This window comes from Nicotiana sylvestris, chromosome 12 (genome assembly GCF_000393655.2).
Source record: "Nicotiana sylvestris chromosome 12, ASM39365v2, whole genome shotgun sequence".
Classification (NCBI taxonomy): Eukaryota; Viridiplantae; Streptophyta; class Magnoliopsida; order Solanales; family Solanaceae; genus Nicotiana; species Nicotiana sylvestris.
The window spans coordinates 50,887,743-50,959,831 of NC_091068.1; the positions used below are offsets into that span (position 1 = coordinate 50,887,743).

Here is a 72,089-nt window from a genome sequence, read left to right on the forward strand (position 1 = left end):
AGACGAGTAGGAGTGGAGGTAAAAAAAAGTCTGAAAAAGAAAAAGAGAGAGAGGGTGCATGTGGTGAAGAGAGGGGAAATGGGAAGGGAGTAGTTCTTGCTATATGTGAGGTTGTACAAGAGAGGTTAGAAGAGAGTGGCATGAAGTCATGGGGAAGTGGGGTCTGGGGAGGCTGCTGAGGGGTTGGTTCATCTGAGCAAAAGGAGAGATGAACCCGTTTCATCTACTGAAGAGACCCTAGCTGATCTACTGAGAAAGTTTGGGACAAGTTATGACCCAAAGAAACGCAAAGCTACCACACCAAAATCCCCAAATGTTCCTAAGCCATCCAAGAAAAGAAAAACTTCATTCCCAAAACCTACTGCCTCTTCAATGCCTAAGGGAAGAGCCACAAGAAGCAGGGTAAAACAAAGTGAAGCTAACTTACAAAAGGCTCTAGAAGAAAGCAAGAAAAAGAAAATGGAGAAGGGAAAGGGAAAGGTTGCAGAATCCTCGAAGGTTGTAGAGGAAGAGGAGATGAAACTGGTCCATCAAGAAAGGGGTACAACAGTGGAGGTTCCTACACCAAAACCTAAAGTCCAAGACTTCTTCCAAGAAGTCTTCTTCTGTACCTGTGTCTGATGAACCCTCACTAGCCAAAAGGACAATATATGCAGTGAAAGCTAAACAAGCAAAAGTTTCAGATGATGAAGAGTGTAGTAGAGAAGAAGAAGAAGAGGAATCTGAGAAGGAACATGACAAGTTTGTCATTTTTGGCAGGAGAAATTTTTTTAAAGGTAGATTGTTGAAGGACCTAGTGGAACCAGGGATGATGAGGTTGGTTAACTCTTTAACTGCTTAAGGTTAGAAGGACATGGTCCTTCAGATGAATGGGAGACTAGCCAAAAATGAACTAATTGAGTTCATGGCTAATACTGATGTTAAGGATGGGGTTGTCAGTAGCTTGGTGAAGGGAGTCCTAGTGCAATTTGATGCTGCGAAACTGGGAGAAATTCTGGATATAACCTCTGAAAGGGTTTGATGACTACACTAGGCAAAGGTGACCATGCCTGGACTCCTTACCTACTGCTCTTGAGATCACCATGAGGTTCTGTGATTCAAAGGATGTGAATGAAGCCAAGGCTATGCAGAAAAGTGAGAAGAGGGCTGAGCACAAGGTTATTTTTGAGTTTGTCAACAAGTGCTTCCTGCCTAGACAAGAGAGACGACATACTGCAAATTACATGGACCTAGTTCTTATGGAGTGCCTTGAGAGAGGAAAGCAGATCAACTGGACTACTCTCATTGTAAAATTGTTAGACAGGGTCATCAATGGATCCAAGGCTCATGCTACTCTATATGGCTCCATACTGACCACTGTTCTGGACAGGCTGAACGTGCCTTTGAGAAAATGGGAAATGGCATCAAACAAGGAACATTTTGGCATTAAGACTCTTCTGGCTTGTGACTATCCAGTCAATGCCATCCTAGTTGAACCTGGTTCATCTCTGAAGACACCCATCAACAACAAGGTTATGACTTTGGTTCAGGAATATGGAACTAAGGATGCTGAAATTGCTAGGCTCAAGGCTCGTGTGGCTGAATTGGAAACTGAGAGGGATAGCTTAGAACTGAGCTAGCAAAAGAAAAGGAGAAGAGTGATGGAATCCTTCAGAATATGCTGAACCTTCTCCAGGCTCAACCCTCTAGTTCCTCCAAGCGTTAGGTCTCCTAGCACTTGTCCTCTAAACCTATCTAGTACCCCCCAGTGAACCCTAGTGATGCGGATTAGGGATTTTTCTGTTTTTGCTCATGTTTTGAAAGTTTTTCTTTCTTTTTGTGGATTGTTAATGGCAACATATCGTGTTCAATGACAACACCTTTTTTTTCTTGTTCTATGATGATTCTGACCTTAATAGTTTAAATATGTCTGTTGATTATTGATAATTGCACCATGTTTTCACTTGCAGTTGCCCCAGTGGCCATGAGTACTTATTAAAATATGGAATTCACACTGTGTATACAACTTTTCGATGATGCCAAAAGGGGGAAGAGATATTGTGCTTTATACATTATTCTGAATAAATGATATTTATAACCTAATTAACCTGGTCCTTAATGAAAAGTAAATTTTCTAAGTCTAGTGTTGATGGTTAAGCTGAGTTCTTATAGGTCTTTTAATCAGTAAAAAGCACAAAGTTTGTCATCATCACAAAGGGGGAATTTGTTTGCCCAAGAACAGGTAAAGTTTTGAAGAATGACATATGAACTCAGTCATGGACCAAGTCCATTAAGTGAAGCACAGTCATGATCAACCTATACATGTGAGATGCACGTGAAGAAGATAAGTCCCGCTGATCAAGCAGCAATATCTCCTGATCTGATCGAAAAGGTTACATATTGGATAAGGGGAGAAAGTCTCCTTATGTGAAGAGAACACAATCCGGATAAAAGATAGTGTTGGAGTTTATGTTGTTCAAGGACTCAACTTCGATGGAAGATCAGCAATTGAGTCTCAATCAAACTCTAATTACTAACTCATTAAATAACAGTGATTGTTCTCTAATACAGGTATCGCACAAACGCAGAAGTTAAACTAAATTGAAAGCAAAAGAGCGAGGCGATTTTGCAAGCAATTTATGTGAGATTTGAGTGTGCACTCGTGAAGCTACTTGAACGAGATAGAAGAACCAGTTCCGTTATGTTTTTTTCTTATTCTAGTTCAATTGTAGTAGGTGGTTCAAAGTTGTACCTTTCTAGCTTTCATAAAAGCAATTGTATTAGGTACTTTGAGAGTTCAAGTTATAGGCTAACTTGAAGTTGTTGCAACAGTTAGAGGCTGGTTGCTACAACAGGATTAGAGGTAATCCTTAGGTTTACAAAGAGTTTTGTAAATGCTGTTTTGGCTCAGTGATTTACTGAAGTGTTGGGGAAAATCCTACTGAGTCGTAGGTCGTGGTTTTTTCACCTTTTGAGCCGGTGTTTTCCACGTAAAAATCTCTATGTTCTTTATTTTATGTACTTTTAATTCCGCAAATAGTAGTAGTTAGAACACCTAGAAGAACCTGGTTCTTCTAGATTGAAAATTGGGTACCACACAAATCACCCCCCTCTTGTGTGGTATTGACGCTTAAAACATCAAGAATTGAGTCAGGAGAGAAGAAAATCGAAGTTAATGATAAAAAAGTAAAAACATACAACTCCCGAGTAGATCAAATACCGGGGGCACCACCAACCTTGAAAGGGATGGATTCGAAAAAATTTATACAAAAGTCGTTCCCTTCGAGTGTGGCTCCGAAACCCATTCTAAAGAAGTTTCATATACTGGACATACCTAAATACAATGGGACCATCGATCCCAATGAGTATGTCACCTTTTACACAAGTGCCATCAAGGGTAACGATTTGGAAGATGATGAGATCGAATTTGTTTTATTGAAGAAGTTCGGGGAAACCCTATCAAATGGAGCAATGATTTGGTACCACAATCTACCACCTAATTCCATCGACTCATTTGCCATGTTAGTAGAATCTTTCATAAAGGCATATGCCGGAGCCATAAAGGTTGAGACAAGAAAATCGAACCTTTTCAAAGTAAGACGAGGGATAATGAAATATTGAGGGAGTTTGTATCCCGATTTCAAATGGAACGCATGGAGTTGCCACCGGTCACAGATGATTGGGCCGTTCAAGCTTTCACTCAGGGATTGAATGAATGAGGTTCGATAGCATCACATCAGCTAAAGCAAAATCAGATCGAATATCCGGCTGTAACTTGGGAAGATTTACACAATCGGTACCAATCGAAGATCAGGGTCGAGGATGACCAATTAGGAGCTCCTTCCATTTCAGTGCACCCGAACAGGTCAGCCGCCAAAAATCAAAGGGACATCGATAGAGATCCAAGATCGAATAAAGATCGATATTAACCGTACACCTCAGATCGCAGGCACAGTGGTCCAGGATACAATCAGGCCTGGAACGAACGGAGAAGCGATCGAGGACAGAATTCTCGGGGACTCATGAACAAAAATAGTTTTGACAAGTACACCATCCCTACAGAGGCACCTGACTATAGGAGTATAATTTTAGTGTCAATGTGTCAGGTATTGTATCAGCAATTGGAAGAATCAAAGACACCAGATGACCTAGGCCCATACAGACCGATCCTTCCCAAAAGAACCCCAATCTGATGTGTAAATATCATGGCACACATGGTCACAAGACCGAGGATTGTAGGCAATTGAGAGAGGAGGTAGCCCGTTTATTCAATGAGGGCCACCTTCGAGAATTGCTAAGTGATCGAGCCAAGAATCATTTCAAGGAAAGGGGTGCTAACAAGAAAATTTGAACAGGAAGAGCCACAACATGTAATTCATATGATTGTCAGAAGGGTCGATATTCCACAAGGGCCCGTGTTCAAATGCACTAAGGTATCAACTACTAGGGAGAAACGGACCCGAGACTATGTGCTAGAAGGCACCGTATCATTCAACGACGATAAGGCAGAAGGGATTTCTTAGCCTCACAACGACGCTCTAGTAATCTCTATCTTATTAAATAAAGTTCAAGTTAAGCGTGTTTTAGTGGATTCAGGTAGCTCAACAAATATCATCTGATCGAGGGTCGTGGAGCAACTCGGCCTACAAGATCAGATCGTGCCCGTAGCTCGGGTCTTGAACGGTTTTAATATGGCCAGTGAAACAACTAAATGAGAGATTATCCTACTGGTGAACATGGCTGGAACTATCCAAGATACCAAGTTTCACGTGATCGATGGCGACATGAGGTATAACGCCCTACTCGGGAGGCCTTGGATCCACAACATGAGGGTAGTCCCGTTGACTCTCCACCAAATGATGAAATTCCCGACCTCGGACGGGGTAAAAATAGTGCACAGGAAACAACATGCTACAAAAGAAATGTTCGCGGTCGATGAGGTAATATCGATTTCGGCGCTATCAACATCGGAAGGATCAGACATCAAGGGTAAACAAGAAGCCAAATAGCAATCACCGCCACCAGCCTTGACCGAAATGGAGAAGCAGGAAATGGAAGAGGAAGATGAAGATTTTTTGACCCCTCAAACGTTTGTTGTTCACGAAGATTCTGACACCACCAAATCAACTGTCACAGGGTTGGAATAGGTTATATTGATCGAGCACCTGCCTGAGCGAAAGGTATACCTGGGAATGGGGTTAACCCCCGAACTCAAGAAAAAGCTTATTCATTTTCTTATTGATAACATAGATTGTTTTGCCTGGTCCCACTTAGACATGACAGATCCCGTCGGAAATAACAACGCATCGACTGAGCTTGGGCCCAAAGTTCAGATCGGTGAAACAAAAGAGAAGGTCCCAGCCCGAGGTAAAGCACACATTCATAAAGGACGAGGTAACTAAACTTCTCAAAATAGGGTCCAGTCGGGAAATAAAGTACCCCGAATTATTAGCTAATGTAGTCGTAGTTCCTAAAAAAAGGAACAAACTTAGGATGTGTATAGATTATAAGGATTTAAACAAGGCATGTCCCAAAGATTCTTTTCCACTGTATAACATCGATCGTGTGATCGATGCCACAGCCGGCCACGAGATCCTTAGTTTTCTTGATGCTTATTCCGGGTACAATCAAATTCAAATGAAGCCGGAAGACTAAGAAAAGACTTCATTCATCACCAAGTATGGAACATATTGTTATAATGTAATGCCTTTCGGGCTAAAAATGCAGGAGCTACCTACCAACACCTAGTAAATAAAATGTTTGAAGAACTGATAGGTAAATCAATGAAAGTATATATTGATGACATGCTAGTTAAGTCCCTGCGCGCAGAGGACCATTTGACATATTTACAGGAAATATTGAAGATACTGAGAAAATATAACATGAAGCTTAACCCCGAGAAATGCATTTTCGGGTTCGGTTCGGGCAAGTTCCTTGGCTTCATGGTGTCAAAGCGGGGAATCAAGATCAACCCCGATAATATCAAGGCTATCGAAGGCATCACCGTCATAGACAGCTTTAAAATCATACAAAGGCTGACATGGCGAATAACTCCCTTAGGCCGATTTATATCGAGATCGTCGGATTGGAGTCATAGATTCTTTTCTCTACTAAAAAAGAAGAACAATTTCACCTGGACCCCGGAATGCCAACAAACGTTAGAAGAATTGAAGTAATACCTCCCGAGCCCACCATTACTTCATACTCCAAAGGTAGATGAAAAACTCTACTTATACTTGGTAGTCTCAGAGATCGCGGTAAATGGTGTCCTGGTTTGAGAAGAGCAAGGTATGCAATTTCCTGTTTATTATGTAAGTCAAACTCTAGGAGAAGCAGAAACTAGATATCCACACTTAGAATAATTGGCACTTGCATTGATAAACGCCTTTAGGAAGCTAAAATCGTATTTTCAATCTCACCCCATATGTATACTAACCACTTACCCACTTCATAATATTTTGCATAAGCTCGAGCTATCGGGCCGATTGGCCAAATGGGCCGTCAAACTCAGTGGGTACGGTATCAAATATCAACCTCGAATGACCATCAAGTCTCAAATTTTAGCAGGCTTCGTGGCCGATTTCACGCTAACCCTCGTACCCGAAGTCGAGAAGGAACTCTTGTTAATATCATGTACATCATCAGAAGTGTGGACCCTTTTCATAGATGGCGCCTCGAATGTAAAGGGGTCCGGGCTAGACATCATTTTGAAGCCGCCCACGGGAAATACTATTAGACAATATATAAAAACTTCTAAGCTAACTAAAAATGAGATCGAGTACGAGGCCATGATTGCAGGTCTCGAACTAGCTAAAATCTTGGGGGCGAAAGTCATTGAAGCCAAGTGCGACTCTATGCTGATAGTAAACCAAGTAAACAAAACCTTCAAGGTTCGAGAGGATAGAATGCAAAGGTGTTTGGACAAGCTACAGGTGACTTTGCACCGTTTTAAAGAATGGACCTTGAAGCACGTACCTCGCGAGCAGAACAGTGAAGTCGATGGTCTTGCAAATTTGGGGTCATCAGTCGAGGAGGACGAAATTAGCTTGGGGACTGTCGTTCAACTCTCGAGATCAGTGATCGAAGAAGGTCACGTTGAGATAAAATCCACAAGATTAAATTGGGATTGTAGGAATAAATATATCGAGTACTTGAAAAACGGAAAGCTCCCATCAGACCCTAAAGAATCGAGGGCCCTATGAACAAAAGTTGCTCGATTCACATTGGATGAAGATGGAACATTGTACAGGTGGACGTTCGACAGACCATTAGCAGTATGTTTGGGACCATGGGACACCGATTATGTTCTATGAGAAGTCCATGAAGGTAATTGAGGGAACCACTCCGGTGCCAAATCACTAGTTTAAAAGGTCATCAGAGCAGAATACTATTGGGATAGTATGGGAAAAGATGGTAAGGAGTTTGTTCAAAAATGTGATAAATGCCAAAGGTATGCACCAATAATCCACCATCCCGGAGAACAACTTCATTCAGTTCTATCCCCATGGCCATTAATGAAATGGGGGATGGATATCATCGGCCCTCTGCCATCGGATCCAGGTAAAGCTAAATTCATTTTGTTTATGACTGACTACTTCTCTAAATGGGTGGAAGCACAGGCCTTCGAGAAAGTCAGAGCAAAAGAAGTTATATACTTCATCTAGGATCACATCATATGCCAATTTGGGATACCTGCCGAAATAGTATGCGACAACAGAAAGTAGTTCATCGGCAGCAAGGTAACAAAGTTTCTCGAAGAACATAAAATAAAAAGGATCTTATCGACACCATATCATCAAAGTGGAAACAGACAAACAGAGTCAACGAACAAAACTATCATTCAGAATCTAAATAAAAGATTGAACGATGCTAAGGGAAAATGGAGAGAAATTCTACTCGAGGTCCTTTGGGCATATCAAACAACATCGAAGTCCAGTATGGGGGCAACCCCGTTCTCCTTAGTATATGGCTCCGAAGCCTTGATTTCGGTCGAAGTCGGAGAACCTAGCGCCAGATTTCTACCTACAACGGAAGAATCAAATCACGAAACTATGAATACTAACCTCGAACTATTGGATGAGAAACGAGAAGCCGCACTCGTTTGGATGGCTACCAAAAACAACGAATCGAGAGATATTATAATCGAAGGGCCAATCTTCGGCACCTCAAAATAGGGGACTTAGTCCTGAGGAAAGTCACCCTTAATACTCGAGACCCGAACGAAGGGAAGCTTGGCCTAAATTGGGAAGGACCATACTAGGTCCTCGGTGTCATCGTAAAGGGATCTTACAAATTTGGCACAATGGAGGGTGAACAATTGCCAAACAATTGGAACATATCACTCCTCAAACGATATTATTGATAAGGTATGACTTTCTCCCTTTTTCATTTGTATATGGGGATAAATTATTGCAGGTGTTAGATCGAAGACGTCGAGAAACTCTTCAACACGAGGACCTTAGGTTTTAAAGCACGCGCTGCACTCTCTTTCCCTTAGATCGGTTTTAACTCAAATGGGTTTTTCCGATGAGGTTTTTAATGAGGCAACAATTATATGTGCTACATGGGGACAATTCAATAGTATCCGAGGCTTCTCTACATTCAACCTCGAATACTGGGGGGCATCACCCTCGGATGATTTATTTTCAAGGGAAAATACTTCATGTCAAAAGGGACTCTATAGGAAAACTTTGTAATGGGCAAAACGGTCGAACGAACCATGTCCATGTAGATTAATCGAGACCCAATGGCAAAACATGTACGCATATATAAATTATCTAAAGAAGCATTTTTCCTTATTAAATATCTTGTGCCTCAAAGAAAATGTTCTACTATACAAGCTCCGTACTTATGATTTTTGTGAAAAATGGCTCAAGGTCCAAGTACAACTATACTTCGAAAGGTAAATAGCTCAAGGGCCAAGTATCAATACATCTCGAATGGTCAACCTCCCTACTCGGGGACTGCCATCGAAAATCAACATGTTCAAATTATCTAAAGACCTCAAAGAGGCACCCTTCGATTTGTAGGCCAAGGCTATTATTCTCAGGGACTAACACTTCGAACAAGTTCGAAGTGTTGATGGGAAATTAAGACCAAGAGTCACATCCAAAGGCTACGGCCAAACTAACGTGACTCAGAGATGTCCGAACCCCACAATAAAAACAGGCCTTCGAATTCTCCAAAAAGCGGTTAAAAAAGGCTACCCTCGGCAAAATAATCAAAGGGCTTCGATAAAATCAGCCCTCGAAAAACCTTAAGAGGTATCAAATTATTCAAATACAAACTTGTGCTAAGGCACAAAAAATAAAGGGTTTTGATCGACTCTAAACCCTCAAAAAATCCAATGGATACAAAAAAAATACATGCTAAGGTATAAGAAAACTTTACTAAGTCTTTGAGCCGAAAGAGGGAAAAAATAGCCATCCTTTGGAGGCCATATCGGCCCAGTTCAAAGAGCCTAAGGGCCAACACACTTTGAGTTTGAGAACATGTTCTCATTCGATTCGAACCTAAGGGTCCCACTATACCGAATTCAAACAAGAACCTACTCGATTAATAGATGGGGGATCATGTGTCGTTCAAAACAAACCTAAGGGTCTTTTCGCTTCGAATTTAGGTTTCGCTCGAATTTGACTATAAAAGTAATATTATTATTGTGGCTTAGATCAAGTCATTTAAAACCAAAACCTCAAACATATTGTTGAAACATAAAGATGTGCTAAAATTGTACAAGGCACGAAACATGTTTGACGACAAAATTTTAAGAGGCATTAAAAAGAGAAATTTCTTTATATATATATGGGCAAAAATATGTACAAGGGACCTACAAGGGTCTTACAAAAGAGAAAAGGCAAAATAAAATCCTAACTACGCCAGGGGCTGATTTCTCCCTCGGGGGGAGCTTTCCCTTCGGGCTCCTTACCATTATCAAATCCATCCTTGCTACTTTAATCATGACAAGCAACCTGACATCGGCTTCAAGCACCTTAGCTTGAGCTATCTCCTTGGAGAGGTCAAAACCTCGAGCATGGATTTCCTCGAGGGTCTCCCTCTGAAATTGGCACTTGGCCAGATCATTACTCCACCGTGCTCGATCGAGGACCTCCCTCAGCTGAGTTTGGGTAGCCTCAGCATCAACCAGGTACACGACTATGGACTTGTCAGCTAAGGCCTTCGCCTTTTCGACCTCCACCTTGGCCTCAGCAAGCTTAGCCTTGAACTCTTCGATCCTTTTTGCGTGGGCTGATCTCTTCTCTTTAGTACTTCGCAGTTGAACTTCGGTTGATGACAGCCGCACCAAGGCAGCCTCTTTCTCCACAGCTAGGTGGTCCATGTTCTCTTTCCACTGATTGCAGTTAGCTTTAACTTGATCGACTTCCCCCGGAGCAGCTCGATCCTTTTAATCTTTTGTTGCAACTAAGACATTGAGGTGTTAGCCTCCACTCTTGGGTCAAGCCTATATTTTCTCAAAAGAAAACTTACCTGCTCGTCCCGCTCGGCCTCTTCCTTACGAGCTTGGGCCAACTCTGCTCGAAGATCCCTGAGCCGTTCATCCTTTTGACCGTAAAAGAGCTTCAAAGCATTCCTCTCCTCCGAGGTCTTTTGGAGCTCAACCTCGCATTGGCTTGGGTTAGCCTGAGACCTGGTAAAAGCCTATATTAGAAAAAATATATAAGTTAGGAGAAAAAGAAAAAGAAAACTACAACAATGGGATTAGCACTTACTCGAGATAAAAGGCATTTGGCCTCTTCAATGAGGGAAGACGTATCATTGAGATCAGCGGCATCATCGACCCGGTAAAACAATCACGAAAGGGATCATGTTCACTAGGGACTCCGCCTATGTTAGGGGTCTGTAGCGCCCGAGCATCCCTTATACCCCCCTTGGAAAAGGCCGGTAGAGAAGGAGAGTGACCTACTATTTCAACCCCAAGCGAATCACTCGGGGTGCTCTGTTCAGCCCTAAGGGTCTCAGAACCACCCCCCTCCGGGATGTTCGTTGATGGGCAAGGGATAACCTCAACCTCAGAAGATTTGGGAGCCTTGCCCGAATCTTTCTTCGAGGCCTCCACATCATGAGGCCAGGCCTCAACAATCGCCTCCGACTTGGAAGGCTTGGCATCCTCGACCGACTTCCTTGCTCGAACCACCAGCACCGAGTCATTGCCTTCATCTTCCTCTTCTTCTTGCCCCATCTGGCGGACCGACTCTATAGTTAGAGGGATGAAATTTCTTCTACGTCTTCGAGCTGGAGCCTTTTTAGGTTGGGGGTCCTCGGACTCCGAGACCCTCTTCCTATTGTTATATCTCCCTGACTTCGGAATCGGAGACTCGACCCTTTTCCCAGGCGGGGTCGGCCACATTTCAGCAACATCCCCGAGGCCTGCATAAAAGGGAGTCAAGTATAAATAAAAAGAGAAATGTTTCAGAAAAAGGCATCAAAAGCGTACAGGATAAGCTTACCATGATTCTTGGCCTCCTATTTGCCCCTTGCCAAGTCACGCTAGTAGCGCTCGACATGGGATGAAGTCGAGGCAAACTTTCGAACCCAGTCTTCAAGGTTGGGGACCGCGTGAGGCATCCAGACAACTGCTACATAACAGATGAAAGCTTTACATAAAGCAAAAACGGAGTACAAAGACTAATGGGTAATACTTTACTTACGATCAGAGTTCCACTTTTCGAGGAATGGTATTTTCTCCTATGGGGTGAGGTCGCAAGTCCTTACCTGCACGAACCGACTCATCCAACCTCGGTCCTTATCCTCATCAACGCTCACGAACAAGGCCTTCGTTTCTCGGCGTTGGAGTTTGATCAACCCTCGAAAAATTCGAGGTCGATATAACCGCATAAGGTGGCTGAGAGTGAACTCCAACCCCTCGTCCTTGCTAGAAAAAAAGCGGAGCATGATCACTATACGCCAGAACAAGGGATGAACCTAGCCGAGGATGACCTGGTACCTCTTGCAAAAATCAATGACAACTGGGTCAAGAGAACCCAATGTGAAGGGGTAAGTATAATGTCACGCCCCGAACCTGGGACTGGACGTAACATGGCACTCGGTGCCTGACTACATCTGACCGAGCGAACCAACTGGCTGGCTGAATCAACATGTGATATCATAATATACTAAATGTAGAAGATAAACTAACACATGCTGATATACTGAAAGTCTGGATGACATAAATCAAAGTGCGGAAATACTAATACAATTCTGAAACATATTTGTAGCCAACATGACTTAACATGCAAAGTCTGAGACTCTATCTAACTGTTACTCTAGTCTATGAAGCCTCTAATGAAGTACTAAAAACACTGACTATTTGAAAATACTGACGGCTGTAAGGTAATGATAATGTCCCGGAAGAACTGGGGATCACCAAGTAGCTGATACGAGAATCCTAGCGCTCTGAATCATTAACCTGTAAATCATATGCTGCATCGTGAGATGCAGGCCCCGGTCGAAAGGGACGTCAGTACATTTGAATTGTACTGGTATGTAAAGCAACTAAAAGAAAGAATTATAAGTGCTGAAACTGAAACTAAGCTGATAACTGAGAATTTATAACTGATAACTGAAATGATAACTATTGAAACTAAAACTGAAATGATAACTGATAACTGATAATTGAACTGATAACTGGTAACTGATATGATAACTGATAACTGAACGGTAACTAATAATTGAACTGAAAGGAAGTAAGGATATGAATACTCTTCTGAATGATGAACAACCTGTTTATCTGAATATTAAACTGCGGCCTCAGGCCCAATATATATATATATATATATATATATATATATATATATATATATATGTGTGTGTGTGTGTGTGTGTGTGTGTGTGTGTGTGTGTGCACAAACTGCGGCCTCGGGCCCAAGTATACGTATACATAACTGCGACCTCGAGTCCAAAATGCATAAAGCATAAATTGCGGCCTCAGGCCCAAAAATGCATAAAGCATAAACTGTGGCCTCAAGCCCAAATACAAGTGTTCAACATTTAGGGAATTAACATCAGGAACTAAGAATCATACTGCAATATATGATAGTGAAATACTAAATCGCACTGAGTTACATGATACTGGAATACTGGATCATACTGAGTTACATAATACTAGAATAATAAATCATACTGAGTTACGAAGCTAGAGAATAGAAGCTCTACAACTATTCAAGGAACTAGGCTTAACTATATTTCTGAGGTAATCGATACGTCGTAAAAGAAACGTAATGTAGGGAGAATCATTAACATTCCCAAACATAGAGAGTTAGCCTCACATACCTTAACTTCTTACTCATGAGCATAATACAACATTTGCCAACCCTTTCAACTTCAATCTATATCAATACAAGTCAAAGGGATTTCATATTAGCAATAATGCTCATGTTTTGGTCACTTAGGCATTTTCTCAAACACTTGGTGGCATAAAGCTTCATAGTCCTTATTAATGGTATTTCTACAGCCAATAACCCATTCTCTTGCTCCTAAATAAATTCTAAAGTCTCAAATGATTATAATCAATATTATTTTTTATCACCAACAACACCCTTAACTAATAATCAACAATCAATAACCCAAACCTATAACCGTTCATGCTTTTCTATCAAACCCACCAACTCATAACTCATGAACTAGAGTCTATAATCATTAATTCAATGATAGAATCAATTAGAGGGTGAAGATATTACCTTTTTGACGTTCAATCTTCTCGAATTCGAGTTCTAGGGTTTCTTCTCTCAACAATGATGTCCCAATCGAATATCTAATGATATGGAGGATTTACCCATGTTAATAAGGTGTTGGGAAATTGAAATAAACTTAGAATCACCATTAAAACTTACCTTGGGTGGTGGAGGGATCCTTATGGAATTAGGTTTTTTAGAGCCTTCCTTTCTAGAGCAAGTTTTTATAATTTGGGGCTGTGGGGGACGAAATAAGGCTAAAAAAATGACTTCCCAAGTCATCCACCGCGTCCCGGTTGGCATGACCGTGGTCCCGACTGCGGTTAATCGCTGGGACACTGCCTCACCACTGCGGTCGCGGTAAAAACGCGGCAGAACCGTGGAGGTTACACACCATTATGTAAAACGGGCATAACGTTTTGCACTTAGCTCCGTTTGGGCGCCACAGTATATCATCGGAAAGCTCTTTCAAAGGCCTACAACTTTCAAGCTTTATGGTTTCCCAAATTCCTTACAAAATTTCACTAAAACCTGATGTAATATGGACCTTCTGCAAACTTAGTCGATTTTATCAAATCTTATGCACCTCACTTTCCATCTTGATTTTGAAACAACTATTTTCATCCATAATCATACCGGTGGGACTTTACATGTCAAAAATATAACCTTACTACTCCTTTTAACTTATTCATACCTAAACCGAATGTACAGGGTGTTACATTATCTCTCCCTTAGGATCATTCGTCCTCGAATGATTGTCCGGACTGTAAATTCTGCTAACTCCGGACCTTAAACGAGTCTGGTGGAAACATGAACTTTCATAAACACTCGCATACTAAACTCAATGAATACATGACTACTAAACTTTTGAGATAGTGAACTGAATGACCACCACATTGACTGAATATTGGTCTGCCATGGATACGTAAATACTGAACTAACATGGATATATGAATATTAAACTGGAACGAATATTTGAGTATTGAACTAACATCAATATCAGAGTACTAAGCTATCATGAATGTCTAAGTATTAGACTAACATGAGTAGCTGGGTATTGAGCTGACATGAGTATCTGAGTACCGAACTGACATGAGTATCTGAGTACTGAACTAACATGAGTGTTTGAGTACTGAACTGACATGAGTATCTGAGTACTGAATTGACGTGAGTATCTGAGTACTGAACTGACATGAGTATTTGAGTACTTAACTGACATGAGTGTCTGAGTACTAAACTGACATAAGTATCTGAGTACTGAACTAACGTGAGTATCTGAGTACTGAACTGACATGAGTATTTGAGTGCTGAACTGACATGAGTATTTGAGGGTTGGAAACTTGAATGTTATTACATGACACGTGAAATACTAGTTGTACCACCGCTAACTCTGATGGTAACTCCAACTCATAAGCTAATTGACTAATCATTCACAAAATTCTATATGACCCAACATAGCAGGGACTATGCTTCCCCTTCTTTTCAAATCTCATAATGCCTTTCACAAGCAAAACTTTCAGAAATAGCCAATCATCAACTTGAAACTCTAGGTCTCTATGCCGCACATTCGAATAGGACTTTTGGCGGCCTGAGCCGTTTTCAAACGCTCTTGAATCAACTTAACTTTCTCTATAGTCTGATAGACCAAATTTGGTCCCATCAACTCCCTTTCACCAACTTTGGACCAACCAATTGGTGATCTACACCTTCGGCCATAAAAATCATGCTTTCAAAATGAGCAAAATAATCCTATTATAAGTCCCATATTTACCATCTCCACTCAAAATATGTGTATTCTGTGATAAAACACTGGGCTTTCTGCTGCTCGACTTTCAATTACTAATAATTCAGATACTTGTCCATAAAGTCTACAATGTTCTTTTCATGTCGTTCCACCAATAAATCTCCTTAAGACCATGATACATATTTGTGGTACCTGAGTAAATCGAATACCTGAAATTCTGGGCTTCTAGCATGATCTACCCTCTTTAAGTCCATCTATGACTAGAACACACAATCTGTCGTGGTACCTCAAAGCACTATTATCTCCCCCTTATTCCAAATCTATCATTTTATGCTAGTGAATCCCCTCTTTCAGCTACAACAAGTAGGGATCATCAACTATTTCTCCTTCACTTCGCCTACTAGGGAGGGGGGAGGGACAAGTCATATTCTAGACAACAACTCTACTATCTTTGGAGTACGCAAATTGAACTCCTAGCTAGGCTAAGAGGTAAACTTCTTTCACCAGAGTTGTCTTATCTACCTCGATCATGAGTTATACTTCCCACACTTGATTATCTTCTTAAGCACTTCCTGAAAACACTTATAGAATTGTTGTGAGCTAAGTCTATACTCCGAAGATTAGAGTCTCATGCGATGACACTACCCTCGTGATACATAACTGAGCATGATTTTTTATAGCTTTTTTGTGATCACTTTATCATCAATAACTAAGCTCAGTGACCATTCTACTCACTTTGTGTTTCTTACACATGCTAGACATAATCCATGTGGTAATTATACAATTTTCCCTTATTACCGAACTAATTTTCTTTTCCATATCCCATGCTAACTATTCAAGTTTCAAATCTCCATCTGGACTTACTGATGGTCTTCACATCACCCCTTAGAGAAAAGGTCTTATACTTGCGGATCCTTCCCTTTTTTTGGTTGGGGCTCAAATAATTTTCCTTGTTTTCTGTAATTCCTTGCACTCTACGTCAAAGACGACTCATCTTCCAACTAACTTCTGAGAAATATTTCTTACTAGTAAAACTATATTACCTACATAAATGAAGAGCTAATGTATTCACAACTATCATACACAACCTTAATGATATAACTCTACTCACACTGTCAATCTTGGGAAGACCCCTTTTCAATAATTCTTAAAGGCAATTCTTCTGTGGTTTGCTCTCTCACTACCTAGCTGATTTCCCTTTCTTCTACTGTACTTCGAGTTTAACTTAACTCTTTCGGTTCTAACACACGTTCGGTATTTCAAACTGTCATCCACTTACTAGAGTTAACCTGGCTAAGTGAATCAAATTGTACCTCTACTAGTTCTGCTGAAAGTGCTAATTCACTGTATCTACTCAAACATACTCACTATTTTGTTACTAACTACCTGCTAGCGTCATGTTTTCTTCTCCTGCTTTGAATAACTAAAGTGAAGCATAAGGTTATTCTAACTTCCCTCATCATCCAACCCTATTGTGGGGTCGTATGCTATCCTTTTTTTTGAACTATGTACATATATCACACTTAGGAAAAGTTCATATATCTTAAACGAAATTGGAATAGCCAACCCCCAAACTTTCTATATACTTCAAAATCACTTCAGACTATAAACCTTCGGCCTAAACACATATTCACATCATTTGAAGGGGAACTGTCATACCTTTTATCTCATGATAATAGCCACTTCTTATAGTAACTTACTAATGTAGTACTTCTAGTTTTGATTTTTATAAATCTAAACAACTTAAAATTATTCCCTAAAATTCAATGTTGTCTGCTCTTGGTTCTCATTTTGTCCATCATATTCTTCTTAGCTATATTTCCCTTAAGCTTTTTTCTGTCCAAAACTATAGTGACCAATGTTAGGGTCTGACATCTGAACTATCATCATCCAACTTGTGGCTCTATTTCCAAGAATTAAATGAAGTTGTTCTCTGAGGTAAAACACATACGATTTCCATACACAAACTTATCCTTCATAATATGCCATCATCTGATAAATCACGTTTTGCGCCATCCGGTGAGTCTTGGTCTTAATCCAGACCTAAAATATGCGAAAGATTTTGCTATAACCACTGTTACTTACATTTTCTTTTAGCACCCATATGCATCATTGTATACTCACCAGTCATAAGAATTTTGATACACTGAAAATTAGATATCTGGTAATTGAATAACTAATAACTGGCATACTGAATAATCATAAACTTGCTAACTGAAAGACTGTATAACTGGTAGCTGAGTAAAACTGATGACCATAAAACATAATAACTGCTTTTGTACTTTTTGATAAGGTTATGCACTAATCTGTACTACTACCCATTGCATCCCACTTTTAACATCCTCTAAAGTCGCATATTTACCAACCTGTACTCCATGATTATACCCCAAAGGGCAATTATTCTCTCTAAGACCTTACATTTCTCCTGCGCGTCGCTTGGGAATCGAATACGTTTGGAATTCGATAGGAAGAGAAGGTTACCTTTTGCTATAAGCTTCATGGTACGATCTAGAGTAAAAAGAAGTGAGACAATCGTGGATGTCTTGGTAGTTAACCATTTATATGAGTGGCTGGCACACACATATAAAGGAAACTCCACTGGACACGGCTTCATAGACTCCCTAGGACTCTTGAACCTAGTGCTCTGATACCAAGCTTTGTCACGCCTCGATCCTAAGCCTGGACATAACATGACACTCGGTGCCTGACTACATATGATCGAGCGAACCAACTGGCTGACTGAATCAACATGTGATATCATAACATACTGAATGTGGAATATAAACTAACACATGCTGATATACTGAAAGTCTGGATGATATAAATCAAAGTGCAGAAATACTAATACAATTCTAAAACATATTTTCAGCCAACATGACTTAACATGAAAAGTCTGAGCCTCTGTCTAACTATTACTCTAGTCTATGAAGCCTTTAATGAAGTATTAAAAACACTGATTGTCTGAAAATACTGACGGTTGTAAGGTAATGATAATGCCCTAGAAGAATTGGGGATTACCAAGTAGCTGGTACGAGAATCCTAGCGCTCTGAATCATCAACCTATAAATCATTTCCTGCATCGTGAGATACAGGCCCCGGGCAAAAGGGTTGTCAGTACATTTGAATTGTACTGGTATGTAAAGCAACTAAAAGAAAGAATTATAAATGTTGAAACTGAAACTAAGCTAATAAATGAGAATTTATAACTGAAATGATAACTGATAACTAATAACTGAACTGATAATTGAACTAATAACTGGTAACTGATAACTGAATGGTAACTAATAATTGAACTGAAAGGAAGTAAGGATATGAATACTCCCTCTTCTGAATAATGAACAACCTATTTATCTAAATATTAAACTACGGCCTCAAGCCCAATATATATATATATATGTGTGTGTGTGTGTGTGTGTGTATGTATGTGTGTGTGTGTGTGTGTGCGCACACACAAACTGCGGCCTCAGGCCCAAGTATACTATACGTAACTGTGACCTCAGGTCCAAAATACATAAAGCATAAACTGCAGCCTCAGACCCAAAGATGCATAAAGCATAAACTGTGGCCTCAGGCCCAAATACAAGTGTTCAACATTCAGGGATTTAAAATCAGGAACTAAGAATCATACTGCAATATATGATAGTGAAATACTGAATCACATTGAGTTACATGATACTAGAATACTGGATCACACTGAGTTACATAATACTGGAATACTGAAGCATACTGAGTTATGAAGCTAGAGAATAGAAGCTCTACAACTATTCAAGGAACTAGGCTTAACTATATTTCTCAGGCAATCGATACGTCGTAAAAGAAACATAGTGTAGGGAGAATCATTAATATTCCCAAACATAGAGAGTTAGCCTCACATACCTTAACTTCCTACTCTTGAGCGTAATACAACATTCTCCAACCCTTTAAACTTCAATCTATATCAATACAAGTCAAAAGGATTCCATATTAGCAATAATACTCATGTTTTGGTCACTTAGGCATTTTCTCAAACACTTGGTGTAATAAAGCTTCATAGTCCTTATTAATGGTGTTTCTACACCCAATAACCCATTCTCTTGCTCCTAAATAAATTCTAAAGTCTCAAATGATTAAAATCAACATTATTCTTTATCACCCATAAGGTAAACAACACCCTTAACCAATAATCAACAATCAACAACCCAAACCTATAACAATTCATGCTTTTCTATCAAACTCATCAACTCATAACTCATGAACTAGAGTCTATAATCATTAATTCAATGATCGAATCCATTAGAGGGTGCAGATATTACCCTTTTGACGTTCAATCTTCTCGAATTCGAGTTCTAGAGTTTCTTCTCTCAACAATGATATCCCAATCGAATATCTAATGATATGGAGGGTTTACCCATGTTAATAAGGCATTGGGAAATTGAAATAAACTTAGAATCACCATTAAGACTTACCTTGGTTGGTGGAGGGACCCTGAAGGAGTTAGGTTTTTGAGAGCCTTCCTTTCTAGAGCAAGTTTTTATGTTTTGGGGTTGTGGGGGATGAAATAAGGCTAAAAAAATGACTTCCCAAGTCATCCACTGCATCCCGGTTGGCACGACCGAGGTCCCGACCGCAGTAATTCGCTGGGACACTACCTCACCACTGCGGTCGCGGTAAAAACGCGGCAGAACCGTGGAGGTTACACACCATTCTGTAAAACGGACATAACCTTTTGTATAGAGCTTCGTTTGGGTTCCACAATATATCGTCGGAAAGCTATTTCAAAGGCTACAACTTTTATGCTTTGAGTTTTCCCAAATTCCTTATATAGTTTCACTAAAACCTATTGTAACACGGACCTTCGGCAAACTTAGTCGATTTTGTCAAATCTTATGCACCTCACTTTCCATCTTGATTTTGAAACAACTATTTTTACCCATAATCATCCCGATGGGACTTCACATGTCAAAAATATAACCTTACTACTCCTTTAACTCATTCATACCTAAGCCAAATGTACGGAGTGTTACATATAAACACTTAGAAACCCCTCCCCATGAGTGGTAATACTCTCTTTGGGAGCGGGGATTTGCTCCATGACCTCGGCACCCCAGTTACACCTCAATATGGCATGCCGTTATCGAGTAGATGTATCTCTACACGTGTTCACATCGGCCAGGGACCGATGGAGGGTTCTCGACTTTGAAGTCGGATTTTAAGACACAAGGGCCGGGAACATACTCGTGAGGGAGCGGTTCCACCGGCATTTTGTCACCGGCCGTCCAGGAAGAAGAGGAAGAAGCTTTCTCCTTTTTTGGGACGGTCTTGGAGGTTTTCGCCATTGATTCAGGTAGAAAGAAGTAGAATGAGGTGAAATTAAGAATTTTGGTACTAATAAAGTTGATCCAATGGGTGGTGAAAGAGAAGAGATGGAGAGAGTAAGAGACTTAGAAACTTGGTAGAGGTGAAAGTAAAATTTTAATTCAACCAAAGAGCTTGTATTTATAGATTCATGGTGATAGTTCGATGGTGTTAGTGGCCGATCGTCCACTGGCAAGCAGTAATGGTTTGGGGAAGTGTACTGACGGGACGTTTTGGTCACCTCGATCGCTTACGTCATTGGGATGACATCATTATCCAGGTCTCCAGAAAATCGAGGCTCAAGTTGTTTCTTATTATTTCACTCTAAGAAACGAGGGGACTATCTGTATACGGTAAAAATCGGAGTTACCTGATTTCATTCTTTGGTCAAAATAGGAATGTCACATCAAAGAGCTAGGACGTCGAGTCCGGACCGTGGTCGACATCGATTGCGGTCAGAAAGAGGCAGACTTCGAGTGACATCGGCATAGCTTGATAACGGAAAAGGCGAGAAATCCGCGACTAGTCAAAGATCATAGCATGAATCTCGGAATGGATCAATCTACAACGGTTAATTGGATGTTAATATGGTTTCCTACTATAATTAGAAGTGTACCTTATTTAACACTCCTCTATTATATAAAGAGGGATCCCATTCATTTGTAAGTATGATTATTGTTCATTAACAAGAATATATACACTCATTACTTTCCTGCTATTTCACTTATTGTTCATCAGAGTTGCTTTATTATTTACTATTCTTACTATCTCATTTCGAGACTACCCCAAGTCAAGGTCGAGACTTGGCTAGCACATTGGTTTGATTTATTTTATTCTCTAATTTATTTATTTATTTTCTTTCTTATCAATTGGTATTGAACGAAATCACATATCCTTAAAACCACAGTATAAGTTTAATTGTTGTCCGAATTTGAGGGTAAACATGTTGTTTGATCAAGAACTGTAAATATGATCGCTTTTCCTTTAAATTTGCTTCATTTTCAGTTCAATCAATTCTTCAATTTTTTTAAAATCTAAAAATTATATTTTTCTATTTGATTTTTTCTGGGTTTATGTTAAAAAAAACAACAAAACACAGAAATTTAGAAGTGCTTAATTTATTTAGGGGAGAGGTTTTGCTATTTGATCAAGAACTGTAAAAATGGTTACTTTGGTTGGGAGTTGTTGCATTTGGTGTTCCAATCCAAATTTTCACTTTCGAACCATTTATGTGTAACCGAGTGAAAATGAGGCTAAAAAGTTACTCCCTTTCTCTTGTATTCCCTATAATGTAAACTGTTTAGTGGAATTTTTTGCTTAAATAGCGCAAATAAGGTTTCTTGTAAGTTGCCATCTTACCCTTTTTAGTTTCTGCAATCCTTTTTGAAAGTGCCCATGAAACTGATATTCCTAATTTGGTTTTTCCTTATGGTGGTAAAATTGGGTAATTAATTTATAAACCCAGTCAAAAGTTGCATCAGAATTGTGTTTACACCATTTTATGATTCAATGGAAACATATCCACTTTTTACAGAAGCTATTTTAAAGTAGTACTTCCTTCGCTTTAATTTGTGTGATGTGGTCTTAAATATACCATGAGATTTGTATGTCTGTAAAATCACATCATTCAGGGTGCTTCCAGAAATAGAAGTGTGTCTTTTTAATTGAAAGGGTGTTCTTCTTTCAAATAAATTTGGGTAACAATGAAGGATGGATAAAATAAGAAATATAAAAAATAAACTCAACCAATATAGAGAGAATTTCAAATGGATTAAGATGAAGAAATAGAAAAGAAAGGTGAAGAAAGTGAGAATAAAGGTTAAAAAATAGAGAAGAAAAGTGAAATAATGGAGAAGAAATGTGTAATATAAAGAAAAAGAGGAGAAAGTATAAGTTTTTTAAAAAGAGGGTCTAATTAGCCGTTAGTTGCTGTCAGGTGGGACCGTTTTAATGATTATTATCACCCTTCATGCACTCTTAGGCAACTTATTTCACATAATATGTCACATAAGCGACAGGGGTAAGGGGGTGGGGGGTTTATTATGAAGGGGGATATAGTTCGGGGGGTTTTGGGGACAGTTGATAGTTTAGGTAGGGAATTTGACAAAATCAAATAGTTTAGGCGGGTTTGAGGGTATTAATTCTTTAAATAACAAAGCTCTAGTTTTAACAAAGTAAATTCTCGCTAAAAGGCTCTAACTTGATTATGGATGTTGGAGATTGGGTTCTAAGGTTTATGGACTAAGGTTGAAGAAGGAATCTTCAATTAGGATGTGTTGTCGGGCTTATATGGACTGAGGTGACGTGAATTACCCATGGGTATGTGTATGCTGAGTTTATGCAGTGATTTGATGACCTTGTTATAACTCTTGGCATGTTCGAGGACGAATATACATTTAACTAGGAGAGAATGTAATGACCGAATTTGGGTTTGGAAGTTCAAAGTTTTGATGGTCTCGTTATGTCCATGTGGTTATTTGGACTAAGGTGTATGACCGAATTTGGGTTTGGAAGTTCCTAGGCTGTTTTGGCTTGAATTGGCGAAAGTTGGCAATTTGGAGGTTTGGAAAGTTCATATGTTTGACCGGAAGTTGACTTTGATATTATCGGGTTCGGATTGCCAGGAGTTGTAATAGGTTCATTATGTCATTGAAACTTGTGTGCAAAATTTGAGGTGATTCCGAGTTGTTTGGACGTTTTTGGCGTAAGTTTTGAATTTTGAATTTTGAAACAGTTTATTATGCTTGAATTGAGGTAAGATTCATGGTTTTGATGTTATTTTGTGGGATTTGTGTCCTTGAGTTTGTCCATGTTATGTTTTGGGACACATTGGTATTTAGACGGGGTTCCGAGGGGTCGGGTGAATTTCGGGATGGCTTCGGATCATTTTAGATCACTAAGTTAGCTAATGTTCTGGTGTGTTGTTCTTCGCGCTCGCGATCAGTATGTCGCATTGGCGTAGAAGTTTTGGGGTCCCTGTTGTTTGTTCATCACATTCGCGATGATGAGGTCGAATTCACGTAGCTTTGTGGTTAGACGTGGTTTTGGCTAACCCGTTCACGTCGATGGCGCCCGCATTCACGAAGGCCTGGGCAGTCTGGACCTCCGCATTCCCGAGGAAGGAGACGCGTTTGTGATGCTTTATTGGGGATGTAAGCATTTTTGGCTTCGCGATCACGAGGGTACAATCGCGATCGTGTAGGGTACTATTTTTTTAAGCAAATATACCGCTAGGTATGTTGCCTAGTGGCTAATATATAAATAAAATCCCAAAATGGGTCCAAATCTTACAAGATATCTAAACCAAAATAGAAGTTGCATGAAGCTACTAGCTACTAAAAAGATAGAACAACTAAAGTCTAATGAACTAGCTATTACAACATAGTAAGCTGAATGCTTCCTTCTCCTGTTAGTGTATGTGAATCCAATTGCCAGTGGCAACTACCAAGCATCACCTATCGAGCTCTCACCAGGCACCAGGGTATACAGTCCATAGGCTAAAATGAATTCCAAACATCTTCACCATAGAGTTGAAGCCAACATAGTCTTCCAAGTGTTGCTACTATATGATCTCTATATGCAGTGAAATGAATTTGTCCAAGTACTAATCATGTGCTTGCATATCAAAATTAACATGAAAAAGAGCCTGGCTTTAGGCAAGCTTTGCAAGGCAAAAGCCAGGCTTGAGGTTGGCTTTAAGCTAGCGACGCCAGGGTAACGCCAGGTATGGCCAGGCTTTAGCCTGGCGCCGCCAGGCCTGTGGAGCAGTGTGATTTTGTGATCTTGTAAGCTTGTATCCTTCTCTATCCAAACCTTTAATATAGACATCATTCTAAACATTACTAAACCATCCTCAGATTGAGCATGAAAACATGCTAATACCACTGAGAAATGATTCAACAATCTCCAAAAATACAACATAAAAGATTCAGCCATTTCCTTAATATTTGAACATATTAGAAGTAGGATAAATTGCACCATCCTATACCTACTTATCACATTGATCCTATACATTATCAAAGCACCCCCAGAATGAGCATGTGACCATGCTAATACCACTGGAAAGTACCTTAATAGCATACAAAATGAGACATAAAAGAAATATGCAGGTATGTGTAGATTCCAATCCTGTGAAGCCATCAGTCTTGGGCTCTTCTCTTTGCTATTCTAACCCTAAGGTTAGGAGTTTTTGACTTGTCAAAATTGATCAACCTCCTCCCTGTACTACGCAGTTCAGAAAATGAGTGAAACTTATATGTACCTGCAAAAGAAAACACAATGTTAGCTGTAAAATTCGCCACTGAGTTGCCTTCTCTGAACACATATTGAAAGATCACATTGAAGTTTCCCTTCAGCTCCTTAATTCTCTTCACATCAGGTGCAATTACCCAAGGAGGATCCCATTTCCCTTCTATCACCTTCTTCATCACCAATGAGTTAGTCTCCAATATGAAAGGGTGAAGATCATGCTCCACACAGTATTCCAACCCTTGAAGAATAGCCTTAGCTTCAGCTACCAAATTGGTTGTCACCCCTAAGTCTACTGCCCTAACATACACCACATCACCTTCATCATTCCTCACACAAAAGCCTAGGGAACTAGGACTAGGATTGCCCTTTAAGGCTCCATTAGTGTTGCATTTATACCAACCATAAAAAGGAAGCTGCCATATTACTCTTGTAGTGATTAACATAGGTTTGTATCCTTCCAAGTATTGAATCATGTCCAGCCATAACAATGGAATATTAGGAAGCCAAGCATACCTCAACCTTGCCAAATAATGTAAAGTCCTATTGACTTCATGAATCATCCTATTTGTAGACACTGATCCTCTATGTTTGCCTGTATTTCTCCTCTTCCATAGCTCCCAAGTGATGATAACTGGAACTGCCTGAAATAGCGGCTTCAGCTTGGGACAACATTGTGCATTCCACCAATGTTTTATGACTTTCTTCAGCTTTATCAAAGGCACAGTGATTCCAGCAGCTCCCATGAACAAGTTCCACACTTTGGATGCAGTAGGACTTGTAAGAAAGATATGCTCTATAGACTCCTCTTGAGGTTGCTGACAGCACCAATGCCTTGACATTACCATTTGACCTTGCCTCATCCACATATTATCAATGGCTATCTTCTGCCTCCACAATCTCCATATGAAAAATAATATCTTGAATGGCAAACCTTTTATCCACATTAGCTTGTACTCTTGATTAGGATCTGCCCTATGCCTTAGAATTTGCCAAGCACTACTAACATTAAACTTGCCCGATAAGGTTGGCATCCAATATGGTATATCCCAGTACTCCTCACTGCCTTCATAATGCACATTGGATCTAATATGTTCAGCAATCTCTTCATTGAAAGTCTGGTCTAGCAGCTGATCATCCCATGCTCCTCCATACCTCAATTCTGCCACTTCCTAGAAATCTTCATTGATAGGAAAGTCTTCAGGAAGTACATGATAAAGTGCATCTAATTCAGTCCAATTTTCGTGCCAAATATTAGTTGTTCCACTCTTCAATTCCCATAAGATCTCATGTTCAACTTCTTCCCTAGCATTCAGCATTTGTCTCCAAACATGAGACCCTTCCCTAAACTGCACCACTGTAGGTAGCTCCTTTTTGCAATACTTATTCCACATGAAATTAGACCACAAAGATTTTGTGGTCCTAAACCTCCACTAAAGCTTAGCAAGCAGTTCCCTTGAAACATCATGTAAGGACCTAAAACCTAGACCCCCTTCTTCTTTAGGAAGGCAAAGATTTTTCCAAGAAGCCCAGTGTCTGCTCCTCCCTTCTTCCTTTGTGCTCCAAAAAAACCTAGCAAAGATCTTATGTAGATGCTCCTGGATGTTGTTTGGTGGATCAAGGACTGATAACATGTGAACTGGGATACTTTGCAACACACTGTAAATGAGTGTTGCTTTTCCTCCAAATGATAATAGCTTCCCTTTCCATGAATGCAATTTAGCCTTCACTTTCTTGATAATATCATCATAATACTCCTTCCCCATTCTAGTGTAGAAAATGGGACACCCTAGATATATGAAGGGGAATTTACCTCTTGCAAATCCAGTAATAGTTCCAACTGCCTGAAAAAATCCATTAGCAACCTTTGAATGCATGTAGTAAGAACTCTTCTCTTTGTTGATCATCTGGCCTGATATCCTCTCATAGCTTACCAATACTACCATAATCATGCTCAAAGAGGGAGGATGAGCAAATGCAAAGATTATAATATCATCAACATATGTCAAGTGGTTTAAAGGATCAAGTCACTTAGGCATTCCAAATCCCACAAATGACTTGTCTTCAAAGAGCTTATTCAAAGACCTGGAAAGTACCTCAGCTGACAATATAAACAAAGCTGGAGATAAAGGATCCCCTTACTTCACACCCCTTGTTGACTTGAAGAACCCTAAAGCCTGCCCATTCACCAACACTAAATACCAATTATTTGACACCAAATTCCACACCATGTAGATGAAATGTTCAGAGAATCCCATCTTCCTCAGCACATGCAATAAATGCTTGCATGAAACCCTGTCATAAGCCTTAGCCTTATCAAGCTTGATCACCACATTAGCTGGCTTTCCTTTTAGCCTTATATCAGAGATAATTTTTTGGGTCAATAAGATGTTCTCAAATATGCTCCTTCCCTTCACAAATTTGGATTGGTTTGGAGATATCAGAGAAGGTAGAAATCCCTCCAATCTATCATGTAACACCCTAGACAAGACCTTGTTAATTAAGTTGCTCAAGCTAATAGGTCTTAAGTCAGAAAAGGTCTCTACTCTAGGTTTCTTTGGCTGCAACACAAGATTGGTATGAGTAATGGATTTAGGTAATGCAGCTCCTCCATAGAAATGTAGCACCATGTTGTGAATGTCAGCACTAATAACATCCCATCATGATTGATAAAACAGGCAGTGAATCCACCAGGACCACTAGCACTCTCCCCACTAAGCTCAAAAACTGCTGTTCTAACTTCTTCAAGTGTTGGCATTCTGCTAAGTTCCAAGTTTTGATCCATAGTCACTATGGAAGGTACATTATTGAGCAGGGAAAAGTCAGAAGCATCACCTTTATTTGTGAACTATTTTTGATAGAAGTCCACTGCAACTGTAGCCAATTGCTCCTGATCTTCAATCCATACCCCACTGCCATTCTTGATCCTCTTCAGTTGCAATTTCTTTCTTTTGCCATTGACATGATTGTGAAAGAAACTTGTATTCCTATCTCCTTCAACAAACCAAGTCATCCCAGCTTTTTGCTTCCAATACTGCTCCTCAATACTCAAGTATTTCTTCAATTCATATTGAGCCTTTTGAAGCACAATCCTATTCTCAATTGTAGTTTCTTCTTCAAACAACATCTCCTTCACCCTAACAATATCCTCCAAAATAGCCAACTGCTTGAAGATATTACCAAATGTTTACCTACTCCATCTTGAAAGTGCTGCCTTCACCCTTTTGAGATTCTGCTTGAACATCAAGAAAAGATCCCCTATGAAATCAACTTCTCAATTCTGCCTCACCACTTTCATAAATGTAGCATGCTTTGTCCAAAAGTTCAAGAACCTGAACGGCTTAACAAAATTAGTAGTATGATCCCCACATGTCATTAGCAATGGTGCATGATCTGATCTAGTTCTGATTAGATGCTCAACTTCAATAGTTGGCAACATGTTTTGAAATTGAAAATTAACAAAAATCCTATCCAATCTCTTGAATATACACTTATCATTGGGTCTCCCATCCCACCATGTAAATGGACTTCCCTTATAACCTTGTTCAAACAAACCACAAGAATTTACACAAAATGCAAAATCCTCATATTCAGGAGGGTGTACTGGAAGTCCCCATATCTTCTCATCTTCATGCAATACCACATTAAAATCCCATCCCACCAACCATGAAAATTCCATATCTTTTTCTAGGTAATACAAATGATCCCACAATTCTAACCTCTCCATTACTGAACATTTTGCATAAACAAAAGTCATCATCATGTGCTGCCCCAAGTCATGGTGAAACACTTTCACAATCACCTGTTGCTCAGTATCCTCCACTAATTCCCATTCCACCACTGCATCAAAGAACAACCATATTTGCCCATTAATATTTGCATAAGTAGTCTCCATATTCATCCTCTTTCTATATTTATCAATGAATCCCTTCTTTTGAAAAGGCTCCATCAATGCAACTACACAAAAGTTATGCTCTCTATTCATGTTGATCACACTATAAGAGGTCTGCTGTGTATTCACAGACTTTATGTTCCATATTAATGTTTTGATCATCATTTAGATAGAGAAGCTGCCCTCCTAGGCATAATTCTTGAAGGTTGTTATGGCTCTATACTCTGATTCTTCTTTGTTTTCTTACCTCCTTTAGCACTAGCTGTAGGTGATAGATCCCCTTCCCTAGCTACCCGTTTGAAGTTTTCTGCTGTTGATTCATCATCTCCTTCATCCTCCATTGGATTTTGTCTCAATAAGTCTTCATCACTTGGTGCCACATTGTGTGTAACTAAATCATGTAAATGTTGTAGAGGAGTCTTCAGTGGAACGTTAAGATGTAGCTGCATAATTTGATCAGTGCCAGATTCCATAGGCACTTCCTCTACCCCATATGCTCTTGGAACAATTGCCTACTCATTAGACTTTTCCTTGCTATTTTCCATAGAAGAAGTAACAACATGCATCATTTTGAATTGCTGCTCATTGACACTGCCTAGCCCAGGAATTGTTGTAACAGTCTATTCAGAAATATGTGGTCTATTGATATCACCACCCTTTCCATTGCCTATGTTTTGGTATAACCCTACTGTATCATCACTAACCTTCTCATTAAGGTTTCCATCAAGTTTGTTCTCCAATGCATACGCCGAAGCACCATCTACATAGGCCAAAATCTCTCCGGTTTCACTAGGAATAGGGTTTCCTGTAGCTGCCTCATCAGGTGACCCTAGCACCAGGCCTGGCGTCGCCAGCCTAACGCTTGGGGTACCTGGCTTTAGGCCTTGCGTCGCTAGCCTAACGCCTGGGAAGCCTGGCGTCGCCAGCCTATTGCTAGGTTGGCTGTTGTCTCTCACCTTGTCTCCTATTGTCTTTGTCCTTCCTAGATGATCATCCTCCGCCTCAATTGCATCATTACATATAACCTTTGTTGAGTTTACGTTATCAAGGTCCTTAGGCTGCCCAAAATCTGTAAATGTTTGAGATGGAATATTTTGAAATGATTGGTTTGTAGTCCCATAGAGTTGCCTTAGCTTCTCTTTGCTAGTTCCAAACCTTCTATGGACCCAGTCAATTGTGGATTCCTTATTAGCCATGTATTCAATACTTTTATCACTAGGAACAATAGAATTAGCCATAGCTAAGTTTCCATTATGCTGATCTTCCAACACTTTCTCAATTGCTTCCTTCTTTACATGCTTAAGTTCCTGTTGATTACCTTCTCCAGATGGTTTATTATTAGCATCCTTTCCAACCCTAACCCCAAAAGCCTTAAGATTAGGTTTTGACACTCCGACGTTCCCTTCCTTTTCCTTCTCATGGCCCTTCTTGTATTGCTTTTCCCCATGTTCCTTCTTCTTACCATTGCTATAATCCTCACCTTTGCCTTCAGTAATTTGTAAAGTAGGTTGATGAACTTCCTCAACCTTTAGTGCATTAAACTTGTTCTTGGTTGCTACTTCCTCAAGTTTGGCCTTCCCTTTACCATTATCAGCTTCCTTTTCTTGTTTGTTATCAACAATGTGACCCATATTATTCCGTTGGTATTTGTTCTTCCTTGCTTGTATCCGTTCTTGCTTGGCATGATTAGTAGCAGGCTCACCAACTACCTTTCTACTTGACAGAACCTTTGTTGAATTTTGCAGTTGTACCAATTGCTTTAGTACTCGCCACAACTATCTTCTCATTGCCTTGATCCTCAACATCTTCATCAAATCTCTTGTGTAATTCAGGATGAATTACCCAGCATTCTGCTTCACTATGCCCTTCTTTCTTCCAAGGCTTGCAATATTTTGGCATATAATCATACTTAATCCTAATTCATTTAAACTCTTCTGGCCCAGATTCATCAGCTTCTTCCACAATCTTAATACGATGAGGGAACTTACCTAACAAGTTAACTTCTACCTTCACCTTAGCACAACTAGGTCTAGTTCCATTTTAAGTTGCTAGGTCTTCATGTAATGGATTACCAACTACACAAGCTAATGAAAATACACATTCCTTACTAAAGAGGTTTGAAGGAAGCTCTGGAAAGCTAATCCAAGCTATGACAATTGGAGTCTCATCATCAGGCGTCCACTATGGATTCCATTTTGTATAATGCATTTGCCATATGTCTGATTGAGCCTTTAATAAAAAGCTGGCTTTGACAGAAGATGAACATAACCCTCCAATAATGACAGCCTAATCAACACATGATTATCTTCAATCAAACCAACTGAACAATAACCCTTAATCTCATATTGAATTGGAATCACTTTACGTAATTCACCAATAACAGGCTTTCCATGCAAAAATTTCCCAAGAACTGCAAGTTGCAGCCATTGTTGTACGATGGATTGCTTTACTTCTTGTTTATTCCACTTCACAACTGGTTCTCCATGAAGGAACTCAATAGGTTTCTATGGTAGCATAGTTAGGGTTTGCATGGGGGCATTAATGGTGGTAGGTTTTAGAAGTTTTGAATAATCCATAGGTTGGGGATTGTTGTTTATGGTCGTGGATGGTTGGGCGATGGTGGGGGGGAGGTTGGGGAGGCACCCTAGCCCCTGTAGGAGGCTGGGCGCCGGACGTGGAGGCCATGAAAGGCTGGTCGCCGGCGTTCTCTTGAAGATCACCCAAAATCGCCTTTTGGAGGAGAGAGAACAAAGCACACGACCACTTTTTGGTTTGGGTTTAGGGTTTTACGTAGGTTACTATATGATAGTGCATATGAGATATTATATTTGAAGGTTTTACTTATTTTACCATATTTTGAGATTGGGAGCTCGGATTTGGACGATTTTCTCTATTTGGATTGGGGTTAGTGTTCTTGACTAGGTTGTGATTATTTTCATGATTCTATCTACTTCTTTTTTTTGGCATTTGACTGATGAATCTCAAAAGGGAAATTGGGGAATTTTTGTCAAAACTTTTCTAAAGTGAATATATGGGTTTTAAACAACAATTCAAAGTCAGTTTGGGATGAAACTTGTACTGTTGGACTTGTATTCGTATGGGTTGTATTAATTTGTAAGTTTCACCTGGTTTCAGGATGCTGGCGTAGGCTTGTAATACAGACTTTTTGGGTTGTGTAATGCATTGTGGAGTTCGTGGAAGTTTTTGCAGAAAATGGCAATTATGCGGTCTATTTTGTGACCACAGATCTGTTCCGTTGATCGTAGAACCATCACAGATTGACCAGAAGAAGCTCAATTTTGAAGGCCACTTTGCAGTCCAATATGTGACCGCAAATTTATTTCGCAGACCGCTTATGTTTTACATATCAACATGGGGAATTTTGGGAGGATGTTTTGTGGTCTAATGTGTGACTACGGGATTGTACGCAAACCAAAAAATTGGCTGCAAATTTGATCAGGCCAGCCCAATTTTGGAGAACCATTTCGTAGTCCACTTCACGGACCACATACCTGTTTCGCGGTCCCATCTGCGATCGTAGACTAGGCCTAGAGAGTTAAATTTTGGGAAATTTTACCCAACTGTATTTTAATAAAAGGCATCATGGGTTATTTTGGAATGCATAAACGGCTATGTTAGAGAGTTCAAAGTATCTTAGACAGATGAGGAAGCTCCAACCATTTTACTCCTTAATTCTTGCTCAATTTTGAAGATTCAAGGAAGCTACTCACTAGGTCTTCAAACAACTGGGTAATTTTTTGCCCCTGATATTTCATGTAATGTTTGTAATGGGTTTAAGTATGGATTGTACCATTTGTGTCTTATGGGATGGTGATCGATAGACATAAGCCTTCTATTTCAAAATATGGGGTGTATGAGAAGAATATGAGGTGTGGTTCTTGATTTGGGGATGTGACGTTCGGCATGCATGCATCGATGGAGGTGATATGGAGGTTGTTGAACTGTCATGGGTAAATTTTTGTTCGTATTTGGTTGTAGGGCGAAGGAATTCCGCTATGAACCTTATATTCGAACTTTCTGTTGATTGAATTTGCTAAGAGTAGTAGTACATTGTAGTAATTCTAAGAAAATCTCAATTGAGGTATGTCGGCTATATTCCTCCTATAAAATTAGAATCCATAATCTTATCGTTCTGCATTGCCTTTAACAATTGATTTATCTGAATGCTTATGCACTCAAGTCATGTTCCAATTGCCCTATCATTTGAAAAATGTTTCAAATATGGTAATTACATCTAATGCTTATCACTTGAATTCATGTTTCAATTGCAAATCATTATGCTCTCTCTTTGGGAAGGAAATTCAATGTGTTTGAGACACTTATTCCTCATGTATTTAAAGTCCTAATTTCCAAATGTTCTTGATATTTATGACTTATGATTATCCTTGAAATTGAAAGAATGTAAGTTTGAAGCATGAGTGCGACCATCGTGCCAAAAATTAAGATTATTATGTGTGGCCAAACGTGCCAATAGAATGAAAGGTTTAATGAAAGAATATGTGATGCATATTTATTTCTTTCATATGTACATATATATTGAATTTTTTTGGGAGTATCATTATCACCGAGAACGGCTGGGTTATAAATGCCCAAGCTCGAAACTACTCGTGCCGGTGTAAGAGACGGTTGAGGGATAAATTTCTGTTATGATATGTTAATATTATTTCCTCTAGATTAGGATGAATGGATAATTTGTAAGGACTCGACCCATATGGCATTATGGTAAGACGACCGAGCTGATCGGGCGAAGATCGAACGTCATGCCACACACATGGTGGTATTGTGTTTCTATATCCACCCGCATACATTGGGGTGCGATAACTTAGCCGATCTGGCCAGGATCAGACTCCATTCCATGTACATGGTGGTGTGTTGGTACTAAGTGTCACACCTCCTCTTTTCACAACACCACCGGGAAGGAGTGTAAGGGAGTTTTTCCAATTAAAGGACAATCAAAACGGGATTACTTACATTAAATTCAGAGTTGCCACTTGGGATAATTTATGGTGTCCCAATTCACCGGTTAGAATCCCGAATCGAGGAAAATATTGACTCTGTATTACAGTCCGCAAGCCAGAAATCCAGGTAAGGAATTATGTTAACCCGGAAGAAGGTATTAGGCATTCCCGAGTTCCGTGGTTCTAGCACGGTCGCTCTACTGTTATGTTCGGCTTAATTATCTGATTTAGACCAATTTGAACCTACGTGCAATTTTAACTTTAAACCGCTTTTTAATTAAGGAAATTATCTTGAAACGGGTTATGCGCACATATACCCATTTATTTGGCGCGTCAAAAATCATGTCACACGTACGTGTCCATGATTAATAACGCTTTATTAATGTTGAGAAAATTGGAACAAAATTGCGCGTTCTCTGATTTTGCTTTTAGAATCGTAATTATGTCATGCGAACACATACACAACCACGATAGTATTTTAATAAAATTAAGATTGTTTCGCCCGATGTTGCACGAACACATACGTTGGTCTTAATTTTGGAACCCGTAATCATGCCACATGAAATGCACCCGCGATCCGAGACCTATTTTATTTAACGTTGTTAAGATTTGGATTTGGGTCACATAAATGTGCACCCGAGTTTAGGATTAAAATACGCGCCTAAAGCAACTACGCGTTTTATCTCCGCGAGTGTCATGGAGTTTTGATGAACGACGAATTCTAAAATTTAGTTAAAATTTAATTAGAGCGAGGGTCACACGATTGTCATTTTTGTTCGGCATGACTTAATTAAATTCTTACATTAATTAGTTAATTCGCTCCCACCTATGAAACTGCGCTTACTACTTAATTTGTAACCTTAATTACTCATTAATTAAACAGCCCTTTACAAGACTAACTAGCTTTACACTAAAATAGAGACATTTACGATAATAACCACCATTTGCATTCTTGAGCCTTAGGCTTGAAATGTGGAATTCCAACAATTAAATGACGTTTATCATGGCATTGCAACACCCAAATTTTATTATATGGACTAGCCCAAACCACTTAAAATAAACTCGCATAATTAATAAACCAAATAGTATTCAACATTTGAATATGAATAATCATCCTTACTAGTGTAAATGAAGAAAGAAAATGAAGTTGATATTAAGCCCAATGCATAACATGACTGAAACTCAACCCATTCATTCTCCCAATTACCCGGATTCCTATCTCATTCAGCAATAATCCCGACACCCAACTAAATGACTATTCTTTTATACTTCTTCAATTAACGGACTGATGATTTAATTAACACAAGGCTGCCCAGTTTAGGCTCAAACCTGAGCCCATCAGCCTACCTTATTTTAATTACTAATGAGTCCAGATACTATCTAAATCCTGGGCCCAAATGGAGCCCAGAATCATGTTACCAATGCCAGCCCAATCCAATGACACAATGTAATGGCCACACAGGGATTTCAAGGTCGAATCCCTGCAGCAACATGATTGACTCATAGGTTGTCCAAATTATACCAACAACCCCTTTGAACATATTCAAGTAAAAATTTTGCAACCTTGGATAAACATAGATACCACTAAACTAGAAAATACCTCTGAAATTAATAAACCAAATTCCATTTTTAAGTAATTACACATCCATTATGCATAGTAGATCCTAAATATATTACGGCAAACTAAGAAGCTCTTACTTAATACATGTTTAATGGAAGGTACATTTAGATCAAACTCACTACACTACTGCAAAGATGGATTGGAATGAATATCATGCAATCCACAGCCATGAAACACATTCACAAGATGTTATTCACATATTAAAAATGAAAACACTACTGAAACAACTAACTATATAATCATATCTCTACTTTCTAACATGGATCACATTTACAACTTAACTTTGAACACACTCTTTTCAACAATATAAATATAGAAGCAGGCATACATGCTAATCACCAAATGTACTAATTATCCAATCTCCTAGATACTTACGACTTTCAAACATTGCCAAACATTTAACATGACCTTTTATGCCCCTTTTGATGCCCCACAATGAACTTCCATCCAATAATACTACAACAGTCCATACTTAAAATAAACAGGAGAAAATATAATAAGGTGCTAAGCTAAACAGTTTCAGAAAAATGCAGAAAATATTTGAATAACAAAAGGCATTGGTACAAATTTCTATTTAAAGGAACCAATCTTCAAAATTATTCATTCTCATACTTTGGAAGGTGAGATAAATACCTGGAAAAGCAAAACACAACAGAAAAATGAAAGATCAGCTACGACAGCAGCAACTAGCCCAGATTTAATCAGTTAAATAGTAGATTCAGCTTATGAAACTTGACGGAACAGTGCACTTTTAGCAAAACTTTGAACCAACAGACACTCAATTACCAAAGAATCAATCCATTTCCACTCAAATGAGTTAAAGTAGTTTCAGGAAGTAGAAAGAAATTGAGTATGACTCAAAATTCAATTGAAACAATAGCAGTTCAACCGTTGGTATATTTCTTTGGATTTTTTCACTTAAATCTCTCTATATATGTATATTTCAGTATTTTCAAAGTACTAGAATCTCTCCTCCCCCTTCTGTCTGAATTTCAGCTCCCTTAAATGGGCATTCAATTAGTGCATTTTCCACTACCAATTTAACTTTTCATTTCTTTAATCCTCCACTCCATTGTCCACTCAATAATCCACTTAATTATTTAATCCATTAGTGCAATCCTAACCCTACTATCCACTAGAAACTTCTTAAGTAGGTAAACACTTGAATTACTTATATTAATCATTTCTTATCGACACAATTAAACAAGAATTTTAAACCAAATTATTGCACTGATCCTAATTACTCTGACTAAGTGATTAAACGAAATACGATTTCAAAGTCTACTGATATCCCAATTATACGAAACAAAATCTACGAAAACAATCTTAATGAAACAAATAGTGAACATAATAATCTATAGTAGAGTACTGATCGAATTTCATTTGAAATTGACCAGGAAAAGAAAAAGAGATGAGGAAGACGAATATCAGAATAAAACTAATATAATTAAACAAAGATTAAGACAGAACTCACCGAACAGGCTCGAACTTGGGTTTGGCTTTGACACTGTGACTCACCCCAAACTGATGCTAATCATTTGTTCTTTATCAAGAACAAATGAACAACATCGGTTTTTGTAGTGAGTCAAACTTATAATCACAAAACTAGGGACTTGGATCGTTGCATGTCCTCAGGCTCAACGGAAACTGATTGTGAACTTTTAGGTTTGAACCTAGATTTGAAATTCAACGAGTTCTGGTCAGATTCGAAGGAAACCATTGATGGATTTGGTATGAGGGAGTCATGGGGGTTGTGTGGTGTTAAATTGGGGTCGATTGGGTAGGCTAGGGTCGGGATATTTTGGGACCGGACAACTTCGATTGAAGATTCGAGAAGTACTAGGGTGATTCGAGGGAAACAGATCGGGGATTTGGAAAGAGGGGGTTGGGGTAGTTCTGGGGTGTGATTTTGGAGGGGAACGGAGCCGGCGCCGCCACCGGAAGGCGGTGGGGAATGGTGGCGGCTGGTCTCTAGGGTTTGGGGTGAGGGAGACGATAGATGAGATGGGGGGTGGGTTCTGAGGGGGCGGGGTTTGTTTGGATGTATATATACTGGGGTGGAATTGGATCCAGGCCGTTCGATCAAACGAGATCAACGACTTGGATCATCTGACTAAATGTAGCGATGTCGTTTGACTAAGCTGAAGACCGGATCGGTCTCATATGAAATGGGTCAGATACGGGTTATGGGCAAGGCTTTGGGCCGTTCGATCAAATAAAATTGACGGCCCTGATCAAAGCGTGTCCAAACGACGTCGTTTGGTTCTGGTAAGGGCGGACCGGGATGGGACGGGTCTGGGCTGGTTTTTGGCTGGGTTTTGGTTTTGGGCTTCTTAAATTAGCTTGAATTTGGCCCAAATCTGATTTAATTCTCTTCCTTTTCTTTTCTTCCCCTTTTTTTTCTCAAAAATTAAAACCAAAATCCTAAATTAAATTATAAAAACACCAAATTAACTTAAAAATACTAATTAACTCCAACTAATAATTATCACAAATAATTAAATGCCAACTTAAAAGAAATATCACACAATTTTACTAAAATTACAAAAATATATTATTATTTTTTGAATTTTTATTTTTGTAAAACACCTAATTATTAATTAATTCCAAAAAATGTAAAAATCAAATCTTAAATGCAAACACTATATTTTTGTATTTTTAATGCATTAATAAATTTAAACATGCACACAAATATATGCAAACAATCAGGGAAATCACACAATAAATCCTAAAAAAATAACACATAATTAAAGAAAAGACCTAACTTTAGGAATTCTCTTGGAGTAATTCGTATGAGGCAAAAATCATGTGCTCACAGCTGCCCCTCTTTGTCCGGAAACACGAAGAGTTTTCGTGCAAAGATAAAGTGAGCGGATACGAGCGATTTTTGCCTGTTTGAACACTCTGTGGGAAGCATTTTTTGAAAGATTTGACCGAACCTCTGATTCAAAGGTTTCCTACATATCCTTGGATATAAAGGAATCAGGTCAATGTAGTTCAGGAAGTTTTGGTAGCTGGGACTACCATGAAGTTGCGGTTTTGCTGTTACTGTTGTTGCTGCTGCTGATACTGCCTACTGACCTCCTTATTACACCATGACAAAAATGAAGAAACTAGACTAAGCTATAATCTATGCTTTACAAAGATTTATTTTCAAACTTGATCTTGTGAGTAATGTTGCCTCGTTAACTTGTATCTTCCTCGTAAGTTCCTTTGTGGCTGACTTGAATGGTATTCTTTGAAATGCCTTCCCTTCTTCTCCAGGCGGGCACCTGATTGCCGACCCTTTAAATGTCTTCCTTTGACTATTGTTTCCTTTCCTCTATTCTCTAAGCGGGCTTCTGATTATTTGAAATTTGAATTGCTTCTTCCCTTCGTTCTCCAGGCGGGCTCCTGACTACTTGAAATTTGAATTGTATTCCCTTGTTCTCCAGGTGGGCTCCTGATTGTTGAGACTCGAAATGTATTCCCTTGTTCTCCAGGTGGGCTCCTGATTGCTGAAACTTGAGTTGTATTCCCTTGTTCTCCAGGTGGGCTCCTGATTACTGAAACTTGAATTGTATTCCCTTGTTCTTCAGGTGGGCTCCTGATTGCTGAAACTTGAATTGTATTCCCTTGTTCTCCAAGGGGGCTCCTGATTTCAACAAAATAGACAAAAGCAAAGAAAAATTTCTGACCCAGTTTGGTAGCTGGGCATATATGTGAGTGTAAACTAAATCAGTAAGAACTTGAAAGTGGAAACTTGAATTGTACTCCCTTGTTTTCCAGGTGGGTGCCTGGTTGCTGAAACTTGAATTGTTGTTCCTTGTTTTCCAGGTGGACGCCTGATTGCTGATACTTCAACTGTTGTTCCTTGTTTTCCTAGTGGACGCCTGATTGATGATACTTCGACTATTCTTCCTTGTTCTCCAGGTGGACGCCTGATTGCTGATGCTTCGACTGTTGTTCCTTGTTCTCTAGGTGGACGCCTGACTTCAACAAAAATAGACAAAACAAAAAGGAGTTTTCTGCCCCAGTTTGGTAACTGGGCGCATCTGTGAGTGTTAAACTAAAGCATATTACCAAATATTAATAAGAATTTGAAAGCTAGGTCCCATTATCCAGGGGGGTTCCTGACAACTCTTAACTAAACGACAATTTTTAAATCTAAGCTATATCTTTTAAAGGCATGACTTCCGCTAAATCTTGTTATCTAAACCAGTTTTAAACTATGTTTCATTATCCAGGAGGGTTCTGACAACTCTTACGCGAACTTTGAAGCCAACTTATATTCCTTTTGGTGCACATTTGTCTTATATTTACTACTTATGATTGTTTTAGGGTTTAACCTAGGTCCCATTTTCCAGGAGGGTCCTGAAGTTTCGAATTGAGTCTTGTCTTTAAAAAAATGAAAAATTCAAACCAACTTATATTTTCACGAAGTAGAGCTTATGCTAGATCTTGTACTCATAAATGTTTTGAATTAAAGCTAAGTCCCATTTTCCAGGAGGGTCCTGAAAATTTATACGATCAATCCTGTATGGTACTTGCTTCCCTCACAGGGTGCTTCCTGAAACAAATGCCATCTTTGCCCCTGTTTCAAATCAAAGAAAATCTTGTCAGTTCAAAACGTGGTGGTTAGTTGTGGCATCCTTGCTGGGGAGGGTTTTCTCTTTGCCCTGCTTTGCCTCAACAGACTGCATTGAACTGGTCAAAAGGATTGTTTTGACCTCATGACTGATCCTCAACTGCAGGATCCCCAACTGTCATTTTCACTTTTGACCCTTCTATCTGAACTTGTATATATCCCATGACATTACTGAACCATTCCACGATTCCACTTTTGCTTATACCCTATGTCTCATTTTTCATCATATTATCTCCAGCATGTCCTAGCCGTATTTTGGTTTGTGCAATTTTGAATCTAGCAGTACACTTTGACATTCTTTCTTATTTGTTGGAACCAGGCTAACCTTGGAATAACTTTAGAGGAGTAAAAATTAACAGCAATGAAATGCGATGATTTTGAGAATTAAGAATAAAGAAAAAGATCCAAATTTGGATGACTGTTGGAGATAGGAACAAAGAACTTATCTAAGTGGAGTCACTGGCACCAATGATCATGGTATGCATTTTGGATTAATCAGCCCAGTCTATTTAACCAATCTCCTTTCCAATTGTTTTACTTTGTTTTCCAAGATTTCCACAACCCAATTTTACTTTCTGCCAACTTACGAACCTTGTTCGACTTGCGGTGCCCTGAAGGGTTTTCACCGGCAAACCTCTCTCCTTTGTTTGTTCCTCAATTCCTTGTCGCCTTATGGTGCCCGCGAAGGTTTCCACCGATAAGACTCTCTCATTTTTACTTTCTCTCAGCTTTCGTCGCCTCATGGTGCCCGTGAGGGTTTTCACCCATAAGACTCTCTAATTTTCATTATTTTTCCTACTTGGACCAGAGTGTTATCCTGATATGAATCACCTCTATTTGCTCAAATTGGCATCTCTCGAAGACTGATCGGAAGGTCTTTCTTTGGACCGTAATGTGGGCTTTTGGATGGGGTTAGAAAGAAAAGGGTATCGAAGGCTCAAAACAATTTGACATGGGTTTACAATTACAACTCTTGGAATCACATTTCTTATTACAAGTACAACTTCTGCCTCAGTTTCTTGCTTGAGGATCTTTTGATATTTTATTTTACTATGACCGAGCCATGAGGCTGCCTACGTATCCTTAACAGGAATCAGGTCAAACGTAGTTCACACCTGAATTTCCTTGTTGTTATACTTTCTCTTTTCTTTTCTCTTTTTCTTTCTTTTCCTTTCTCTTTTTCTTTCTTTTCCTTTTCTTTTTGTTATTGATTCCAAAAGAGGGGTACGAAAGAAACAAATGCAGCTCAAAAGGGGGGAGACAAAGGGTAAAGTGTTTAGATAGCAGAACAAATTACCTTCATCATTCCAATCTTTGAAACAATGCCAAGTGCAAAAAATCAACAATTGTAACAAAGAAATCATACATAATATCTCTTGACCGAGTCGGAATTGATGGCCATGTCTACGCATTTTCCTTCGATATCTATTAAACATATAGCGCCATTGGATAATACTCTGGTCACAATGAATGACCCTTGCCAATTCGGGGCGAACTTGCCTTTTGCTTCAACCTGATGTGGAATAATACGTTTCAGCACTTGCTGACCCACTTCAAACTTTCGGGGACACACCCTTTTGTTGTATGCTCTTTCCATTCTTCTTTGATATAACTGGCCATGACATACTGCTGCCAATCTTTTTTCATCAATCAAGTTCAACTGCTCCAAACGGGTTTTGACCCACTCATCATCATCAATCTTAGCCTCATCGACAATCCGAAGGGAAGGGATTTCAATTTCTGTAGGTATTACTGCTTCAGTGCCATATACCAACAAATAAGGAGTTGCAGCTTCCGAAGTGCGAACAGTAGTGCGATATCCCAACAACACAAATGGTAATTTTTTGTGCCATTGCCTCGAACCTTCTACCATTTTCCAAAGTATCTTCTTTATGTTTTTGTTGGCTGCCTCGACTGCTCCATTCGCCTTGGGACGATATGGGGTAGAATTGCGATGTGTAATCTTAAACTGTTGACATACTTCTTCCATCAAGTTACTGTTAAGATTAGCACCATTATCTGTGATGATCACCTTTGGGATTCTGAATCGACAGATGATATTTGAGTGAACAAAATCAACCACTGCTTTCTTGGTCACTGATTTGAAAGTTTTGGCCTCAACCCACTTGGTGAAATAATCAATGGCTACCAGAATGAACCTGTGCCCGTTGGATGCTGCTGGCTCAATTAGTCCAATGACATCCATGCCCCAAGCAATGAAGGGCCATGGTGCCGATATTGTGTGCAATTCTGATGGTGGAGAATGAATCAAATCTCCTTGTATCTGGCACTGATGACATTTGCGTACAAATTTGATACAATATCTCTCCATGGTAAGCCAATAATAGACTGCTCGGAGAATTTACTTCGCCAATACATATCCATTCATGTGTGGTCCGCAGACTCCCGAATGTACTTCGGACATGACAGCCGTAGCTTGTCTAGCATCTATACATCTTAACAATCCAAGGTCTGGTGTTCTCTTATACAAAACTCCTCCACTTAAGAAGAATCCATTTGTCAACCGTCGAATTGTTCTCTTTTGATCCCCCGTGGCTTGCACTGGATATATCCCCATTCTGATGTACTCCTTGATATCGTGGAACCATGGTTTGCCATCAAGTTCTTCTTCAATCATGTTACAGTAAGCATGCTGATCTCGGACTTGAATATGCAGAGGATCGGCATAAGCTTTGTCTGGATTGTGCAACATTGATGCCAGGGTAGCCAAAACATCGACGACCTCATTATGGACCCTTGGAATATGCCTGAACTCTACTGATCGAAACCGTTGACAAAGATCATGCAAACATTGTCGGTATGGTATGAGCTTCAAATCTCGCGTTTCCCATTCTCCTTGAATTTGATGTACCAGGAGATCCGAGTCTTCCAAGACCAAGACTTCCTGGATATCCATGTCTGCAGCTAGCCTTAGACCCAAAATACAGGCTTCATACTCAGCCATATTGTTGGTGCAATAAAATCAAAGCTGAGCCGTAACAAGATAGTGATGCCCTGTTTCAGAAATAAGCACAGCTCCTATTCCGACTCCTTTCATGTTGGCAGCCCCATCAAAGAAGAGTCTCCAGCCTGGCTTTTCAATTTGCTCTAGTTCATCGATATGCATCACTTCTTCATCGGGAAAATAAGTTCTTAATGGCTCGTAATCTTCATCGATCGGGTTTTCGGCAAAATGATCGTCCAATGCTTGGGCTTTCATCGCAGTCCGAGTGACATAAATGATGTAAAACTCTGTGAGAAATATCTTCCACTTTACAAGTCTCCCTGTTGGCATAGGCTTTTGAAAGATATACTTCAACGGATCCAAGCGCGAAATGAGGTAAGTAGTGTAGGATGACAAATAATGTTTCAATTTCTGAGCCACCCCAGTTAGGGCGCAACATGTCCTTTCCAGATGAGTGTACTTAACCTCATAAGCCGTGAACTTCTTGCTAAGATAGTAGATAGCCTGTTCCATTCTGCCGGTAATGTCATGCTGCCCCGGTACACAACCAAATGAATTTTCCAAGACTGTCAAGTAAAGAATCAAAGGTCTTCCTAGTTCTGGCGGAACCAGTACGGGCGGGTTTGACAAGTATCCTTTTATCTTATCAAATGCTTATTGACACTCATCAGTCCACTTGACCGCAACATCCTTCTTCAGCAATTTGAAAATAGGCTCACAAGTTGTTGTGAGCTGAGCAATAAACCTGTTGATGTAGTTCAACCTCCCTAACAGACTCATCACTTCAGTCTTGTTCCTAGGAGGTGGAAATTCTTGGATGGATTTGATCTTTGATGGGTCCAACTTGATGCCTCGCCGAATGACTATGAATCCTAACAGCTTTCCGGATGGAACACCAAACGCGCACTTGGCAGGGTGAAGCTTGAGGTTGTACCTGCGAAGTCTTAAGAAGAATTTCCTCAAATCCCCAACGTGGTTGGCCTGATGCTTTGATTTTATGTTCACATCATCCACGTATACCTCAATCTCCTTATGTATCATGTCATGAAACACTGTAATCATTGCTCTCATATAAGTTGCCCCAGTATTTTTCAAACCAAATGACATTACCCGATAGCAATAAGTTCCCCATGGCATGATGAATGCCGTCTTTTCTGCATCTTCTTCATCCATTAGAATCTGATGATACCCGACATAGCAATCCACAAAAGATCCTATCTCATGCTTGGCACAATTATCGATCAAAATATGGATATTGGGTAGTGGGAAGTTATCCTTCGAACTTGCTTTGTTGAGATTGCGGTAATTGACGCATACTCTGATCTTGCCGTCCTTCTTTGGCACAGGTACGACATTAGCCAACCAAACAGGATATCGAGTGACCCGAATGACCTTTGCATCCAACTGCTTGGTGATTTCTTCTTTAATCTTCACACTCATATCAATTTTGAATTTCCTCAACTTTTGCTTGACGGGAGGAAACACTGGATCGGTGGGCAATTTGTGGACCACTAAATCGGTGCTCAAGCCCGGCATGTCGTCATATGACCATGCAAAAACATCTTTGAATTCGATGAGTGCTTTAATTAACTCTTCCCGAATCTTTGGCTCGAGGTGAACACTTATTTTAGTCTTTCGGATATTATCTGTGTCTCCTAAATTGACGGCTTCTGTATCATTCAGGTTAGGTTTGAGTTTTTCTTCGAAGTGAATTAAATCCTTACTAATCTCTTCGAAGGCCTCATCTTCATCGTATTCTGATTCGTAATCACAATCTACTTCTTGAACTGTTATTTCGGAATTAGATTGATTTTTAAGACTGGGCTGAGGATTCCTTATGCATGCCATATCACTAGAGCCAGCGTAAAAAGAACTGTACAGAAAAGAAAAGAAAAACAAAAGAAAAACTATCAGGAATGATAAAGAAGGGGAAACTGCATTTCATTGAATGAAACAAGGTTTGCACACTTCAAACAGACTGAAAGAAAAAAATTTGGATTACAACCCTGGTATGATCCAGACAAACTGAAGGAAAATCAAAATAAACTACCAAGACTCCTTTCGAATGGGGAGAGGAGTGGCTTTCCAATTATTAAGCTTTGTTTCTGGCCCAACGAATTGAATTTCTGCGTTGCTAGGACCTTCACCACTTTCCACCATGTTCACACTATCAAACAACTTTTCAAATCTTTCAATTAACTCCTCGTCAGGATTAATCATAGAACTGGGAATTGTTGTTACCGGACGACTTCTGGTACCGGACTTGACAAATGATTTGGAAAGACGTGGGACTGGCTTTGGAAGGACCCATACCTTCTGTTTTAGCTTTCTAGCCTTTCTTATGTCTGCGGCAGTGGGCTTGAATCCCAAACCAAATGTTCCCAAGTTTTCGGGAAGAGATACCGGCTGTATGATGCCTTGCAAAAATGATCCCAAACCTTTACCTAGTACAAAACCATTCTTTAACATCTCATAGGCTACCATGACTGATGCGGCGGTTATCTTTGGATTTGGAATGTATTTCCCCTCCGAAACTTTCTCTACCAACATCGAGTCAGAAACCTGGTAGACCCATGGTCCCTGGTCATCTTCCACCTCAATGACTGGTACAATGGCATTGCTGCGAGCACATAAACTGTCTTCCCCATGCACAACTATTTCTTGTCTATCCCATTCAAATTTGACTACCTGGTATAGTTTTGATGGGACTACTTTAGCGGCGTGGATCCATGGTCGACCCAGCAGTAAATTATAGGAAACAGCTATATCCAGCACCTGAAACTCCATTGTGAACTCAACTGGCCCTATCGTCAACTCCAGCACTATGTCCCCAACCGAATCTTTACCTCCGCCGTCAAATCCCCGCACACAAATACTGTTCTTATGGATCCTCTCATCTTCTATTTTCAACTTGCTTAAAGTAGAGAGAGGATAGATGTTTGTGCTTGACCCGTTGTCAACCAATACTCGGGTCATCACAGAGTTTTCACATTTTAATGTGAGGTAAAGAGCTCTGTTGTGCTCAGTACCTTCTACAGGCAATTCATCATCAGAAAATGTGACTCTGTTTGCTTCGAAGATTTTGTTGGCTATTTTTTCCAAGTGATTCACGGAGATCTTATCGGGAACGTGTGACACATTCAAGATCTTCATTAAAGCTTGACGGTGCTCATCCGAATAGATCAATAATGACAATAGGGAAATTTGAGCGGGCGCCTTTCTTAACTGTTCCACGATAGAGTAGTCATGTAGCTTCATCTTCCTCAAGAATTCTTCTGCTTCTTCTTCAGTTACGACTTTCTTTATTAGTGCTGGATTATTTTTAGCTCTTCTTAACTCCTCGGGAGTAAAACACCTTCCCGAGCGAGTCAAACCCTATACTTCACAGATTTTTTCTTTGACTTCCTTCCCTTTATACATCACCGTTACCCGTTCGTAATTCCATGGAATAGCCTTGCTATTGATTATTGGTAACTGGGTTACTGGCTTGATAATAACCCGATCTGCGCGGGCTCCTTCCACGATTATGATGGGTTTGCTGGCTGCTCCCGATACAATCACCTTTACCCCTCCCTGTTTCGTTGTAACTCTGCTTAAAGACCCCTTCTCTACTGCCACCGATGGCTCAACACTCTTTTTGCTCTGCTTGAGCACCAACTTCTCATCTGCTGATTGTTCATCTGTCTTGACTCCACTAGAACGAATCATCATGACGGTCTGTGATGGCTTCTTGGGTTCCCCCTCCGCATGCACTATTTCGATCACATTTGCCTCCTGATGGGCTGGCATCGGATTCCTGTTGATATTGGGTGCTTGGGAGCTTGAACTTCAATTCTATTGGTATCAATAAGCTCCTGTATCGCACTTTTCAAGTGCCAACACTTTTCTGTATCATGACCCAGAGTACCAGAACAATACTCACAGCTGACAGTATAGTCAAGATTCTTTAGAGGAGGATTTGGCAGTTTGGACTGTATCGGCCTTAGCATATCTAGCTGTTTTAGCATGTGGAACAGACTGGTGTATGATTCTCCCAATGGAGTAAAGGTTTTCTTTTTCTGCAACCTTTCACCTTGAGTGCTTGACTAGGCCTAAAACTTGGCCCTGGAGTGTTTTGGTAGGCTCGTGGATGTGGATAAGTATTTGGTAGGACAGGAGCACGCCATTGAGCGTGGGTAGGAGGTTGGTTGTATGCTTGTGCATGGTGGACGAAAAAATGAGGTTCTGGTGGGGGATAGTAGTGTTGGGGTGGATTGTGGTGATAAGTTTGTTGGTTGGGTCGAGGTTGATTGTAGTGGTAAAATGAACCTCTGGATCCGGACCAAGTTCCTGAATCAACCACTGCTGCTTCCTCTCTCTTCTTCTTCCCAATCCCTCATATGCCGCCCTGAATAGCCTGAGTAGTCTCTTTGATAGCCGAATAGCTCATGATTTTATTCGACTTGAGGCCTTCTTCTACCATTCCCCCCATCTTTACTACTTCGTTGAATGACTTTCCCACAGCTGAGACCAAATGGCCATAGTAAGTAGGTTTCAAAGCCTGTAGGAAGTAATCTACCATCTCACTTTCCTTCATTGGGGGATCTACTCTTGCTGCTTGCTCCCTCCATCTGAAACCATATTCTCTGAAGCTTTCACTCTGCTTCTTCTCAAGTTTAGTCAAGGACAGTCGATCTGGAATGATCTCAAGATTGTATTGGAAGTGACAAGCAAATGCTTGCGCCAGATCATCCCATGTGTACCATCTCCCACGGTCTTGGCGGGTATACCATTCCAATGCTGATCCAGTCAAACTCTGACTGAAGTAAGCCATTAACAATTCATCTTTTCCTCCATCTCCCCTCATCTTGCTGCAAAAACCCTTCAAGTGGGCTACTGGATCGTCGTGCCCGTTGTATAGATAAAACTTGGGCATCTTGAAACCTGCTGGTAATCGCACATTTGGGAACAGACATAGGTCCTTGTAGGCCACGCTGACTTGCCCTCCTAACCCCCGCATGTCTCTGAACGATTGTTCTAGGCTTTTAACTTTCCTGAACATCTCCTCATGTTCGGTATTTTGACTGGTTTATCAGCTTCTATCGGGAGGTCAAAGTGAGGAGTATAGGAATGGGTTTTTGGATCTTTGAAAGTGGGCTCCGAGGGGTAGTATTGGTTGTCCTGGGCCTGGAACATAGGCTCGCTAGGAGATTTGTGCAGTGTAGCTGGTGGAGGTGCTACGAAGACAGAAGTTACTGGTGGAGGAGGGTATGGAATTGGTTTACGGGGTGGAGATTGTGGTGTTTGAGAAGTGGTGCCCCGGTAGTGCTGGTAAATGGGAAAGCTCGGTGATAGATCGGTGGCAGGATGATCTTGAGTTTGAGCCGTTGGTGGAGTGAAAGCAGGGTTAGCAGGGTAAGCTGGGGGTGATTGTCCTCTAGACCAGGCCTGATACATCTCGGCCATCTGTTGCTTAAGTTTGAGCATCTCCTCTTTCATTTTACTGACGTCCAACTCTTCTACCTCAACACTTGTGTCGACATCCGGGGTAGACATGATTCTGGTATTGGTCCTTTTGATCTGGTTTGGTAATGATAATGTGCCAGTATACTCTAGATAAACTAACTGCTTGAATTCTCTGAGAATAACAACAAACTTGTTAGTTTTTAGAGTTTAACACATATGCAATTACACGTTGGGATGCAATGCACCTAGGAAAATAACCATTTTCTATCATGTATTTACTCGGTTGCTTGTGTCATCCCAACTTTTCCTGACCTTTCCCTTTTATTGTCACTCACGCCTATCTTTTATTTCCCTCCCCTTTTCATTTTATTCTTTTCTTTTTGGTTGTGGTCGAATCTTATGAAGATTGCCTACGTATCATGACCCTGCATGAATCAAACTGAGCGTAGTTCTGGTGAAAACAATTATTATTACTTTTATTTATTTTTAACAAACGAAACATTACAAAGACAAAAATGACATTACATTTGGACAATACTTTTAAGAAAAATGGTTTAAAAAGACTCAACATGGACTTAAACTAAAACATGACTATTATATGAGAAGTTCCAACAACTATGACCACGGTTCACTTCACAATCTTTTGCTTTTAATCACTGGAACATCTGCTCATGGTGGAGCTTGACCCGGCTGACCTCCTAGTGTACGATATATCCTCTCTAACTCCATTGCAAGATGACAAGCAAAAGTAGGTGCATGCTCTAAGAACCTCTCATAATCCATCCCTTGGCAGTTCACATAACTTTGAGAGGTGTAAACAACCAAATCATGGATTTGTGCTCTGAAGTCCTGGAGTTTCTGATCTTGGTTTTGCAATTGCTGTTGGCGAGTGGTGGCTATATCTCTTATGTGGTCTTCGCGATATAAAGCTGACTCCAATTGAGCTAGAAGTCTGGCCTGATAGAGTCTTTCCTGGGCTCTCTCCCTATCAATATCTGCGTGCTGATGTTCTCTATTGTACCTTCTCATTTCTTCCAACTGCGCGTGGAGTTGAGCTTCTGAATATATCCAATGGTCCTTCTCTTTCTTGAATTGAGCCATGTCTTCTTCGAATCTTATTACTTGGCGTTCCTTACTAGATTTGGCCTCCTCATTGAACTGTATGACTTTTTCCTTAGCTTTGTCTAACGCCTTTTCAGTCTTTGTCAAGATGGAGTCATAATCTTGCATTTTTTCCATCAGATTGGCAATGATTTTCTGATCTTTCCAACTTCTCACTGGCGCTTCAGAGGCTTTCTTCATCTGTTGAAACTGAGCGCGGAGAGTTTTATTCTCGCTAATCAGACTCTTCTTTTCACCTTCTGTTTCTTGTGCTTGTACGTCTTTTTCAAAATTGAAGTTCCTCAAGCTTTTTTCTAAGGCATGAATAGTTGCTTTGTACCCCTTTTCTTTTTCACCCCAAGCCAACCGTACTTGGATTTTATCATCAAAGGCTTGAACATGCGGCCTTTTTATGGGCCTTCTGGGATCGGGTTCTGGTACATCATCCACACGAGATCTTTTCTCAAACCACCTAGCATAACCTGGATCTATCTCACCTTTCACCGGATCTGGAACTTGGGTATTATCTTTCAAGTATCGACAACCATTCCAAATCTGCTGGATTAAAGCCTTAGGGAGAGTGGCTTCGGGGTGTAGTTTAATCACTTGCGCACTCAAATCTTCATCATCAGGCACCACTTGGTATCTCCCCAGCTGTCTTAGAACTCTCTGTGGTGCATACAGCTGGATGCTTCTTAAACCCAACATCAGCAAATAACTCTTCAAGGTTGAGATGTGTATCACCTCTCTTACCGGGAGCCATCCCAAAGTCCACTCAATTTGACTTGCTATTAAAGATCTTAAATGGGATATCCAGGCTTCCACTCCTTCTGGAGATTTATAATCTTTTATTCTTTCTTCATAACTCTCGATGAAATTGTCCTTGCTTGGACCATACTGCATGAACTTGGGGTGATGTTGGAGATGTTCAGTCAACCACATTTGCAACAAAATATTGCAACCTTCGAAGAATTTTGCCCCGAATTTACACAAAGTCAACGCCCGATAAATGTTTGAGAGAATGATCGGGGCAAGAGTGTGATGTTCTTTGGTAGTGAGGACTTGCATGACTCTGGCTATGCGAATATCAATCGTCCGCTCTTTGTTTGGGAAGACCATGATTCCTAGAAAAGCTACCATGAAAGCAAAGCGTCGGTGAATCTGCCAGGTGTCCTTATTTTGTTTGTTAGTAAGGCCCTTTTCATGAATTTCAAATCCATCCGGCTTTTCGAACCTTGAATATAGGAAGCTAAAAGAACAACACCCTTTGACAACGTTGCTTTTTCTGATTTGATTACTGATATTCAGAAGACCAAAGAATCTGCGTACTGAGGGAGCCTTTGGGAATATAAGATTCTGGTTTCTCAAATCTCCATCAAAACCGGAATATCCAGCTATTTCTTCTAATGTGGGAGTAAGCTCGAAATCAGAGAAGCGAAAGACATTGTGAACAGGGTCCCAAAAAGTCACTAGCGCCGTAATCAAATCATCGCGTGGTTTAACTTTCATAATATCTGTGAGAGCTCCCAAATACTTAATGACCCATTTCTGACCATCTTCTCCTAACTCATACCACCACATCTAAAGCCGAAATAGAAACTCATCTACATCTTTGAACGGTGGGTTTTGGATGGTGCTCATTTTGTACATGTGAGTGATTTTAATTTAAAAACCCAAAATCAAGACTCATTTTGAAAAAATCATTAATATTTCTAAAAAAATTCATATAAAAAAAACACTTCGATGAAGAAGATTTAAAGGTTGTGTTTACTAGCCGGCAATTTTTTATTTTTTTTTTGAAAAAAAAACGACCAAAGGCGGTTGTTCTTGCAAAAACAGCCTTCCGGCGCCCTTTTGGGGACATTCGGCATATTTTGGACAAGAATGATATCGCCTTACTTATAACAAAACGACATTTAGGTACCCACATTTTTTATTTATTTATTATCTATTTATTTATTTTAAATAGTTGGGCCCGATGTGGGTTGCCTACGTATCTCACATCCGGTAAGAATCAAACTTACGTAGTTCGAAATAATAAAACCATTTTTAAAAGAAACACGACATTTCCTTTCCTTTTCAGAATTTCAAACTATTTTGGAAATTATTTTTTTCGAAAACAGCCAATTTTCTTTCTCGGTTCTCACATTGATTTTCCTTTTCTAACTTTTCCTATAAGCTGGTCAACATGCAAATCCGAAACAAATGAATGCACAAGTAGCAAGTAAGATGCATCAGGATGATCTTTTCATTTCGGGTGCACCTGTCCTAGACAGACCCAACCCCTGTGTTGAGTCTCCAAAGTCAAATGCACATGATGCAAACAAACGTTCCTACTAGGGATCCGACATGAAGCTGAGTTATTCTAAGTATAAAATCTGGGGTATACTGTTCTAGACCTGGCTTACCCAAGTGGACAGCTTGAGCCGAAGTGGGGGCAACGTACCGGGAGCACGAAAGTCTACCCGGCCTAGTTACTTGGCCCAACTTCGTTCTATTTGGTATGACTTCTAACAAAAAAGTGGGTCACGCGCACGTGTTCACCATAAATTCAGAAGACTCAGAAAGAAGAAGGGTTTCGTAACAGTTTATATATACAGTTCAGATAATATTAAAGCGGTAAAAAGCAAAATTTCGCACATTAAGCACAAACATGTGAACAAAACTAGATAAAAAAAATAAAGCCAAATATAACAATTATTCTAAGCTCAAATTCTTGAACCCTGAACCAGGGATTCTGGGTTTGGTCCCCAGCAGAGTCGCCAGAGCTGTCACACCTCCTTTTTTCACTATATCCCCGGGAAGGAGTGTAAGGGAGTTTTTCCAATTAAAGGACAATCGAAACGGGATTACTTACATTAAATTCAGAGTCGCCACTTGGGATAATTTATGGTGTCTCAAATCACCGGTTAGAATCCCGAATCGAGGAAAATATTGACTCTGTATTACAGTCCGCAAGCCAGAAATCCAGGTAAAGAATTTTGTTAACCCGGAAGAAGGTATTAGGTATTCCCGAGTTCCGTGGTTCTAGCACGGTCGCTCTACTGTTATGTTCGGCTTAATTATCTGATTTAGACCAATTTGAACATATGTGCAATTTTAACTTTAAACCGCTTTTTAATTAAGGAAATTATCTTGAAACAGGTTATGCGCACATATACCCATTTATTTGGCGCGTCAAAAATCATGTCACGCGTACGTGTCCATGATTAATAACGCTTTATTAATGTTGAGAAAATTGGGCCAAAATTACGCGTTCTCCGATTTTGCTTTTAGAATCGTAATTATGTCATGCGAACACGTACACAACCACGATAATATTTTATTAAAATTAAGATTGTTTTGCCCGATGTTGCACAAATGCATACGTTGGTCTTAATTTTGGAACCCGTAATCATGCCACATGAAATGCACCCGCGATCCGAGACCTATTTTATTTAACGTTGTTAAGATGGATTTGGGTCACATAAATGTGCACCCGATTTTAGGATTAAAATACGCGCCTAAAGCAACTACGCGTTTTATCTCCGCGAGTGTCATGGAGTTTTGATGAACGACGAATTCTAAAATTTAGTTAAAATTTAATTAGAGCGAGGGTCACGCGATTGTCATTTTTGTTCGGCATGACTTAATTAAATTCTTACATTAATTAGTTAATTCGCTCCCACCTATGAAACTGTTCAATTAATGAGTATGAAACTGCGCTTACTACTTAATTTGCAGCCTTAATTACTCATTAATTGAACAGTCCTTTACAAGACTAACTAGCTTTACACTAAAGTAGATACATTTACGATAATAACTACCATTTGCATTCTTGAGCCTTAGGCTTGAAATGTGGAATTCCAACAATTAAATGACGTTTATCATGGCATTACAACACCCAAATTTTATTATATGGACTAGCCCAAACCACTTAAAGTAAACTCGCATAATTAATAAACCAAACAATATTCAACATTTGAATACGAATAATCATCCTTACTAGTGTAAATGAAGAAAGAAAATGAAGTTGATATTACGCCCAATGCATAACATGACCGAAACTCAACCCATTCATTCTCCCGATTACCCAGATTCCTATCTCATTCAGCAGTAATCCCGACACCCAATTTTATACTTCTTCAATTAACAGACTGATGATTTAATTAACACAAGGCTGCCCAGTTTAGGCTCAAACCTGAGCCCATCATCCTACCTTATTTTAATTACTAATGAATCCAGATACTATCTAAATCCTGGGCCCAAATGGAGCTCAGTATCATGTTACCAATGCCAGCGCAATCCAATGACACAATGTAATGGCCACGCAGGGATTTCAAGGCCGAATCCTTGCAGCAACATGATTGACTCATAGGTTGTCCAAATTATACCAACAGCCCCTTTGAACATATTCAAGTAAAAATTTTGCAACCTTGGATAAACATAGATACCACTAAACTAGAAAACACCTCTGAAATTAATAAACCAAATTCCATTTTTTAAGTAACTACACATCCATTATGCATAGTAGATCCTAAATATATTACGGCAAATTAAGAAGCTCTTACTTAATACATGTTTAATGGAAGGTACATTTAGATCAAACTCACTACACTACTGCAAAGATGGATTGGAATGAATATCATGCAATCCACAGCCATGAAACACATTCACAAGATGTTATTCACATATTAAAAATGAAAACACTACTGAAACAACTAACTATATAATCATATCTCTACTTTCTAACATGGATCACATTTACAACTTAACTTTGAACACACTCCTTTCAACAATATAAATATAGAAGCAGGCCTACATGCTAATCACCAAATGTACTAATTATCCAATCTCCTAGATACTTACGACTTTCAAATATTGCCAAACATTTAACATGACCTTTTATGCCCCTTTTGATGCCCCACAATGAACTTCCATCCAATAATACTACAACAGTCCATACTTAAAATAAACAGGAGAAAATATAATAAGGTGCTAAGCTAAACAATTTTAGAAAAATGCAGAAAATATTTGAATAACATAAGGCATTGGTACAAATTTCTATTTAAAGGAACCAATCTTCAAAATTATTCATTCTCATACTTTGGAAGGTGAGATGAATACTTGGAAAACCAAAACACAACAGAAAAATAAAAGATCAACTATGACAGCAGCAGTTAGCCCAGATTTAATCAGTTAAACATTAGATTCAGCTTATGAAACTTGACAGAACAATGCACTTTTAGCAAAACTTTGAACCAACAGACTCTCAATTACCAAAGAATCAATCCATTTTCACTCAAATGAGTTAAAGTAGTTTCAGGAAGTAGAAAGAAATTGAGTATGACTCAAAATTCAATTGAAACAATAGCAGTTCAACCGTTGGTATATTTCTTTGGACTTTTTCACTTATCTCTCTATATATGTATATTTCAGTATTTTCAAAGTACTAGACTCTCTCCTCCCCCTTCTGTCTGAATTTCAGCTCCCTTAAATGGGCATTCAATTAGTGCATTTTCACTACCAATTTAACTTTTCATTTCTTTAATCCTCCACTCCATTGTCCACTCAATTATCCACTTAATTATTTAATCCATTAGTGCAATCCTAATCCTACTATCCACTAGAAACTTCTTAAGTAGGTAAATACTTGAATTACTTATATTTATCAATTCTTATCGACACAATTAAACAAGAATTTTAAACCAAATTATTGCACTGATCCTAATTACTCTGACTAAGTAATTAAACGAAATACGGTTTCAAAGTCTACTGATATCCCAATTATACGAAACAAAATCTATGAAAACAATCTTAAGGAAACAAACAGTGAACAAAATAATCTATAGTAGAGTACTGATCGAATTTCATTTGAAATTGACCAGGAAAAGAAAAAGAGATGAGGAAGACGAACATCAGAATAACACTAATGTAATCAAACAAAGATTAAGACAGAACTCACCGGACAGGCTCGAACTTGGGTTTGGCTTTGACACTGTGACTCACCCCAAACTGATGCTAATCATTTGTTCTTTATCAAGAACAAATGAACAACATCGGTTTTTGTAGTGAGTCGACCTTATAATCACAAAACTAGGGGCTTGGATTGTTGCATGTCCTCAGGCTCAACGGAAACTGATTTTGAACTTTTAGGTTTGAACCTAGATTTAAAATTCAACGAGTTCTGGTCAGATTCGAAGGAAACCATTGATGGATTTGGTATGAGAGAGTCATGGGGGTTGTGTGGTGTTAAACTGGGGTCGATTGGGTAGGCTAGGGTCGGGAGATTTTGGGACCGGACAACTTCGATTGAAGATTCGAGAAGTACTAGAGTGATTCGAGGGAAACAGATCGGGGATTTGGAAAGAGGGGGTTGGGGTAGTTTTGGGGTGTGATTTTGGAGGGGAACGGAGCCGGCGCCGCCACCGTAAGGCAATGGGGAATGGTGGTGGCTGGTCTCTAGGGTTTGGGGTGAGGGAGACGATAGACGAGATGGTGGTGGTGGTGGTGGTGGTGGGGTGGGTGTTCTAAGGGGGGCGAGGTTTGTTTGGATGTATATATACTGGGGTGGAATTGGATCCAGGCCGTTCGATCAAACGAGATCAACGGCTTGGATCATCTAACTAAATGAAGCGACATCGTTTGAGTAAGCTGAAGACCGGATCGGTCTCAGATGAAATGGGTCGGATACGAGTGATGGGCAAGGCTTTGGGCCGTTTGATCAAATAAAATTGACAGCCCTGATCAAAGCGTGTCCAAACGACGTCGTTTGGTTCTGGTAAGGGTGGACCGGGTTGGGACGGGTCTGGGCTGGTTTTTGGCTGGGTTTTGGTTTTGGGCTTCTTAAATTAGCTTGAATTTGGCCCAATTCTGATTTAATTCTCTTCCTTTTCTTTTCTTCCCTTTTTTTTCTCTCAAAAATTAAAACCAAAATCCTATATTAAATTATAAAAACACCAAATTAACTTAAAAATACTAATTAACTCCAACTAATAATTATCACAAATAATTAAATGCCAAATTAAAAGAAAAATCACACAATTTGACTAAAATTACAAAAATATGTTATTATTTTTTGAATTTTTATTTTTATAAAACACCTAATTATTAATTAATTCCAAAAAAAATGTAAAATTAAATCTTAAATGCAAACGCTATATTTTTGTATTTTTAATGCATTAATAAAATTAAACATGCACACAAATATATGCAAACAATCAGGGAAATCACACAATAATTCCTAAAAAAATAACACATAATTAAAGAAAAGACCTAACTTTGGGAATTCTCTTGGAGTAATTCGTATGAGGCAAAAATTATGTGCTCACACTAAGGATATCCCAACCTAAAATGATAATGCTTACTTAAAAAGGATGGGTTGCATGAGTTGATTCTTTAGGAGGCCCATAGTTCGTGGAATTCCATTTATCCGGGTGCCGCGAAGATGTACAAGGACTTGAGGCAGCACTACTAGTGGAGAAAAATGAAGAAAGATATTATGGAGTATGTGTATCGGTGTTTGAACTGTCAGCACGTGAAATACGAGAATCAGAGACCGGGTGGTTTGCTTCAGAGGTTTGATATTCTGGAGAGGAAGTGGGAGCATATCACTATAGATTTTGTAGTTAGACTTCCACGGAACTTGAGGAGATTTTATGCAGTGTGGCTTATTCTGGACAGACTGACCAAGTATGCACACTTCATTCCAGTTATGACTACATACTCTTTAGAGCAGCTGGCTCGGATTTATGTACGTGAGATTGTTCGCCTTCATGATGTGCTAGTGTCAATTATCTCGAATCATATCATGTAGTTCACATTGCATTTTTGGAGAGCCTTGCAGCGTGAGTTGGGCATACAGGTCAAGCTGAGTAAAACATTTCATCTACAAACAAACGGGAAATATGAGTGCACTATTCAGATCTTGGAGGACATGCTACGTGCCTGCGTTATTGATTTAGAGAGTTCATGGGATCATTTCCTACCTCTCGCAGAATTCGCCTACAACAATATCTACCAGTCGAGTATCCACATGGCTCCTTATGAGGCCTTATATGGGAGGCAGTATCGTTATCTGGTTAGTTTGTTTTAGCATGGGGAGGCTAGGTTATTGGGCAATGACTTGGTTTGGGATGCCTTGGAGAAGGTAAATTTGATTCAGGATTGGCTTCGTACAGCGTAGTCTAGGCATAAGAGTTGTTTATGCTGATTGGAGGACTTGTGATGTGGCTTTCATGGTGGGAGAGAGGTTTCTACTTTGAGTTTCACCCATAAATAGTGTGATGAGGTTCGGAAAAAGGGCAAGTTGAGCCCTCAATATATTAGTCCTTTTGAGATCCTTTAGAGAGTTGGTGACATAGTCTACAGGCTTGCATTGCCACCTAGCTTATCGGGAGTTCGCCTGGTGTTCCATGTTTTCATGCTCCGAAAGTATTATGGTGATCCATCACATGTATGAGATTTTAGCTCAGTCCAATTGGACAAGGATTTGACTTATGTTGAGGAGCCGGTGGCAATCTTGGACAAACATATGCGGAAGTTGAGTTCAAAGAATATTGCTTCAGTGAAGGTTCAACCGGTCGAGGAGGTGACCTGGGATACTGAGCATGACATGTGTAGTTGTTATCCTCACATGTTTGTCACTTCAAGTATGTCTTTACACTCGTTCGAGGACGAACATTTGTTTTTAGTAGGGGAGAATGTAACGACCCAATCATTATGTATTTAAGCCATATTTCCCCTTTTAAGAATTCTCGTATGTGTATCTGTGGTTTTATGACTTGTGTGCATAGTTGGTTCCATTTCGGGGAGGTTTTGGAATGATTTGGATCCATTGGTTCTTGGTTTAGAAGCTTAAGTTGGAAATATTGTCCGAGGTTTGACTTTTGTTAAAACGACCCCAGAACTGTGTTTTAATGGCTCCAATAGGTTCGTATAGTAATTTTTGGGCTGATGTATATGCCTGAAATTGAATTTGGATGTTCCTAGGTTGATTTGACTTGTTTTGAAGAAAGTTGGCAATTTGAAGTTTTAAAAATCCTAAGTTTGCTTGTAGGTTGACTTTATGGCTATCGGGTTCGGATTTTGGTTTCGAGAGATGGAATAGGTCTGTTTTGTTATTTGGAACTTGTCACTAAAATTTGCTGTCATTCCGAGTTGGTTTGAAAGGAATCAAATGCTTGGTTATGATTCTAGAGATTCTTGAGTTCATTATGGAATTTCATGTGTTTTAATGTCCGATTTGTGGTTCCGAATGTTATTTTTGTGATTTGATCATGCGAACAAGTTTGTATGATGTTTTATACTTGTGTCGATATTTGTCTTAGGGCCCCAAGGGCTCGAGTGAGTTTCAGACATTTTTTGGATGGATTTGGGCTGGTTTATCAGCAACTAGTGTGATGGTGCTGTAGTTATCGCAAATGTGAGCACCGGTTCGCATTTGAGAAATATGCATCGCATTTGCAAAGAGAAAATGGGTGGAAAGCTTTGTTGCAAAGCCAGCCTCGCAAATGCAAAGAGGGACTAGGGTATGAGCTGATCACTTTTGCGACCAAACGACCACTTTTGCGAGGGGACTGACTTCGCATTGCGAAGTCAGGGTCACATTTGCGAAGTCAGGGTCGCATTTGCGACATTCCCTAGTTCTCTCAGGAATCGCATTTGCAAAGTGTCTGTTGCATTTACGGGTTCGCGAGGTCGCATTTGCGAAACTTGCAGTTGAACAACATAATAGGATTTCAGGACTTAGCTTTATTTATCACATTTTTGAACCCTAGACTCGGTAGGAGGCATTTGGAGGGGGGATTTATACATACAACTATTGGGTAAATGATTTTGATCAATATTCAATTATATTACATGATCATTTATGAGATTTAACCTCTAATCCATGGAGTTTAAAGAGATTTACTAGGAAATTTTGACTATGTTTTGAAAAAATAAAATTTGATAGTCGAATTGGACTTGGATTTGAAAACAAAATACATATATGGACTCGTGGGGTTATGAGTAGTCGAGATATACCCTTGGACTCGGGTTTTGACTAGGCAAGCCCGGTGTTGACTTTTGTTGACTTTTGGGGAATTGTGCACAGATCTTAGCTTTAATTAACAGAACTGGTTTCTCTTGCATTGTTTGATGATATTAAGTCTTTTTGGTTAGATTTGAGTCATACGGAGGCAAATTTTAAAGGAAAAGCTATTTTGAGTGTTGATTTAGCCTAATTAAGGTAAGTATCTTGCTTAACTTTGTATGGAGGAAACTACCTGTAGGATTTGGTCTAATTGCATTATTTGAATTATGTGAAAGACGTATACATGCGGTGACGACTGTGCACGGGACTATTTGTGGTAGTTGACCGATTTAGACTCTTAGGTTATTTATATGCATTGAATTGAAGTTGTTGTTACATTGGATATCTTTCATTGTTGAGTTATTCTTCTGTTTTGTTATTTTATTGTTGAAATTCTTGTACAAATTGTTATTGATATGTGGGCTATGTATTGTAGTGATATTGGTGTTGTTGCTTTGGCAATGTTGTGACATATGTGCACGTGTGGTGTGTGATGATTATTGTATTGTGATGAGCTGCACATACGACGACATAAAAGTAGTGTTATTGATGTGCATGAGGCGAGATAAAGAGGATTTCATGTGCATGTTGCTAGTAAGGGAAATTACTATATTTGAAGCATACGCGGCGAGATAATGGGGCTAAAGAGCATGAAGCTATTTCGGGAAATTTTTTAAAATAAATGTAAGGCTCACGTGGCATTATAAGAAAGATTTTTGATTTGTGACTTGTAATTTGTGATTATGAGGTGTAGTACCTCGGGGTAATTCATATTGTAAACCTTGTGTTAGAACGTATTGATTATTTGGACTGTTATTTTGCTTTTCTTAATTGATTTCACTTATATTTTAACTGTGTTCTGGTCAATTTGCTACTTTGTCACCTATTTACTCCTTGTTGCTTTTACTTTCCATTGTTAGCTTTATATTAATATTCTTTCCATTGTTAGCTTTATTCTAATATTCTTTCCATTTTTAGCTGTATATTAATATTCTTTCCACTATTAGGTTTATATTAATACTATGCATATGTTTTCTGTCTAGTGAGTGTCCCAACTTTTACCTCGTTACTACTCCATTGAGGTTAGTCTTGATACTTACTGGGTACCATTATGGTATACTCTTACTATACTTCTGCACATTTTTGTGCAGATCCTTATACCTCAGAGCGTACCAAACATTTGATAGCTGTTTGAGTTGCTGAGGAGACTTCAAGGTATACATGTCATTCCACTCGCAGGCCTCGCAGTCACCTTCTGTTATCCTTCATTAATTCTGTCATTTGAATTTCATAACAGTCTTGTATTTAGAGATTTGTAGTGTACTTTAGTAGAGCATATGACTCCGTATTACCAGTTTTGGGGATGTAAAACTATTGATCAGTTCAGCTTATTATGCCATTTACAAGTTTAATTTCATAGCTCGTTTATTTTGCTAAATCTCATCTTGTGTTTGGCTTACCTAGTCTTAGAGAGTAGGTGCCATCACGATCCTAAAGGTGGGATTTTGGGGTCGTGACTCCCGTGTTGAGAATTCCTTTGGGTTTAGCATTGTTCTATGTTTAGTTGAGAAATAGAGAGTGCACATGTGTCATATACTGTATTACTTTACATTTACGGGGCTAGATAGATGCCCACCATGCTAGACAGATGCCTTCGGGGCTATACATTTGCCTATGGGGTTGTACAGTTGCCTACAGGGCTATACATATACATATCAAGCCTTATATGTTCGGCATTACTTGTATGATATAAGTCAGAGACCGTTGAGAATGTTTCCATATTATCATTGTCTCCTCCGATTACATTTAGTATATCATGTATATCAATTCAGTTTTAGTTATTCATTTGCCTTACATACTCGGTACATTATTTCGTACTGATGTCCCTTTGGGGAGAGGGGAGCTATATTTCATGCATGCAGGTTTTGACAGTATGTAGGCCTCAGTAGTAGGCGCGCCAGTATATAGTTTAATTGGTAAGCTGCACATCATTCAGAGTTACTAGGTCTAGAGTTTTGTTGTATATTCAAATAGTATGGGTGGGCGGGGGCACTGTCCCGACCATACTACAATTGTATTCTGTAGAGGCTTGTGACTTGTCTTATATGTACAAATGTCAGTCTGGTGGCCTGTCGGTCCTTGTATGTATTCTCTTTTGATATATATATATATATATATATTTGGTTGCTTCCCGTTCAATTGAGATTAGTGCCTAGTACTAACCTTTTAATATATTTCTTGCTGGAAGTACCCCCGATCCCATTAGTAATGAGTGGGCCCAAATAATTCAATCGGGGTAGTTGCCGAACCATACCACATAGTTCCGACAACAACAAAAGCTGCAAAAAAGACAATATTTGTACTACTGGAAAGGACGGTTTCAATATTTTCCATACGCAATCCTTTGTATAGACGTTGTGGTAGACAGACACTAAGATGGAATGTTTATGTTACAATATGATAAGAGGTTATTCCTCCTGGATGTTCATTCATCAAATTTTGATAAGTTATCGCCTTGCTGGCCTAAGATATTACAGAACGATATTCAGTTGTCCATGTCGGCCTAAGCAGTCATATAGGTTCAGATAACGTAAGTTTCAGTTGTTACGCTCGGTCAAGTAAGGCACCGGGTGGGGATCTCTCCTCTCCGAATTTGGGGCATGACTTATAGTTATGGCTTGATGCAGCTTGTTGGGATTGATACAATGTATATATACAAGAATCAGATCATAGAGGGAGTTCCGAAAGTTAGAATTTGGTTCCAAAGATTGTAATATAAGGTTGAAGGAAGAATCTTTAGTCAAGATTGTGTTAATGGGCTTATACGGATTGAAGTGATGTGAGATCACCCATGGGTATGTGTATGATAAGTTTATACAGTGAGTTGATAGCTTTGAAATGACTCTTGGCACGTTCGAGGACAAACGTATGTTTCAGTGAGGGAGAATGTAACAACCCGAACAATCACTTTGAGCTTTAGAATTTTGTTTGGTAGTTTGAGACTTTGAGTAGCTTCATATGATACATTATTACTTATGTGTATGGTTGGTTTTGATGTTCAAGAGGTTTGGGATTGATTTGGAAGAGTAATTCTCATTATGAAAGCTTAAAGTTGGAAGAGTTGACCAAGTTTTAACTTTTGAGACGACCTCGGAATCGAGATTTGATGGGTTCTATGAGTTCGTGTGTTGATTTTGGACTTGTACGTATGTTCGTATTTGCTTTTGTATGTTCCTAGTGGATTTTGACTCTATTTGTCGAAAGTTGGCAATTTAACGAATTAGATACTTTATAGGTTTGACTGGAGGTTTATTTTGATATAACCAAATTCCATTTGGTGTTTTGGAACATGGGATTAGTTCAATTAGTTGATTGGAACTTATGTGCAAAGTTTTGTTATGATCCAAAATGTCTGATTGTAACTCGGACGCATTCAACGAAGTTGGAATATTTGAAAGTCGAGATAATGATATTATCTTCAATTCGTGATTTTGATGTTATTTGTGGTGTTTCTAGTCTTTGCAGAAGTTTGAATCAGGTAATTGTACTGGTCGGTATGATTGGACGGGGTCCGCAGGGGTTCGGGTGAGTTTTGGACCATTTCTAGACCCTTTTCAGGTGCTGTTTTTTTGCTACAAGAGCATACATAGCGATCGCGGAGCTCTGGTCTTGTAAATCGGATTCGCGGAGAGACTATTCACAATCACATAGAAGAAATTTCTACTGTCACTAGGCTATTTTCGTGAGCTTTTATCATTCAATCTATAAGGAATTTGGAGATAATTCAAAAATAAAAGTTATAGCCCTTTATGTCTAGTTTTTAGGACACGAAACGTTTTTCATTCAGATTGTTTTACAAAATATTATGGCTGTTAACAAGAGGTTGTCTAGGAAGAGTTGAACAATTTTGGTCTAGTTTGTTCATCGCTATCGCGTAGCTTCTTGGACCCAATTGTGAATGATAAAATCATGCTGGAAATTTTGTGAACCGCGATAGCGGGGTTGGTGATCGCGATCGTGAAGAAGGAGGCCTGGCAGGGGTATTTCATACCTAGTTTCAAGATTTGGAGTTATTTTCAAAAAATTTGAGGCTTGGAGAGCGGATCAAGGCAATTTTAGAGATGGATTTCACCAATATTCTTAGGGTAATTAATATCTACTTAATTTTGGTCATATATCATGAATCTCCATGGATTTCTACACTTAAAATATGAATTTTCAGAGTGAATTTTGAGGTTTTACACTATAATTTAAGAGAGTGTATTTTGAGAATTTAACCACGGATTTGGAATCGAATTTAAAAACTAATTATATATTTGGACTCGGAAGGATATGGTCATCGATATTTGGTATCAGGGTTGAATTTTGGGCACACGGGCCCAAGTTGACTTTTGTTCATGTTTTGAAAATTCATAAAAAGATCAAAGCTTTATTGATTGGCATTGCTTCCTATAGCATTATTTTACTTTGTTGGATAATGTTTGGCTTGTATTTGCATGATTGGAGGGTTAGAACGTGGTTTTGATGCGATTTGAGGTTGAAGACTAACCTGGATGAGGTAAGTATCTTGCTTAGCTTTGGTTTGAGGGATTTTTTCCTAATAAATAATATTGGTTGCTACATGCGGAGGTGATGTATATGCGAGGTGACAAGCGTATATTCATGAACCATGTTTATCTATGCTCAAGGTAGTCTTTAGGTTGTATCATGCTTTGTTTTGGATATGTGCTTCCTGCTATCATGTTTTATATGTTTGTATGACTACATGTACTCTTTGAATGTAGGTTTTGAATTCCTATTTGAACATGATAATCATTGTTTTATGGCGTAACCGCCTAGTCTGAGTTGTAGTGGTACATGTCGCACTAGCATACACCTTAGCATGCTATTTTTCTCAATCCACGAGCATGTGGTTTGATATCCGTTATTCGTATATATGTGTTATTGTTATGCTTTCTGTGAGAAGTACTTGATTGACATCACGTGAGTGGCATGTGCGGGTTGAGTTATTATGGCACGTGAGATGTATGTGTGGTTGTTAGGATTATAACACGTGAGCTGTCTGTGTGGTTGTTAGGATTATAACACGTGAGCTGTCTGTGCGGTTGTTATAATTATGGCACGTGAGTTGTTCGTGCAGCGTGTGGATTAAGATCCACCACCCTAGGGTCATCCTCCCATGTTTCTCTCTTAATGACATTGACACGGATTATGGAAAAACTGATTAGTGGTTGGACTTTGCGCATCTTCTCTGTATGCAAACTCCTTGGATGTATACATGATATTTACCACATATCTTCTCTATATGCTAGCTCCGGATTATATGCATAACTTTTTTGCATATCTTCTCTATATGTTGCTTTATATGTTAATCCATTTAACTTCACTTGTTTATTCATGCATGTCTTCTCTATATGCAACTGCTGGCGGGTTATTTGATATTTCATGCATATCTTCTCTATATGCAATTATTGACGAGTTATTTGATATTTTATGCATATCTTCTCTATATGAAACAGTTGATGGGTTATTTAATATCCAATACATATTTTCTTTATATGCTGAACTTCTAGTTTATTTACAATGCTTGTATGGATCTTCTCTATATGCACTGACTATCTTACTTGTACTTCATGCTTAGATTTCGGTACTACTGTTGTGTGCATATATATATATATTTATGAATTGTTCAAGTTTCGTAAAGTAAGTATCTTTTGAGTTAAATTACCGTCACTACTTCACTAAGGTAGTCAAGATGCTTACTAAGTATATGGTATTGGTTGTACTCATACTACACTTCTGCACTTTGCGTGTAAATTTTGGAGCTGAGCTGTTGCGGATGACGAATGCTAGCATTAAAGAGGTACCAGCGTTTCAGATACAAGCTACCACTTATTCATGGTAGTTTAGAACTTATATTTCTGTTTCTGAAAATTTCAAACAGATGATGTAATCTTTCTTCATAGTAGAGTTGTAATTGTATTCTTATTCTTAGTCGTTCATGGCTTGGACTACCAGTCCTTGGGATAGTTGTATTAGTTTCCTCCATCATATTTATTGTTTCTTGATGATCTCTCGTTTGAGTTGAGTTATTTATTGTTTGGCTTACTTAATATGTTGGGGTTAGGTGTCATTACGACTATATGGATTTTTGGATCGTGACAGTGTGGCACCTGCTGATGCATGAACTTCAGCGGTAGTCTTCAATGCCTCGTGCCCAATAGCACTCACCATAGCAAATGGCAAATTTATTTAGGTGCTATACTCAGAGCCTTGCACCCGATACTGTGCCTGAAATATGTCCCCTGTATTGGCCGTGTCGCACCTAACAACACAACAAAGTCGAGCCTGGTACTGTCTGTGTCGCACTCTCACCGCTCCGACGTAAGTTATTTTTATTATTTGGATCAACTCGACCCAACCCCTTTTTTTTAACACAATGAACACCATTTTAAAACACACTCCCTCTTCCCTTTAGCCACTGCTACACCTTACCATGAGATAAGGTAATTTTTCTATCTCTTCTCTATTTGGGGTAGTATCTTCTTTCCTTATTTCATTCCTAATTTAGTTCTAGCTTAGTTCTTTTTTTTTATTCTCATAGTTATGCTTAACAATAGAGGAAAATAGTGAAAAATGTATCCTAACCCTTTCTCCACATACTTGTTCTATTGCTTGCTGATATAAGTACTAGGAACACAACTCCCAAGCCGATTTGGAAGGGCGAGGTAGTCCCTCACATTCAACCATACTCAAACACAATTTGTGCGTGCTAAGTGTTCGATGAATTATCTCAAAGGTGATTAAAGTCTCAATTAGATTCTGAGTCTCTGGGATTGAATCAATTCAGTGTGATGATGACTATAATCATGAGAATTAAGTGTGGGGAGGATCAACAGAGCCGAGGTAGTTTTGAAAGCGTTAAGGCCAATGTCGCTCGTGGCATGTGCTAAACTAGTAAGCTGTCGAGCTGCTTAGTTTATGGCTATATTTATGAATCAGTTTTGATATATTATGAATTGTAAGGTATTGTTTGCTGCCCATATTAAAATGTTGTAGTAAGTTACTGGAGTCATTCATGATCTATGCTAATATCATTCATGTGGATCATCTGTTATTGCTTTGCCCATGTTGTGCATACTTGAAAATTAATCTTGTCTATGCTAATTAGTTAGGTTGAGTACTTCTATCACTCATGTTGAATATGCAGCCATTCTCTGATGTTGCGTGGATGATTATACGCTGAAATATTTAAATATGGCACGTTTTATATTAGAAAGGTCAATTTGAGTTAAGTAGGGTTTGAATGAGTACCTTAAAATTGTCAAAGTGCTCTGATGCTTGAGTTTTAAGTATGGGGTCGTTTCAACCCACTTATGCTTTACATATTATATCCTATGACTAATGGATTGTGTTTGTTTGTAGGTTCTTAGAAAAATGGTTTTTCCTAACCAAGGTGGTGCTAAGGCTAAAGTTAAGGCTCCAGCCAAGACCTTTACTTCAGGACTGTCAGCAAAAAAGTGAATCTCACACTGAGGCTCTGTCTAGCTTCCAAGGTAAGGGCAAGCAAAAGGCCTCTACTTCAACCCCAGTTGAGCCACATGATAAGAAGAAGATATCTTTAGGTTCAAATCTGTGAAAGCTTATGGCAAGGCTTGGTGCAAGAAGTTTAAGCCTCCTACATACACATGATGCAACTATCAATGAACACACCTTCAAAGTGAGTTTATGTTCGCATATGAGAAGCTGTATAAAATAAGACTGGGGATTAGTGTTCAAGAATCCATGCGAGGGAAATGTTAGCTTGATACGTGAGTTCTACGCAAATTGGGATGTTTATGACGAGGAGAACTGGTGCCCACATGAGGGACACTTATTGACATATCACCGATTGCTTTGTGAAAATTCTTGGATGCCTCTAATGTTCCTACTAGATCGCTATCTGAGTTCATAAAGCATCCTGACTATCAGGCTATTAGACACACTTTATGTGATGTCAATTTTGATGCTTTGTGAATTCATGACAAGAAGAGGGCACATAGTTGTTTCCATATGGGAAAGTTCTGAGGCCCGCTTAGATTTTGTTGAAGTTGGTACGAACGAGGATTCTGCCAGGTGACCACTACACTAATATATTGAGAGAGCGAGTGTGTTTAGTCTACTTCTTGATGATTGCGAAGCCATCAACGTAGGATTCTCAGTGTGATTGGAGATTAAGTAGACTAGGACTGGAAAGGTTTTCAAAATATTCTTTGGCAATGTGCTTACGGATCATTTGCGCTCGGAGGGAGTAGAGGAGGATCCGAATTGTGATATTATTTTTGTCATTGTGGTAAGGCGTACTATATTATTAGGGTCAAAGGGACATAAAAGGATGGGCGTGAGCACTTCGACTGCAGCTGAGCGCTATTTCGAGATGATTGTTTGTTTGACAACTTCTATCGGATGTTAGATCTTGAGCTCTAACTTAGTGGTAGAGCAGCTGTTGAGGATGAAATGAGTCAGCTACTTGAGTGACGCCCGTTCAATGTCCATGATATATAGCTGGTTGGTCTTGTGTCAGGTATTGTATTCCTGCCAGAGGAAGACGAGAACACTCTAGAGCCATCTGTCCACGAGGACAAAGCTGAGAATAAGAAGGCTACTGTTGATGATGAGGGGACCGATGGAGATGAGCCTAACCCCTATGGTGTCTACCCTGAGGATAAGGAGCAGGATGCTGCGGTCTACGAGATTGATTCAACGGGACAGGAGTTCCCTTTACCACCCTTATGTATTTGATTTTGATTTTGTTATGCATTGGGGACAATGCACAATTAAGTGTGGCGTGGGGGAAACCTTTTCTATTTTTTATCTTTATAGTAGTAATATTCGAATTAGTTGTATTTTTTTGTTTAGTCACTTGACTTTATTTTTAATTTGTTTCTTGCTTTCCTTAGTTTTGTTTGTAATACTCGCACTATTAATGACCCATAATGGTTAGTAAGTTCTTTATTATATTAGTAGTTTTCACTTTCCTGATATTGAAAAATACCAACAAAAAAAAAAATTAAAAATTGAAGAAAACTACAAAAATATTTTATGCTTTCTTAGGTAGTTTTAGATTAATTTAGCAGGTGTGCATCAGTTCTTTTTAAGAGATGTAACTTGAACCGGATAATTTTCTAAGAATAGTTTAGGACGTAGTTAATAAAAAAAAAAGACTGATATGATTTCTAGGGGCCTTTTGATTTGTTTGGTACCATCGTTGTTAGGCTAGGCATATAGATAACCTTTCCCATGAATTTTGAGGTCATGTGTGCTTTGAAAATTAAATAGCATGCTTTATGACAGCTACTCTCAGTTTCTTGAATAGTTGTATCATCTTAGTGATATGTGTTTGATATTTTATTGTCTTTGTGGATACTTGCTGTGACTTGAGAATTGAAATGGTCGTCCAGAGTGAATCATGTGCATTGTATGAAGTGATATTTAGTATTGCATTTTGTGGCATCTCATATTAGTCTAGAACTTGCCTTTTATGTGGGTCAAAGCAAAATGAGTGAGTCTTGTTGAGTATGATTTAGGCATTTCTTTGATTAGGACTTAGCCTTTTTCCCTCCATTGTTGATGTTATTCATAGTCAACCATTTTGAGCCTATAAACCTTTTCTTTGGCACCCATATTACAAGTCAATTTTTTTTTGTTCTTAATGAACTCTTTAATAAACTTTACCTTCGAAAGCACGTAAGTCGCATAAATGAGCGCCAGAAAAAGTAAGATAAATATTGGGTATCTTTTGGTGAAACCACTGAAAGGAAGAAAGATACATTTGTGTAAGAAAAGAACTACTAGCGGGAATGCAAAGATAGGGAGCTCTATTATTTTTTTTAAATAAATACATCTCTCATACAAATTGATCCATGCTAGCAAGTTGTCAAAATATGAAGTGCTTAAAGAGAAAGAGCCTAATTATGTGATGGTCTCTTGGCAAGGCAATACAGTTGGTTACGATGAATGTGCGCTCGAGAGTGAATGGTATTGTATCAACAAGTGCTTAGGAATGTTAGTCACTACTATCCCAAATATATTCTGCATATCCCTTAACCTACATTGCATCCCTTGAAGTCCTATTTTATTCTACATTAGATAGTGTCACGATCACAAAATCGATCCGATCGTGACGGCGCCTATCGTGAAACTAGGCCAGCCGACACATTTCCAAAATAATCCATATTTCATATAAAACTTAAGTTAAACCATTTTTTAACTGAAATCCAATAAAAGGTACATAGTCAAACCAAAACAAAAGCGGAAAGTAAAAGCCCGACCTCGGGTGTCACTAAGTCAAGAGCAATACTACAATAGTTCCGAAACAAGCTAAGACCAGAATAGTCTGGAAATAGCAACAATGTACTAATAGGAAGATAGAGAAGGAGAAAGGCAAAACTGCGATCGCCAGACATCTACCTCGCTATCTCCGTGAGGTCTGCGACCGGAATAGTCAACAGCCGCTACTGTGCCCTGAGATACCTGAATCTGCACACAAGGTGCAGGGAGTAACGTGAGTACACCAACTCAGTAAGTAACAAGTCCAAACTATGGACTGACAGGTAGTGATGAACCAAACCTCAACAGGTAATACAATTAAACTGTACAGAAAATTAGGCATGCTTGCAGTTCGAGTATTAGACTCAACAGGAAATAAATACAAGTGTGGAGTATAAAGCTCCACAAATCTCTATATACCAATGTACAGAAAGCATGAAAAAATGTACCATGTACATCCACTCTCAAGTGCTCAACCACTCGGTACTGTATATGGCCATTCGACCCAAGGAAGATCCATTCCGAAATATATACACATTACAAACCGCCGTCATCCAGTACCGAGGAAGGCCATTCCAACCCTATGGAGAAGATCCATCTCCAGATATAAATACTTCGGACAAGATCCATATCCAGGGAAGATCCATCCCTCAATAACATCAACTATGCTCACTGGGGGTGTATAGACTCCGAAGGGGCTCCTTTCAGCCCAAGCGCTATCACAAGCCAACGAAGCCATAATCAATAATCCGCTGCGGCATGCAGCCCGATCCCATACCGTCACTCATAATCAGGCTCTCGGCCTCACTCAGTCATAACTCTCCAGTCTCACACACATGGGCTCACAATACCAAGAAACTAGCCTGGAACAACGATATGATGTACCAAATAACAATAACTGAGACTGAGACATGATATAATATGCATGGACAAGACTGAGTACAGAATATCAATGGAGCTAATGATATAACAGCAAGAAACGACCTCTCGGGTCTCAACAGTTATCGGCGTGAAGCCTTAACATGATAATTAGCATGATTTATAGCTTATTAACTTAATTACATAATCATTACACATGTATCAGCAAGAAAGAGTCACTAAGCGGTGCCATGGAATGATCCAGGCCGCAATTCTCACGGTGCACGCCCACACGCCAGTCATTTGACATTTCGTCACCTCAATATTAATCATAGTGCACATAGTTTGGGGTTTCGAACCCTCAAAACCAAGTATGGAAGCGTTACTTACCTCAACCAAGCAAAAACAATAACCCGCGATGCCCTTGCCTCTCGATCCGGCCTCCAAATTCTCCGAATCTAACCAAAATCAGTATATTATCATCAACATACACTAAAGAAATGAAACCCATACGAAAATTATCAAATTAGATAAAAAATCCCGAATTTGCTCAAACCCGGACCCCGGCCCCACGTCTCGAAATCCAACAAAAGTCATGAAACTAGAAACTCCTTTCACTCCCAAGTCCATACATACCAAAATCATCAAAATCGAACCTCAAATGGTCCCTCAAGTCCCCAATTTAAACTCTCCAATTTCAAGCCCTAATCTCCCAACTTTCTTCTCTAATTTCCACTAATATCATGATTAACAATGGAAAAATGGTCATAAACACAAGATATAAGGTCCAAGTAGCTTACCCAACTGATAACCCTTGATCCCTCTTGAGAAATCAATGCCCAAGCTCCACACCCGTCTTCAAAAATGGAGAAATTAAGCAAAATTCGCGAAGAAGACCTTTTTATACCTTCTATCCAGTTTATTCCGCATCTGCGGTCTCAAACACTTAACCTTGGAAATCCCGCTTCTGCGGTCAGCTTCTCGCTCCTACACTCTCGCATGTAAGGTCCTTGTGCGCGCCTGTGGTTCTCCTCAGCTCCCCAATTCTTCGCATATGTGATCCAATCTCGCTTCTGCGAGGCTCGCACCTGCAATCCCCAATCCGCAGGTGCGGAAATGACAGAAGCAGCAAAGTTCAGCTGCTCAAACCAAATCCCAATCCTTCCATTAACCATCCGGATTCATCCTGAGGCCCTCGAGGCCTCAACCAAAAATACCAACAAGTCATAAACCACTATTCAAACTT

General features: G+C 39.3%; 2 protein-coding genes, 1 long non-coding RNA gene and 1 pseudogene across 4 annotated transcripts; 1 reads left to right on the plus strand and 3 right to left on the minus strand.

The window, feature by feature from the left end:
* Window positions 1-9,805: 9,805 nt before the first annotated feature.
* Window positions 9,806-11,176, minus strand: LOC138883020 (uncharacterized). The gene is made up of 3 exons (XM_070163676.1): window positions 10,901-11,176; window positions 10,465-10,635; window positions 9,806-10,378 (listed from the first exon to the last, which is right to left on the minus strand). The coding sequence occupies exons 1-3, from the start codon at window positions 11,174-11,176 to the stop codon at window positions 9,806-9,808; spliced, it is 1,020 nt and encodes a 339-aa protein (XP_070019777.1).
* Window positions 11,177-27,841: 16,665 nt separating this feature from the next.
* LOC104241434 (uncharacterized) lies at window positions 27,842-29,358 on the minus strand. The gene is made up of 3 exons (XM_070163678.1): window positions 29,133-29,358; window positions 28,283-28,950; window positions 27,842-28,156 (listed from the first exon to the last, which is right to left on the minus strand). The coding sequence occupies exons 1-3, from the start codon at window positions 29,356-29,358 to the stop codon at window positions 27,842-27,844; spliced, it is 1,209 nt and encodes a 402-aa protein (XP_070019779.1).
* A 1,240-nt stretch (window positions 29,359-30,598) lies between these two features.
* Window positions 30,599-51,264, minus strand: LOC138883022 (uncharacterized; annotated as a pseudogene).
* A 14,859-nt stretch (window positions 51,265-66,123) lies between these two features.
* Window positions 66,124-68,676, plus strand: LOC104240877 (uncharacterized). Of its 2 annotated transcripts, XR_714565.2 has the most exons (3): window positions 66,124-66,183; window positions 66,366-66,634; window positions 67,103-68,676. It is a non-coding gene; the product is annotated as an uncharacterized lncRNA (long non-coding RNA). The 2 variants fall into 2 exon arrangements; XR_714564.2 differs by lacking the exon at window positions 66,124-66,183 and having other exon boundaries at window positions 66,194-66,634.
* The last annotated feature ends 3,413 nt before the right edge of the window (window positions 68,677-72,089 follow it).

Coding starts and splice junctions, on each gene's coding strand:
- LOC138883020 (XM_070163676.1), bottom strand. CDS start 11,176: ATGGGGCAAGAAGAAGAGGAAGATGAAGGCAATGACTCGGTGCTGGTG. Junction 10,636..10,900: donor ATTCGCTTGGGGTTGAAATA/GTAGGTCACTCT, acceptor TTTCTAATATAG/GCTTTTACCAGGTCTCAGGC. Junction 10,379..10,464: donor AGGCCGAGCGGGACGAGCAG/GTAAGTTTTCTT, acceptor AAAGATTAAAAG/GATCGAGCTGCTCCGGGGGA.
- LOC104241434 (XM_070163678.1), bottom strand. CDS start 29,358: ATGGAATCTGGCACTGATCAAATTATGCAGCTACATCTTAACGTTCCA. Junction 28,951..29,132: donor TACAGCTAGTGCTAAAGGAG/GTAAGAAAACAA, acceptor ACTTTTGTGTAG/TTGCATTGATGGAGCCTTTT. Junction 28,157..28,282: donor ATGCTACATTTATGAAAGTG/GTGAGGCAGAAT, acceptor ATCTTCAAGCAG/TTGGCTATTTTGGAGGATAT.